This window comes from Salvelinus fontinalis, chromosome 32 (genome assembly GCF_029448725.1).
Source record: "Salvelinus fontinalis isolate EN_2023a chromosome 32, ASM2944872v1, whole genome shotgun sequence".
Taxonomy (NCBI): Eukaryota; Metazoa; Chordata; class Actinopteri; order Salmoniformes; family Salmonidae; genus Salvelinus; species Salvelinus fontinalis.
This window is the reverse complement of record NC_074696.1, coordinates 12,871,281-12,942,600: the sequence shown is the minus strand read 5'-3', so window position 1 is coordinate 12,942,600 and position 71,320 is coordinate 12,871,281. Positions and strand designations below refer to the sequence as shown.

General features: G+C 43.6%; 4 protein-coding genes and 1 long non-coding RNA gene across 6 annotated transcripts; 3 read left to right on the top strand and 2 right to left on the bottom strand.

Annotated features, from left to right (window-relative positions):
- Nucleotides 1-17,288: 17,288 nt before the first annotated feature.
- LOC129830536 (uncharacterized) lies at nucleotides 17,289-19,814 on the bottom strand. The gene is made up of 2 exons (XR_008755547.1): nucleotides 19,731-19,814; nucleotides 17,289-17,689 (listed from the first exon to the last, which is right to left on the bottom strand). It is a non-coding gene; the product is annotated as an uncharacterized LOC129830536 (long non-coding RNA).
- Nucleotides 19,815-20,611: 797 nt separating this feature from the next.
- si:ch73-345f18.3 (uncharacterized) lies at nucleotides 20,612-25,949 on the top strand. Its single transcript, XM_055893460.1, has 3 exons — nucleotides 20,612-20,851; nucleotides 21,391-21,469; nucleotides 24,886-25,949. Exons 1-3 carry the CDS (start codon nucleotides 20,801-20,803, stop codon nucleotides 25,275-25,277), a joined length of 522 nt encoding a protein of 173 aa, XP_055749435.1. The 5' UTR covers nucleotides 20,612-20,800; the 3' UTR covers nucleotides 25,278-25,949.
- A 2,171-nt stretch (nucleotides 25,950-28,120) lies between these two features.
- On the top strand, nucleotides 28,121-58,148 carry LOC129830762 (hyccin-like). Of its 2 annotated transcripts, XM_055893459.1 has the most exons (13): nucleotides 28,121-28,301; nucleotides 40,193-40,274; nucleotides 43,787-43,888; nucleotides 44,104-44,286; nucleotides 44,681-44,761; nucleotides 44,911-45,026; nucleotides 45,388-45,483; nucleotides 46,077-46,193; nucleotides 46,485-46,572; nucleotides 46,820-46,926; nucleotides 47,177-47,235; nucleotides 51,708-52,016; nucleotides 54,141-54,230. In XM_055893459.1, the coding sequence occupies exons 2-12, from the start codon at nucleotides 40,224-40,226 to the stop codon at nucleotides 51,986-51,988; spliced, it is 1,281 nt and encodes a 426-aa protein (XP_055749434.1). In that variant the 5' UTR covers nucleotides 28,121-28,301; nucleotides 40,193-40,223; the 3' UTR covers nucleotides 51,989-52,016; nucleotides 54,141-54,230. The 2 variants fall into 2 exon arrangements, with proteins under 2 accessions (XP_055749434.1, XP_055749433.1); XM_055893458.1 differs by lacking the exon at nucleotides 51,708-52,016 and having other exon boundaries at nucleotides 28,126-28,301; nucleotides 54,141-58,148.
- Nucleotides 58,149-58,545: 397 nt separating this feature from the next.
- LOC129830761 (mitochondrial import receptor subunit TOM7 homolog) lies at nucleotides 58,546-61,885 on the top strand. Its single transcript, XM_055893457.1, has 3 exons — nucleotides 58,546-58,758; nucleotides 61,227-61,275; nucleotides 61,476-61,885. The coding sequence occupies exons 1-3, from the start codon at nucleotides 58,656-58,658 to the stop codon at nucleotides 61,489-61,491; spliced, it is 168 nt and encodes a 55-aa protein (XP_055749432.1). The 5' UTR covers nucleotides 58,546-58,655; the 3' UTR covers nucleotides 61,492-61,885.
- Nucleotides 61,886-64,179: 2,294 nt separating this feature from the next.
- il6 (interleukin 6 (interferon, beta 2)) lies at nucleotides 64,180-66,116 on the bottom strand. The gene is made up of 5 exons (XM_055893456.1): nucleotides 66,098-66,116; nucleotides 65,808-66,001; nucleotides 65,018-65,128; nucleotides 64,576-64,719; nucleotides 64,180-64,371 (listed from the first exon to the last, which is right to left on the bottom strand). The coding sequence occupies exons 1-5, from the start codon at nucleotides 66,114-66,116 to the stop codon at nucleotides 64,180-64,182; spliced, it is 660 nt and encodes a 219-aa protein (XP_055749431.1).
- Nucleotides 66,117-71,320: the final 5,204 nt, after the last annotated feature.

Here is a 71,320-nt window from a genome sequence, read left to right as displayed (position 1 = left end):
TATATGGTATAATTTTATGATCTGTTCATGATAATTTGAGTGCCTAAATGTTATGTTGGCCCAGCCTTGAATCAATTTCTGTTTATGCCACTGAGACCCGTAATGGCTACCCTGACCCTCGTAACCACAGAGGAGAGGAGGAAGCACTTTGGCCCGTAATGCCTGCCCTAACCCTAGTAACCCTCATAGATATCATCCTAACCTACTTAACCTCCAAATATGCCTCTGCTGTTTTCAACCAAGATCTCAGCGATCACTGCCTCATTGCCTGCATCGTAATGGGTCTGCGGTCAAACGACCACCCATCATCACTGTCAAATGCTCCCTAAAACACTTCTGCGAGCAGGCCTTTCTAATCGACCTGGCCCGGCTATCCTGGAAGGATATTGACCTCATCCCGTCAGAAGAGGATGCCTGGTTATTCTTTAAAACTGCCTTCCTCACCATCTTAAATAAGCATGCCCCGTTCAACAAAAAATTAACCAAGAACAGATATAGCCCTTGGTTCTCTCCAGATCTGACTGCCCTTGACCAGCACAAAAACATCCTGTGGCGTTCTGCATTAGCATCGAATAGCCCCCGTGATATGCAACTTTTCAGGGATGTTAGGAACCAATATACACAGGCAGTTAGTAAAGCTAAGGATAGCTTTTTCAAGAAGAAATTTGCATCCTGTAGCACAAACTCAAAAAAGTTTTGGGACACTGTAAAGTCCATGGAGAGCACCTCCTCCCAGCTGCCCACTGCACTGAGGATAGGAAACACTGTCACCAACGATAAATCCACTAAAAATGAGAATTTCAATAAGCATTTTTCTCCGGCTGGCCATGCTTTCCACCTGGCTACCCCTACCCCGATCAACAGCCCTCCACCCCCCACAGCAACTCGCCCAAGCCTCCCCCACTTCTCCTTCTCCTTCACCCAAATCCAGATAGCTGATGTTCGGAAAGAGCTGCAAAATCTGGACCCCTACAAATCAGCCGGGCTAGACAATCTGGACGCTCTCTTTCTAAAATGATCTGCCGAAATTGTTGCAACCCCTATTACTAGCCTGTTCAACCTCTCTTTCGTATCGTCTGAGATTCTCATAGATTGGAAAGCTGCTGCGGGCATCCCCCTCTTCAAAGGGGGAGACACTCTAGACCCAAACTGCTACAGACCTATATCTATCCTGCCCTGCCTATCTAAAGTCTTTGAAAGCCAAGTTAATAAACAGATCACCGACCATTTAGAATCCCACCGTACCTTCTCCACTATGCAATCTGGTTTCAGAGCTGGTCATGGGTGCACCTCAGCCACGCGCAAGGTCCTAAACGACATCATAACCACCATTGATAAGAGACATTACTGTGCAGCCGTATTCATCAACCTGGCTAAGGCTTTCGACTCTGTCAATCACAACATTCTTATTGGCAGACTCAACAGCCTTGGTTTCTCAAATGATTGCCTCGCCTGGTTCACCAACAACTTCTCAGACAGAGTTCAGTGTGTCAAATCGGAGGGCCTGTTGTACGGACCTCTGGCAGTCTCTATGGGGGTGCCACAGGATTAAATTCTCAAAACTAAATGCATGCTCTTCAACCGATCGCTGCCCGCACCTGCCCGCCCGTCTAGCATCACTACTCTGGATGGTTCTGACTTAGAATATGTGGACAACTACAAATACCTAGGTGTCTGGTTAGGCTGTAAACTCCCCTTCCAGACTCACATTAAGCATCTCCAATCCAAAATTAAATCTAGAATCGGCTTCCTATTTCGCAACAAAGCATCCTTCTCTCATGCTGTCAAACATACCCTCATAAAACTGACCATCCTACCGATCCTCAACTTCGGCGATGTCATTTACAAAATAGCCTCCAACACTCTACTCAACAAATTGGATGCAGTCTATCACAGTGCCATCCGTTTGGTCACCAAAGCCCCATATACTACCCACCACTGCGACCTGTACGCTCTCGTTGGCTGGTCCTCGCTTCATACTCGTCACCAGACCCACTGGCTCCAGGTCACCTACAAGTCTCTGCTAGGTAAAGCCCCGCCTTATCTCAGCTCACTGGTCACCATAGCAGCACCCACCCGTAGCACACGCTCCAGCAGGTATATCTCACTGGTCACCCCCAAAGCCAATTCTTCCTTTGGCCGCCACTTCTTCCAGTTCTCTGCTGCCAATGACTGGAACGAAGCTGGAGACTCTTACCTCCCTCACTACCTTTAAGCACCAGCTGTCAGAGCAGCTCACAGATCACTGCACCTGTACATAGCCCATCCAATCTACCTCATCCCTATACTGTATTTATTTATTTATCTTGCTCCTTTGCACCCCAGTATCTCTACTTGCACATTCATCTTCTGCACATTCTACCATTCCAGTGTTTAATTGCTACATTGTAATTAATTCGCCACCATGGCCTATGTATTGCCTTACCTCCTTTGCACATGCTGAATATATACTTTTCTACTGTATTATTGATTGTATGTTTGTTTATTTCATGTGTAACTCTGTGTTGTTGTATGTGTTGAACTTGTATGTGTAGAACTGGTGCAAAGGAGCAAGATAAATAATGGCTGCCCTAACCCTAGTAACCACAGAGGAGAGGATGAAGCACTGTGGCCCGTAATGGCTGCCCTAACCCTAGTAACCACAGAGGAGAGGAGGAAGCACTGTGGTCTGTAATGGCTGCCCTAACCCTAGTAACCACAGAGGAGAGGAGGAAGCACTGTGGTCCGTAATGGCTGCCCTAACCCTAGTAACCACAGAGGAGAGGATGAAGCACTGTGGTCCGTAATGGCTGCCCTAACCCTAGTAACCACGGAGGAGAGGATGAAGCACTGTGGCCCGTAATGGCTGCCCTAACCCTAGTAACCACAGAGGAGAGGAGGAAGCACTGTGGTCCGTAATGGCTGCCCTAACCCTAGTAACCACAGAGGAGAGGAGGAAGCACTGTGGTCCGTAATGGCTGCCCTAACCCTAGTAACCACAGAGGAGAGGAGGAAGCACTGTGGTCCGTAATGGCTGCCCTAACCCTAGTAACCACAGAGGAGAGGAGGAAGCACTGTGGCCCGTAATGGCTGCCCTAACCCTAGTAACCACAGAGGAGAGGAGGAAGCACTGTGGCCCGTAATGGCTGCCCTAACCCTAGTAACCACAGAGGAGAGGATGAAGCACTGTGGCCCGTAATGGCTGCCCTAACCCTAGTAACCACAGAGGAGAGGAGGAAGCACTGTGGCCCGTAATGGCTGCCCTAACCCTAGTAACCACAGAGGAGAAGAAGAAGCACTGTGGCCCGTAATGGCTGCCCTAACCCTAGTAACCACAGAGGAGAGGATTAAGCACTGTGGCCCGTAATGGCTGCCCTAACCCTAGTAACCACAGAGGAGAGGAGGAAGCACTGTGGCCCGTAATGGCTGCCCTAACCCTAGTAACCACAGAGGAGAGGAGGAAGCACTGTGGCCCGTAATGGCTGCCCTAACCCTAGTAACCACAGAGGAGAGGATGAAGCACTGTGGCCCGTAATGGCTGCCCTAACCCTAGTAACCACGGAGGAGAGGATGATAGGCCTATGTAACAAGTAACTTCAATGTTATATAATTCCAAAGCAGTTATTGTCTATGTTTCATATTAGTTCACTGTTCTAAGTTTCATCCTTGTAACTTTGGAGAGGCCATTAAACTCTCATGGCCACTAAACTCTCATGGCCATTGGAGAGGCCACTAAACTCTCATGGCCATTGGAGGAGCCACTAAACTCTCATGGCCATTGGAAAGGCCACTAAACTCTCATGGCCATTGGAGAGGCCATTAAACTCTCATGGCCACTAAACTCTCAGGGCCATTGGAGAGGCCACTAAACTCTCATGGCCACTAAACTCTCATGGCCACGAAACTCTCATGGCCACTAAACTCTCATGGCCATTGGAGAGGCCATTAAACTCTCATGGCCAATAAACTCTCATGGCCATTGGAGAGGCCACTAAACTCTCATGGCCACTAAACTCTCATGGCCACGAAACTCTCATCGCCACTAAACTCTCATGGCCACGAAACTCTCATGGCCACTAAACTCTCATGGCCACTAAACTCTCATGGCCACTAAACTCTCATGGCCATTAAACTCTCATGGCCACTAAACTCTCATGGCCATTAAACTCTCATGGCCACTAAACTCTCATGGCCATTAAACTCTCATGGCCACTAAACTCTCATGGCCACTAAACTCTCATGGCCACTAAACTCTCATGGCCATTAAACTCTCATGGCCATTAAACTCTCATGGCCACTAAACTCTCATGGCCACTAAACTCTCATGGCCTATAACTCTCATGGCCATTAAACTCTCATGGCCACTAAACTCTCATGGCCATTAAACTCTCATGGCCATTAAACTCTCATGGCCATTAAACTCTCATGGCCACTAAACTCTCATGGCCATTGGAGAGGCCACTAAACTCTCATGGCCATTGGAGAGGCCACTAAACTCTCATGGCCACTAAACTCTCATGGCCATTAAACTCTCATGGCCACTAAACTCTCATGGCCACTAAACTCTCATGGCCACTAAACTCTCATGGCCATTAAACTCTCATGGCCATTAAACTCTCATGGCCACTAAACTCTCATGGCCATTAAACTCTCATGGCCAATAAACTCTCATGGCCTTTGTTTATTTGTTTGCATTGTGTGTGTGCTTCACACCTTCTATATGAGTCACTGTACAGATAAAGTTTAGGCTTGGTGTGTTTACTTTAAAGTAATGTCGTTTTCTAAATTTAGTTAACTGTAATTCTGTGTGTCTTACAACAGTATATCCCTTTATTTTATTCACCACAGAGTGGAGGATGCAGAGGATTTGGATGATGACGTTTGGGAGCCACCCCTTCCCCAGACCCCTTTCCCAGACCCCTCCCCAGAACCTTCCCCAGACCCCTTCCCCAGACCCTTCCCCAGACCCCTCCCCAGACCCTTCCCCAGACCCCTTCCCCAGACCCCTCCCCAGACACCTTCCCCAGACCCCTTCCCCAGACCCTTCCCCAGACCCCTCCCCAGACCCTTCCCCAGACCCCTCCCCAGAACCTTCCCCAGACCCCTTCCCCAGACCCTTCCCCAGACCCCTCCCCAGACCCTTCCCCAGACCCCTCCCCAGACCCCTTCCCCAGACCCTTCCCCAGACCCCTCCCCAGACCCTTCCCCAGACCCCTCCCCAGACCCTTCCCCAGACCCCTCCCCAGACCCCTTCCCCATACCTCTCCCCAGAACCTTCCCCAGACCCCTTCCCCAGACCCTTCCCCAGACCCCTCCCCAGACCCTTTCCCAGACCCCCTCCCCAGACCCCTCCCCAGACCCCCTCCCCAGACCCTTCCCCAGACCCCTCCCAAGACCCCTTCCCCAAACCCTTCCCCAGACCCCTTCCCCAGACCCCTCCCCAGACCCTTCCCCAGACCCCTCCCCAGACCCTTCCCCAGACCCCTTCCCCAGACCCTTCCCCAGAACCTCCCCAGACAACTCCCCAGACCCCTTCCCCAGACCCCTCCCCAGAACCTTCCCTAGACCCCTTCCCCAGACACCTTCCCCAGACCCCTTCCCCAGACCCCTCCCCAGACCCCTCCCAAGACCCCCTCCCCAGACCCCTACCCAGACTCTTCCCCAGACACCTTCCCCAGACCCCTTCCCCAGACCCTTCCCCAGAACCTTCCCCAGACCACTTCCCCGGAACCCTCCGCCGAACCCTCCACCGACCCCTTCCCCAGACACCTTCCCCAGACCCTTCCCCAGACCCCTCCCAAGACCCCCTCCCCAGACCCTTCCCCAGACCCCTCCCCGGACCCCTTCCCCCAGACCCCTCCCCAGACCCCTTCCCCAGACCCCCAGACCCCTCCCCAGACCCCTCCCCAGACCCCTCCCAAGCAAGCGCCCCCGCTGGTCAAGGTCTTCACCCGTCTGATGGTTCTACATCCACCACTCGATAAAGGCAACACTCCTCTTCAACCACCCGTCTGATGGTTCTACATCCACCACTCGATAAAGGCACCACTCCTCTTCAACCACCCCGTCTGATGGTTCTACATCCACCACTCGATAAAGGCACCACTCCTCTTCAACCACCCGTCTGATGGTTCTACATCCACCACTCGATAAAGGCAACACTCCTCTTCAACCACCCCGTCTGATGGTTCTACATCCACCACTCAATAAAGGCACCACTCCTCTTCAACCACCCCCACTGCAGGTGGGGACAGGTGGTATACGGTCCTTGAAGATGATTAGGAGACAGAACAATTTAGGTTTAAACCCAAATGACCTGAAGGCCCACAGTGGGTTGGTGATGAAACATCCACCCCCTTACAGCTGTTTCAGCTCTCCTTTACAGCCTCTGTACTGGGAACACTAATTAGTAATGCCACCTTTACTCCACACACAGAGACACATACAAAGCTCTCCCTCGTCCTCCATTTGGCAAACTTGACCATAATTCTATCCTCCTGATTCCTGCTTACAAGCACAAATTAAAGCAGGAAGCACCAGTGACTCGATCAATAAAAAAGTGGTCGGATGAAGCAGATGCTAAACTACAGGACTGTTTTGCTATCACAGACTGGAATATGTTCCTGGGATTCTTCCGATAGCATTGAGGAGTACACCACATCAGTCACTGGCTTCATCAATAAGTGCATTGATGACGTCGTCCCCACAGTGACCGTACATACATACCCCAACCAGAAGCCATGGATTACAGGCAACATCCGCACTGAGCTAAAGGCAAGAGCTGCCGTTTTCAGGGAGCGGGACTCTAACCTTATAAGAAATCTCGCTATGCCCTCCGATGATCCATCGAACAGGCAAAGCGTCAATACAGGACTAAGATCGAATCGCACTAGACTGGCTCCAATGCTTTTCGGATGTGGCAGGGCTTGCAAACCATTACAGACTACAAAAGGAAGCACAGCCGAGAGCTGCCCAGTGACACAGCCTACCAGATGAGCTAAACTACTTATAGTCTCGCATTCAAGGCAAATAACACTGAAACATGCATGAGAGCACCAGCTGTTCCGGGAGACTGTGTGATCACGCTCTCCACAGCCGATGTAAGTTAGACGTTTAAACAGGTCAACATTCACAAGGCCGCAGGGCCAGACGGATTACCAGGACGTGTACCGTGAGCATGCGCTGACCAACTGACAAGTGTCTTCACTTACATTTTCAACCTCTCCTTGTCCGAGTCTGTAATACCAACATGTTTTAAGCAGACCCCCATAGTTCCTGTGGCCAAGAACACCAAGGTAACCTGCCGAAATGACTACCGACCCGTAGCACTCACGTCTGTAGCCATGAAGTGCTTTGAAAGGCTGGTCATGGCTCACATCAACTCCATTATCCCAGAAACCCTAGACCCACTCCAATTTGCATACCGTCCTAACAGATCCACAGATGATGCAATCTCTATTGCACTCCACACTGCCCTTTCCCACCTGGACAAAGGGAATACCTATGTGAGAATGCTGTTCATTGACTACAGCTCAGCGCTCAACACCATAGTGCCCTCAAATCTCATCAATAATTTAGGGACCCTGGGAGTAAACACCTCCCTCTGCAACTGGATCCTGGATTTCCTGATGGACCGCCCCCAGGTGGTAAGGGTAGGTAACAACTCACCAGCACATCACTGGGGCAAAGATTCCTGCCATCCAGGACCTCTATACCAGGCGGTGTCAGAGGAAGGCCCTAAAAATTGTCAAAGACCCTAATCATAAACTGTTCTCTCTGCTACCGCACGGCAAGCGGTACCGGAGCGCCAAGTCTAGTTCCAAGAGACTTCTAAACAGCTTCTACCCCCAAGACATAAAACTCCTGAACATCTAATCAAATGGCTACCCAGACTATTTGCATTGCACCCCTCCCCACCCTCTTTTACACCGCTGCTACTCTCTGTTGTTATCATCTATGCATAGTCACTTTAATAACTCGACCTACATGTACATATTACCTCAATTACCTCGACTAACAGGTGCTTCCACACATTGACTCTGTACCGGTACCCCCTGTATATAGTCTCCACATTGACTCTGTACCGGTACCCCCTGTATATAGCCTCCACATTGACTCTGTACCGGTACCCCCTGTATATAGCCTCCACATTGACTCTGTACTGGTACCCCCTGTATATAGCCTCCACATTGACTCTGTACCGGTACCCCCTGTATATAGCCTCCACATTGACTCTGTACCGGTACCCCCTGTATATAGCCTCCACATTGACTCTGTACCGGTACCCCCTGTATATAGCCTCCACATTGACTCTGTACTGGTACCCCCTGTATATAGCATCCACATTGACTCTGTACTGGTACCCCCTGTATATAGCATCCACATTGACTCTGTACTGGTACCCCCTGTATATAGCATCCACATTGACTCTGTACTGGTACCCCCTGTATATAGCATCCACATTGACTCTGTACTGGTACCCCCTGTATATAGTCTCACTATTGTTATTTTACTGCTGCTTTTTAATTACTTTTTTAAAATTACTTTTTAATTTTTTTTTAACTGCATTGTTGGTTAGGGGCTTGTAAGTAAGCATTTTACTGTAAGGTCTACACCTGTTTTATTCGGCGCGTGTGACTAATAACATTTGATTTGAACAAATATGGGGACAAGCAGCAGGGGGGAAGGAAGATGTCATGGAAACCTGTCACCATGGTGACATGCTCCACTGCATGGGACTGGTAAAGGTATCAAGTCTAGTTGACAAGTGGAGCAAATCCCCACTCTATCGGTTCCAGTTCCTCACTGAATGGTCCCCCTCTCCGCTGTCTTTGTCATGTTGTTTACCTTGGTCTTGGGGAAACCGGTTCTGTTAGGGTGTATGGTCCCCCTCTCCGCTGTCTTTGTCATGTCGTTTACCTTGGTCTTGGGGAAACCGGTTCTGTTAGGACGTATCGTATATTTCTCTGTCTTTTTCCCTCCATCTCATTCTCTCTCCCCCACCTCTCTGTCTTTCTCCCTCCCCCTCTCAGTTTCTCTCCTCCATCTCTCATTCTCTCTCCCCCACCTCTCTGTCTTTCTCCCTCCCCCTTTCAGTTTCTCTCCTCCATCTCCCATTCTCTCTCCCTCCATCTCTCATTCTCTCTCCCCCTCTCAGTTTCTCTCCTCCATCTCTCATTCTCTATCCCCCACCTCTCTGTCTTTCTCCCTCCCCCTTTCAGTTTCTCTCCTCCATCTCTCATTCTCTCTCCCTCCATCTCTCATTCTCTCTCCCCCTCTCCCCCCTGTCTCTCCATCTCTTCCCCCTTCCTCAATCCCTCTATAATGTGGAGAAGACGCTGTGTGTCAGAGTGGATTAGGAGCAGTGATGTTCATGGTATACTGACCACGGATTAGGATTACAGCTACAGGTTCAACTCTGACCATGTAGAACTGACAGGGACACTGACGATGGGAGAGGAGAAATGTATGGACACGCCATTAAATGTACAGTTTGTCACTATAGTAACAGATCTATAGCCATAGAAACAGAGCTTTGGTTACAGTAACCAGGTTGGTTTGGCTGTGATTGGTCAGATCTCAGTCCCAACAACCTCCCCTCGCAGGAGAGCAAGGGATTATGGGTAGCTACACATATTATGATAGTGCGTGCGTGTGTTGACACTGATTCATTGTGACAGAATGTTGTTCTCTGGGACTACAGGGCAGATGGTCCTCGCTGGGTGGGTCCACACACATTTCAATACACACACACATGCAGTTCAAGTTCCTTATCTCTTCTACACTGCTATCTGATCAACTCCAACTGTGTGTGTGTGTGTGTGTGTGTGTGTGTGTGTGTGTGTGTGTGTGTGTGACAGACAGACAGACAGACAGACAGACAGACAGACAGACAGACAGACAGACATTTGAGACAGACAGACAGACATTTGAGACAGACAGACAGACATTTGAGACAGACAGACAGACATTTGAGACAGACAGACAGACATTTGAGACAGACAGAGATTTGAGACAGAGAGAGATTTGAGACAGAGAGAGATTTGAGACAGAGAGAGATTTGAGACAGAGAGAGATTTGAGACAGAGAGAGATTTGAGACAGAGAGAGATTTGAGACAGAGACAGAGAGAGATTTGAGACAGAGACAGAGAGAGATTTGAGACAGAGACAGAGAGAGATTTGAGACAGAGAGAGATTTGAGACAGAGAGAGATTTGAGACAGAGAGAGATTTGAGACAGAGAGAGATTTGAGACAGAGACAGAGAGAGATTTGAGACAGAGACAGAGAGAGAGAGAGATTTGAGAGAGAGAGAGATTTGAGAGAGAGAGAGATTTGAGAGAGAGAGAGATTTGAGACAGAGAGAGATTTGAGACAGAGAGAGATTTGAGACAGAGAGAGATTTGAGACAGAGAGAGATTTGAGACAGAGAGAGATTTGAGACAGAGAGAGATTTGAGACAGAGAGAGATTTGAGACAGAGAGAGATTTGAGACAGAGAGAGATTTGAGACAGAGAGAGATTTGAGACAGAGAGAGATTTGAGACAGAGAGAGATTTGAGACAGAGACAGAGAGAGATTTGAGACAGAGACAGAGAGAGATTTGAGACAGAGACAGAGAGAGATTTGAGACAGAGACAGAGAGAGATTTGAGAGAGAGAGAGATTTGAGAGAGAGAGAGATTTGAGAGAGAGAGAGATTTGAGACAGAGAGAGATTTGAGACAGAGAGAGATTTGAGACAGAGAGAGATTTGAGAGAGAGAGAGATTTGAGACAGAGAGAGATTTGAGACAGAGAGAGATTTGAGACAGAGAGAGATTTGAGACAGAGAGAGATTTGAGACAGAGAGAGATTTGAGACAGAGAGAGATTTGAGACAGAGAGAGATTTGAGACAGAGAGAGATTTGAGACAGAGACAGAGAGAGATTTGAGACAGAGACAGAGAGAGATTTGAGACAGAGAGAGATTTGAGAGAGAGAGAGATTTGAGACAGAGAGAGATTTGAGACAGAGAGAGATTTGAGACAGAGAGAGATTTGAGACAGAGAGAGATTTGAGACAGAGAGAGATTTGAGACAGAGACAGAGAGAGATTTGAGACAGAGAGAGATTTGAGACAGAGACAGAGAGAGATTTGAGACAGAGACAGAGACAGATTTGAGACAGAGACAGAGAGAGATTTGAGACAGAGACAGAGACAGATTTGAGACAGAGACAGAGAGAGATTTGAGACAGAGACAGAGAGAGATTTGAGACAGAGACAGAGAGAGATTTGAGACAGAGAGAGATTTGAGACAGAGACAGAGAGAGATTTGAGACAGAGACAGAGAGAGATTTGAGACAGAGACAGAGAGAGATTTGAGACAGAGACAGAGAGAGATTTGAGACAGAGACAGAGAGAGATTTGAGACAGAGAGAGATTTGAGACAGAGACAGAGAGAGATTTGAGACAGAGAGAGATTTGAGACAGAGAGAGATTTGAGACAGAGACAGAGAGAGATTTGAGACAGAGACAGAGAGAGATTTGAGACAGAGACAGAGAGAGATTTGAGACAGAGAGAGATTTGAGACAGAGACAGAGAGAGATTTGAGACAGAGACAGAGAGAGATTTGAGACAGAGAGATTTGAGACAGAAAGAGATTTGAGACAGAGAGAGATTTGAGACAGAGAGAGATTTGAGACAGAGAGAGATTTGAGAGAGATTTGAGACAGAGAGAGATTTGAGACAGAGAGAGATTTGAGACAGAGAGAGATTTGAGACAGAGAGAGATTTGAGACAGAGAGAGATTTGAGACAGAGAGAGATTTGAGACAGAGAGAGATTTGAGACAGAGACAGAGAGAGATTTGAGACAGAGACAGAGAGAGATTTGAGACAGAGACAGAGAGAGATTTGAGACAGAGACAGAGAGAGATTTGAGAGAGAGAGAGATTTGAGAGAGAGAGAGATTTGAGAGAGAGAGAGATTTGAGACAGAGAGAGATTTGAGACAGAGAGAGATTTGAGACAGAGAGAGATTTGAGACAGAGAGAGATTTGAGACAGAGAGAGATTTGAGACAGAGAGAGATTTGAGACAGAGAGAGATTTGAGACAGAGAGAGATTTGAGACAGAGAGAGATTTGAGACAGAGAGAGATTTGAGACAGAGAGAGATTTGAGACAGAGAGAGATTTGAGACAGAGAGAGATTTGAGACAGAGACAGAGAGAGATTTGAGACAGAGACAGAGAGAGATTTGAGACAGAGACAGAGAGAGATTTGAGACAGAGACAGAGAGAGAGAGAGATTTGAGAGAGAGAGAGATTTGAGAGAGAGAGATTTGAGAGAGAGAGAGATTTGAGACAGAGAGAGATTTGAGACAGAGAGAGATTTGAGACAGAGAGAGATTTGAGACAGAGAGAGATTTGAGACAGAGAGAGAGAGAGATTTGAGACAGAGACAGAGAGAGATTTGAGACAGAGACAGAGAGAGATTTGAGACAGAGACAGAGAGAGATTTGAGACAGAGACAGAGAGAGATTTGAGAGAGAGAGAGATTTGAGAGAGAGAGAGATTTGAGAGAGAGAGAGATTTGAGACAGAGAGAGATTTGAGACAGAGAGAGATTTGAGACAGAGAGAGATTTGAGACAGAGACAGAGAGAGATTTGAGACAGAGACAGAGAGAGATTTGAGACAGAGACAGAGAGAGATTTGAGACAGAGACAGAGAGAGATTTGAGACAGAGACAGAGAGAGATTTGAGAGAGAGAGAGATTTGAGACAGAGAGAGATTTGAGACAGAGAGAGATTTGAGACAGAGAGAGATTTGAGACAGAGAGAGATTTGAGACAGAGAGAGATTTGAGAGAGAGATTTGAGAGAGAGAGAGATTTGAGAGAGAGAGAGATTTGAGACAGAGAGAGATTTGAGACAGAGAGAGATTTGAGACAGAGAGAGATTTGAGACAGAGAGAGATTTGAGACAGAGAGAGATTTGAGACAGAGAGAGATTTGAGACAGAGACAGAGAGAGATTTGAGACAGAGACAGAGAGAGATTTGAGACAGAGACAGAGAGAGATTTGAGACAGAGACAGAGAGAGATTTGAGACAGAGAGAGATTTGAGACAGAGAGAGATTTGAGACAGAGAGAGATTTGAGAGAGAGAGAGATTTGAGACAGAGAGAGATTTGAGACAGAGAGAGATTTGAGACAGAGAGAGATTTGAGACAGAGAGAGATTTGAGACAGAGAGAGATTTGAGACAGAGACAGAGAGAGATTTGAGACAGAGAGAGATTTGAGACAGAGAGAGATTTGAGACAGAGACAGAGAGAGATTTGAGACAGAGACAGATTTGAGACAGAGAGAGATTTGAGACAGAGACAGAGAGAGATTTGAGACAGAGACAGAGAGAGATTTGAGACAGAGACAGAGAGAGATTTGAGACAGAGACAGAGAGAGATTTGAGACAGAGACAGAGAGAGATTTGAGACAGAGACAGAGAGAGATTTGAGACAGAGACAGAGAGAGATTTGAGACAGAGACAGAGAGAGATTTGAGACAGAGACAGAGAGAGATTTGAGACAGAGAGAGATTTGAGACAGAGAGAGATTTGAGACAGAGAGAGATTTGAGACAGAGAGAGATTTGAGACAGAGACAGAGAGAGATTTGAGACAGAGAGAGATTTGAGACAGAGAGAGATTTGAGACAGAGAGAGATTTGAGACAGAGAGAGATTTGAGACAGAGAGAGATTTGAGACAGAGACAGAGAGAGATTTGAGACAGAGAGAGATTTGAGACAGAGAGAGATTTGAGACAGAGACAGAGAGAGATTTGAGACAGAGAGAGATTTGAGACAGAGACAGATTTGAGACAGAGACAGAGAGAGATTTGAGACAGAGACAGAGAGAGATTTGAGACAGAGACAGAGAGAGATTTGAGACAGAGACAGAGAGAGATTTGAGACTGATGTTCATGGGTAGCTCAGGTGATCCATCCTATTACGGCCCAATAGAATATCCTCCTCTCTCCTCTCTCTCCCATACCTCTTCTCTCTCCCCTCCCTCTTCTCTCTCCCATCCCTCTCCTCTCTCTCCCATCCCTCTCCTCCCCACCCCTCTCCCATCCCTCTCCTCTCTCCTTCCTCTCCCATCTCCTTCCTCTTCCATCCCTCTCCTCTCTTCTTCCTCCCCAGCTCTCTCCTTTCACCTCCTCCCCCTCCCTAACCTCCCCCTCCAGAGCAGAACTAAACTGTCCCACACCCACACCCCCACACCCCCCCACACACACACGGGTGGGAGGGAGGGAGTTGACACAAAGACAACAACGTGTTTTACAGAATATATTAATGTTAGAAAATGTTAAAATTATGTTATATTCTATTTGACCTTTTTCGATACAATAATAATGTCTGTGATCTTGAGCTGAAGGTAAAAATAAACAATCCACTCACCCGATATCTCAAACTGGCAGCACAATAAGAACAAGAGTATCCTAGACAAGACAAGCCTTTCAAACAGGTGACTGACCAGGGAGGAACAGGTGACTGACCAGGGAGGACCAAACAGGACCCGTCTCAAACCTTTCTTCACATTGATATCCTTTTCAGGCCAGATGGACAAAGCCATGAAACAAACTATAAAGGGGTTCGTTTTCAGGGTGTATTGCCCGACGATGATCTGTTTTTGTAAGTGGTGATTATTTACTTAAGCAGACAGTGAAGATAGATATATGTGACGGGACAAGAGACAGTCCCTGAGAAAGGGGTTTTGGTTGGTCAAACTAGTATGAATTAGATGTTTAGAAATGCTACGTTTTCTATTTATGTAACAACAAATCACAAATTAAGTGAATGAGAAAAGAATGTGTCAGATCAAATCAGAAGCCGGATGAATTCCATTGGTCAGGCTATTCTGTTATACCATACTGTCTGAATTCCATTGGTCAGGCTATTCTGTTATACCATACTGTCTGAATTCCATTGGTCAGGCTATTCTGTTATACCATACTGTCTGAATTCCATTGGTCAGGCTATTCTGTTATTCCATACTGTCTGAATTCCATTGGTCAGGCTATTCTGTTATACCATACTGTCTGAATTCCATTGGTCAGGCTATTCTGTTATACCATACTGTCTGAATTCCATTGGTCAGGCTATTCTGTTATACCATACTGTCTGAATTCCATTGGTCAGGCTATTCTGTTATACCATACTGTCTGAATTCCATTGGTCAGGCTATTCTGTTATACCATACTGTCTGAATTCCATTGGTCAGGCTATTCTGTTATACCATACTGTCTGAATTCCATTGGTCAGGCTATTCTGTTATACCATACTGTCTGAATTCCATTGGTCAGGCTATTCTGTAACACCTTTTTTTATATATTTTTAACCTATTCAAATTCTGGTGCACATTGCTAATTAATGAGGGATTGATACATACTTTTTGGGGGGCTTTTAAGTGCCTCATGAGCTTAGTTCGACTGTCTTACTACATTTACAACCCAAAATATAAGCTTGATGTACTACATTTTTTGTAAATTATGTAATTGTAAACAAACACTGTATAGCTTCAAAATGTGGTTAAAACTATATTTAGACCTCATTGATGGCAAATCCTTGCATCCATAGCTCCAACTTTGAATTTGAGAGTGGTCAGCGGGCTCCCGAGTGGCGCAGCGGTCTAAGGCACTGCATCTCAGTGCTAGAGGTGTCACTACAGACTCAGGTAAAAATTCCAGGCTGTATCACAACTGGCCTCAATTGGGAGTACCATAGGGCGGCGCACAATTGGCCCAGCGTTGTCCGGGTTAGGGTTTGGCTTGTGTAGGCCGCAAAAGTTCAATTAAAAAATGTATCCAGCCTCACCTCTCAGCAACAAAACATTTCTTGGTGTCAGCTTTGTCGACGTTTGAATCTCAGATTGCCACTTTGATGTATGTTTGAATTATTACAGATTTCTCCTTGAGAATAAAACTTGACCACCTGTAAGACTGAACCAGTGTATGTTTCAGTTCCTCATCATTCCACTTCAGCATGCCAACTGTACATTTGAAAATGTTAAGTGTTTTTGACATAATGTATGTTTGAATGGGTTTTGTTTCTCTTTAGGGATCAGACCAAAATGCAGCGGGTTGTGAAGACATAATGAATATTTATTAACAGAAACGACGAAACACGAAAACTCTTTAACAAACTACAAAACGACGTAGACTGACCTAAAACATGAGAACTTACAAATACACGAAGAACGCACGAACAGGTACAGACTACAAACCAACGCTACAGTCCTGTGTGGTACGAACATACATACAGACACGGAAGACAATCACCCACAAACAAACAGTGAGAACAGCCTACCTTAATATGGTTCTCAATCAGAGGAAACGTCAAACACCTGCCTCTAATTGAGAACCATATCAGGCAACACATTAAACCCAACATAGAAACACAACACATAGAATGCCCACCCAGCTCACGTCCTGACCAACAAAACAAAGGATTAACACAATAACTAGGGTCAGAACGTGACACATATTTTACATATATGGATTACCAACTGCGGTCATTTTAACTCCAAGAATAAACTATTGGAAAATCATAGCAAAATATCAACTTAAGTCTTATTATATGTAAATAATGTTATCTGAAATTTAAAAAATAACCAAAACAGACAATTTAATTTATATTTAATTTGCATATTCTGTAAAACAAAAATATGATTTTTTACTTAAATAATGCGCAGCTTTTTTACTCAGATAGAACTCAGTCTATCTGAGTTCTGTATTTTTGTAATATGAATATTTATACCATTGGCAGATTTTTATATGCACAAAAATAATGTCATTTTGGTTTTGTACTCAGTCATACTGTCACGCCCTGGCCATAGAGGTTTTTATTCTCTATTTTGGTTAGGCCAGGGTGTGACTAGGGTGGGCATTCTAGTTTCCCTCTTTGTTATTTTGTTCGAGTGTTTTGAGTAATACATTTATCATGGACACTTACCACGCTGCGCTTTGGTCCACTCATTCCGACAAGAGCTGTGACACATACGATACGTGGTGTAGAAAAGTGCAATCTTAGCTCGACTATATGGGGAGCTACACTACACAGTGCATTCAGAAAGTATTCAGACCCTTTTTGCCACATTTTGTTACGTTACAGCCTTATTCTGAAATTGATTAAATCCTTTTTTTCCCTCATCAATCTACATACAAAACCTCATAATGAAAAAGTAAAATTGTCGTTTTTTTTTTTATTGCTAATTTATATAAAAATACAAAACTGAAATATCACATTTACATACAGTACCAGTCAAAAGTTTTAGAACATCTACTCATTCAAGGGTTTTTCTTTATTTTTTATTTTTTAAGACATCAAAACTATGAAATAACACATGTAGAAACCAAAAAAAGTATTTAACAAATCCCAAAACATTTTATATTTTATATTCTTAAAAAAAGACACCCTTTGCCTTGATGACAGCTTTGCACACTCTTGGCATTCTCTCAACCAGCTTCACCTGGAACGCTTTTCTAAAAGTCTTGAAGGAGTTCCCACATATGCTGAGCACTTGTTGGCTGCTTTTCCTTCATTCTGTGGTCCAACTTATCCCAAACCATCTCAATTTGGTTGAGGTCGGGGGATTGTGGAGGCCAAGTCATCTGATGCAGCACTCCATCACTCTCCTTCTTGGTGAAATAGCCCTTACACGGCCTGGAGGTGTGTTGGGTCATTGTCCTGTTGAAAACAAATGACAGACCCACTAAGCCCCAACCAGATGGGATGGGGTATCACTGCAGAATGCTGTAGTAGCCATGCTGGTTAAATAAATCACGACAAGTGTCACAAGCAAAGCACTCCCACCCCATCACACCTCCTTCTCCATGCTTCACGGTGGGAACCACACATGCAGAGATCCTCCGTTCACTTACTCTACATTTCACATAGACACGGCTACTTTGAAGAATCCAAAATATATTTTGATTTGTTTAACACTTTTTGGGGTTACTACATGATTCCATATGTGTCATTTCATAGTGTTGTCTTCACTATTATTCTACAATGTAGATAGTAGTACAAATAAAGAAAGACCCTTGAATGAGTAGGTGTGTCCAAACTTTTGACTGTACCTGTATGTAAATACGATATTTGTGTATTTCATTTTAACCATCAGGTTCAACGGGTCATAACCCTCAGGTTCAACGGGTCATAACCCTCAGGTTCAACGTGTCATAACCCTCAGGTTCAACGTGTCATAACCCTCAGGTTCAACGTGTCATAACCCTCAGGTTCAACGTGTCATAACCCTCAGGTTCAATGTGTCATAACCCTCAGGTTCAACGGGTCTTAACCCTCAGGTTCAACGGGTCATAACCCTCAGGTTCAATGTGTCATAACCCTCAGGTTCAACGGGTCTTAACCCTCAGGTTCAATGTGTCATAACCCTCAGGTTCAACGTGTCATAACACTCAAGTTCAACGTGTCATAACCCTCAGGTTCAACGTGTCATAACACTCAAGTTCAACGTGTCATAACCCTCAGGTTCAACGTGTCATAACACTCAAGTTCAACGCTGAGCTGCCTAGAGGGAGAGACGTACAGAGACACAGGGTCACACTCAGACAAAAATGAGCATGCACACACAACACACACACACACACACACACACACACACACACACACACACACACACACACACACACACACACACACACACACACACACACACACACACACACACACACACACACACACACACACACAATGCAATGTTGTGTATTGAACGTTCCATTATGCTACAATGCTGATATAGATAAGCAACAAGCCTAACACATCCCTGTCCTCTAGTGTGTTTTACTGTCCCGTGGTGTAGGAGGCCTAAATCACAACAGAGAAAAGGTTAGAACACATACACACACAACGTTCTCTAATACAACACACACACACAACTTTCTCTAATACAACACACACACACACACACACACAACGTTCTCTAATACAACACACACACACACACAACGTTCTCTAATACAACACACACACACAACGTTCTCTAATACAACACACACACACACACAACTTTCTCTAATACAACACACACACACACACACACACACAACGTTCTCTAATACAACACACACACACACACACACACAACGTTCTCTAATACAACACACACACACACACACACACACAACGTTCTCTAATACAACACACACACACACACACACAACGTTCTCTAATACAACACACACACACAACGTTCTCTAATACAACACACACACACACACACAACTTTCTCTAATACAACACACACACACACACACAACGTTCTCTAATACAACACACACACACACACACACAACGTTCTCTAATACAACACACACACACAACGTTCTCTAATACAACACACACACACAACGTTCTCTAATACAACACACACACACATACCACACAACGTTCTCTAATACAACACACACACACACACACAACGTTCTCTAATACAACACACACACACACACACACAGAAACAACATTCTCTAATACAACACACACACACACACAGAAACAAGGTTCTCTAATACAACACACACACACACACTACGTTCTCTAATACAACACACACACAAACACACTACGTTCTCTAATACAACACACACACACACAACATTCTCTAATACAACACACACACACACACCGTTCTCTAATACAACACAGGTGAGAACAGGTGAGAGAGCAGAACAGGTGAGAGACATAGTTTGTGTATGTGTGTACTCACTAGTAAACGCGAGGCTGAAGAAATAGCTGGCGGCAGCACCACTCTGAATCACCAAGATCACATCACGTAAAGTACCCTGCAGAAAACACTGTTAGACACAAGCTCTCACACACCTGTGTCCTCAGGTTGTACATGACGCCCATGATACTGGACAGGAAACTAAACTCGCCTTTAGAAGCCAACTTCTTTTCATTCTTCTTCTTGGAACCTGAAGCTGAGTGTTTGTCTCTTGTTGCAGCTGCAGAAGCCATTCTGGTGCTGGCCATAGCTGCTAGCTAAATTAGTTGGCCAGTTAGGGGTCTATATTTTCGAAATAATAATGTATAAGCAGACTAGCTGCAATGGCAGCTATAACTCCCACTGCCTCTGCTGCTGCCAATGTCCACTCCACAGTACAGCCTGTTTGTTGGTGTTAGCAGTTATGCTAATTTAGCTTGCTATAGAGTGCGTGCCGCTAAACGCGAGCAACACATGCATGTCCAGCTTGTACACACACACCAGTCTTGATGTTGCCTCGCTGGATGGAAACCACTGGGCTATAATATTAGTTTAGTTTGCTGACAGAATAAGTTATGTGTTAGCTAGCCGGCTAGCACTACTCAGTTTCTCCTTTCTTCTGGGTTCCTGTTGTAGTAAAATCAGTTGCAGCGGCTGTCAAATATCACCCTCTAGCGTCGGTTTACAGACCGCCTCTGCTTGTCCGTTTTCATTCTTGATAAGGAAACGTTTACTTGCTGCAGATAGGCCTACCGTTTGTCGTTTCATAAATGCACTACTGAAAATGACGGCGCTGACGTGTCAAATGTCTGTGTTTACTGTTGAATGGTAAAATGTATCGCTATGCGTGTCACAGTTCCAGCGTATCAGATGGGTGCACCTGTCCTATCTATAGCCACAGCTAGAAAACTTTTCCGCAAAACCAGTCCCATGACAGGTGACGTCACCGGGAATATGGGCAGAGGTGGATTGACCTTGTTATATATATAGAGAGAGAGAAAAAGAGATTGTGGAGAAAACGAATAAAGAGAGATTGATTGCGGAGATTAACTGTTGGGATCATTTCAGCGAGAATGTCTGTGCTATTCTGTTGCTGTGTCTCTCCCTCCGAAGACAATGACGAGGTATTGTATTGGAACAGGAAAGAAACATGATTTATTGTCTGGGGTTAAACTACACAGTAAAAAAGTTGCCTATAACTTTATTTTTCACGAAGGAACATCATTTGTGGAATCAGACACATAAACACGGACGGCGGGTAGCCAGCCTATTGGTTAAGAGGTTGAGCCAGTAACCGAATCCCCAGCTGACTAGGTGAAAAATCTGCTCTTGAGCTGGACACAACCATAATTGCTCCTGTAAATTTCTCTGGATAAGAGCGTCTGCTAAATGACTCAAATGTAAAAAAATAATCACACATGCATTAGGCTACTTTCAAATAATAAGCTTGATCAGATCATATTTACAACTAACCAATGTAATAGTGCACAACACATGACCTACGTGTATCTGCATCAGGAAGTGTTATGCCACAATATTACCCACTTGAGTAAAACACACACTACTGAATATAATAGGTCTGTTGTTACAGTGTTTTAGACATGGATTGGATTTGTTTAACCCGCCCATACCTCACTCACACAGTGGAACGTGTGTGTTACAGAGACAGCCTCTACTTCACACCAAGCCTTCAAAATCAGCTAAGCCAGAGTCGGCCAGACAGCCTCGACCAGCACCCACAGGTTCAATCACACATATTACCATCATATTACAAGTGTGTGTGTGTGTGTGTGTGTGTGTGTGTGTGTGTGTGTGTGTGTGTGTTATTGACTCTGTTTGTGTGTGTGTGTGTGTTTCAGTGAGTCAGAGTGGTCGGTTGGTTCCGAAGCGTGTGTGTGTGTTATTGACTCTGTTTGTGTGTGTGTGTGTGTGTGTGTGTGTGTGTTTCAGTGAGTCAGAGTGGTCGGTTGGTTCCGAAGCGTGTGTGTGTGTGTGTGTGTTATTGACTCTGTGTGTGTGTGTTTCAGTGAGTCAGAGTGGTCGGTTGGTTCCGAAGCGTGTGTGTGTGTGTGTTATTGACTCTGTGTGTGTGTGTTTCAGTGAGTCAGAGTGGTCGGTTGGTTCCGAAGCGTGTGTGTGTGTGTGTGTGTTATTGACTCTGTTTGTGTGTGTGTGTGTTTCAGTGAGTCAGAGTGGTCGGTTGGTTCCGAAGCGTGTGTGTGTGTGTTATTGACTCTGTTTGTGTGTGTTTCAGTGAGTCAGAGTGGTCGGTTGGTTCCGAAGCGTGTGTGTGTGTGTGTTATTGACTCTGTGTGTGTGTGTTTCAGTGAGTCAGAGTGGTCGGTTGGTTCCGAAGCGTGTGTGTGTGTGTGTTATTGACTCTGTGTGTGTGTGTTTCAGTGAGTCAGAGTGGTCGGTTGGTTCCGAAGCGTGTGGGTGTGTGTGTTATTGACTCTGTTTGTGTGTGTGTGTGTGTTTCAGTGAGTCAGAGTGGTCGGTTGGTTCCGAAGCGTGTGTGTGTGTGTGTTATTGACTCTGTGTGTGTGTGTTTCAGTGAGTCAGAGTGGTCGGTTGGTTCCGAAGCGTGTGTGTGTGTGTGTGTGTTATTGACTCTGTGTGTGTGTGTTTCAGTGAGTCAGAGTGGTCGGTTGGTTCCGAAGCGTGTGTGTGTGTGTTATTGACTCTGTTTGTGTGTGTTTCAGTGAGTCAGAGTGGTCGGTTGGTTCCGAAGCGCGTGTGTGTGTGTGTTTCAGTGAGTCAGAGTGGTCGGTTGGTTCCGAAGCGTGTGTGTGTGTGTGTGTGTTATTGACTCTGTGTGTGTGTTTTTCAGTGAGTCAGAGTGGTCGGTTGGTTCCGAAGCGTGTGTGTGTGTGTGTGTGTGTTATTGACTCTGTGTGTGTGTGTTTCAGTGAGTCAGAGTGGTCGGTTGGTTCCGAAGCGTGTGTGTGTGTGTGTTATTGACTCTGTGTGTGTGTGTGTTTCAGTGAGTCAGAGTGGTCGGTTGGTTCCGAAGCGTGTGTGTGTGTGTGTGTTATTGACTCTGTTTGTGTGTGTTTCAGTGAGTCAGAGTGGTCGGTTGGTTCCGAAGCGTGTGTGTGTGTGTGTGTTATTGACTCTGTGTGTGTGTGTTTCAGTGAGTCAGAGTGGTCGGTTGGTTCCGAAGCGTGTGTGTGTGTGTGTTTCAGTGAGTCAGAGTGGTCGGTTGGTTCCGAAGCGTGTGTGTGTGTGTGTTTCAGTGAGTCAGAGTGGTCGGTTGGTTCCGAAGCGTGTGTGTGTGTGTGTTTCAGTGAGTCAGAGTGGTCGGTTGGTTCCGAAGCGTGTGTGTGTGTGTGTTTCAGTGAGTCAGAGTGGTCGGTTGGTTCCGAAGCGTGTGTTTGTGTGTGTTTCAATGAGTCAGAGTGGTCGGTTGGTTCCGAAACGTGTGTTTGTGTGTGTTTCAGTGAGTCAGAGTGGTCGGTTGGTTCCGAAGCGTGTGTGTGTGTTATTGATTCTGTGTGTGTGTGTTTCAGTGAGTCAGAGTGGTCGGTTGGTTCCGAAGCGTGTGTGTGTGTGTGTTTCAGTGAGTCAGAGTGGTCGGTTGGTTCCGAAGCGTGTGGGTCTAATAGACTTGGACCAGCGGTTCTCTGAGGTAGCCGTGACGTTCAACCAACAACAGGAGAGCTATGATGCCATGAAGGAACGCATCATATCTCTGCGACACACCTACGACTGTAACAATGACAGCAACCTGACTCTTACAGAGTGTGTGAGGAAGATTAAAGAGGAGCACAGTGAGACACACACACACAAACATTTGTTTTAGTATCCTTGTGAGGACCAAACAATTGATTCCCATTCAACATTTTATTTTCCCTAATTCCTAACCCTAACCCTTACCCTAACTCCGAACCCTAACCCAAACTCCTAACCCTAACCCTTACCCTAACTCCTAACCCTAACCCTTACCCTAACTCCTAACCCTAACCCTTACCCTTACCCTAACTCCTAACCCTAACCCTAACCCTTAACCTAACTCTAACTCCTAACCGTAATTGTAACCCTAACCTAAAATAACCTTTTTTTCCTTGTGGAGACCGGCTAAATGTCCCCAATTGTCTGAATTTTCCTTGTTTTACTATCATTGTTAGGACTTCTGGTCCCCACGAGGATAGTGAAACCAACCAAAAAAAAACATGCAGGCATAACAGAGCCATGTCAGTCCTCTCTCTTCCTGACCTCACACAGTTCCAACTCCATCATCAAGTTCGCTGACGACATGACAGTAGTAGGCCTGATTACCAACAACGACGAGACGGCCTACAGAGAGGATGTACGCACTCTGACGGCATGGTGCCATTTAAACTTTTTCCCTCTACGGCAGCAAAACTAAGGAGCTGATTGTGGACTTCAGGAGGAACCAGGCAAGGCATGCCCACATCCTTCTCGACTAGGCCGCCGCGGAGACGGTCAAAAACGTTCAAGTTCCTAGGCGTACACATCTCAGAGGAGCTGATTGTGGACTTCAGCTGAAATGGTCAACCCACACGGATACCGTGGTGAAGAAAGCGAAAGCACGACAGCAACTCTTCAACCTGAGGACATTCTACTTCTCACTTCCACCCCTGCTGCTCCCCCTATGGCACAGGTGTCAAACTCATTCCACGGGGGGCCGAGTGTCTGCGGGTTTTCGCTCCTCCCTTATACTTGATTGATGAATTAACATCACTAATTAGTTACGAACTCCCCACACCTGGTTGTCTAGGGCTTTATTGAAAGGAAAAACCAAAAACCTGCAGACACTAGGCCCTCCGTGGAATGAGTTTGACACCCCTGCCCTATGGACATTCCCTCTGGAACATTCCACCCCCCCCTCCCCTACCCCCATTCCCCTAATGGACATTTGTCATTGTTACAGTTAAATATGTCTATATTATTATTATACATTTTGTTATTATTGTTTCATTAACTACTCTTTTTAACCTGCACCTTTGGAGCTCAGAGCTTAATAATTAACTGTGTCCTGTGCATGTGACTTATACACTCATCTAGTCTAATCTTTTTACCCCGCTCACTCCCACTCCCTTCCATACGACAGGTAAAGGGTAAGTCTACAGATGAAAGCTTATAACTTTTCTCTCTCTTTCTCTCTCTCTTTCTCTCTCTCTCTCTCTCCCTCCAGAGGACAGTTGGTGTGTAAACATGGTGATGAAGGGGTATGACTTCTCTCTCTCAGTGGTTCCGCTGAGGTCTACGGCCAAGGGGGAGGAGTCTCCGCCTAGCCGTCTCCGATTGGCTCAGGAGGAGCTCTGGGGCATTTCCCAGGGCGCCAAAGCGATAAGTGCCGCTGGGACCAAGCTCCAGGAGCTGATAGGCTGGCTGCTGAATGGGGGGGAGCGAATGGCGGAGCAGGTCAGGGAGGCGGCACCAACCCATCAGGACCGCTGTAGGCTGGAGGAGAACCTGATTGAGACCATGCAGGAAGTGAGAAGGGCGAGGGAGCTTTCACTAGGTTACCGTCAGCAGGCTGGAGAGGTCCAAACTGAGGCTGCACAGATAGCAGGACTGGCCTGACACACACTGTGGAAAACCACCTGTGGCTCCCCCAAAACGTAGCAGTTTCTGCAGTCCACTCAGACACTCTTCTGCCATGTTACATAGCCTGTTTATACACTTATGGTTGAGTTATGAGTAGTTCTACTGTTGTGGCCAATAGTTAGGCTACACTCTAGGCCTAATTGCCATTGAAATCTATAGGCCTAAGATGGCCACCAGCTGCAAGGTAATTTAGATATTCAATTTGGCACCGGCTGCCATATGTTACCGCATCGAGAATATTGAAATACTGCTAGTTTTTAATTAAACTGCCTTTTTCGTCAGTACGCTAGGCTAGCTAATGCTTAAGCAACCCATTGGATTCCACCACACTTCCGGAAGCTACTCACCCCAATGGTAGGCGTTGTATTTTAATGGAAAGCAATGGGCTGCTTTAGCATTAGCTAGCCGAGCATGAGGAGGAAAAAGGCAGTCTACTTGAAAACTAGCAGTATTGCTATATTCTCGATTTGTCATTTCTTGATATTGAGATAATTAGGGGTAAGATAACTACAACAACATCTTCAAATCCCTGGATTGAGGTACATTTTTGAGCCATATCACGCTATTATCCCGGTAGTATTTTTCCCTGTATAGCTATTCCACTCTGTAATGTATACATCATTTGTCTCTTCCTTTATAGTGATTCCCCTCTATTTTTTTTTTTTTTTTTTTTTTTTTTTACCTTTATTTAACTAGGCAAGTCAGTTAAGAACAAATTCTTATTTTCAATGACGGCCTAGGAACAGTGGGTTAACTGCCTGTTCAGGGGCAGAACGACAGATTTGTACCTTGTCAGCTCGGGGATTTGAACTTGCAACCTTCCGGTTACTAGTCCAACACTCTAACCACTAGGCTACGCTGCCGCCCCTATCTGGGGACCTAGTGCTGTTGTCCCTCTATCTGGGGACCTAGTGCTGTTGTCCCTCTATCTGGGGACCCAGTGCTGTTGTCCCTGTATCTGGGGACCCAGTGCTGTTGTCCCTTTATCTGGGGACCTAGTGCTGTTGTCCCTGTATCTGGGGACCTAGTGCTGTTGTCCCTCTATCTGGGGACCTAGTGTTGTTGTCCCTCTATCTGGGGACCTAGTGCTGTTGTCCCTCTATCTGGGGACCCAGTGCTGTTGTCCCTCTATCTGGGGACCCAGTGCTGTTGTCCCTCTATCTGGGGACCTAGTGCTGTTGTCCCTCTATCTGGGGACCCAGTGCTGTTGTCCCTCTATCTGGGGACCTAGTGCTGTTGTCCCTCTATCTGGGGACCCAGTGCTGTTGTCCCTCTATCTGGGGACCCAGTGCTGTTGTCCCTCTATCTGGGGACCCAGTGCTGTTGTCCCTCTATCTGGGGACCCAGTGCTGTTGTCCCTCTATCTGGGGACCTAGTGCTGTTGTCCCTCTATCTGGGGACCTAGTGCTGTGGTTTCTTACACCTTGCACTGGTAACTCTATGGGTTCACCTCTTATCGGATGGTACTCTCTTTCACACACACTGAGAGGAGAGAGACCTCTGGGGACACTGACCTCTGGGGACACAGACCTCTGGGGACACTGACCTCTGGGTCACTTTTAAATATTTTGGGAATCAATGTAGGCTATTTTTACTATCATGTAAAAAGCACGCTATGGACCTACACTGTTAGAAAACACTCTCCTGCAGGGTTCGGCTGGCCTTGGAGTGCCACAGATTTTGACTGGTTATAGATATTGTTTAAGTATTGTATTGTGAGTATGTCTATAAACTAGTTAGAGAAATTAGCTGAGATATATCCTGAATTATTCTGGACAGGAATTCCAATTCTAAATCCTAATTTAATCAAAACAATGTTGATTAAACCGCTGTCGATATTAGAGATCATGTTAGGGTTTCTTCTGTGTTAATACTGTATGTTATTGTGTTTTATAACAAATTAAAACTGCACTCTGTTGTTAGTGTCTTAAGAGTTGTATGAACACGTTTGAGTGACATAGCGGAGTATTACTACATGGTACACTGCACATCTAAACCACTTAGCACACAGAGACTCCTTATTTGTACTGACAGGACCCCGCAGCAGGACAGTGAGATGTAGGGAGGGAGGGACTGTGTGGGGGGGGGTGGGGTTAAGGGTGGGAGAGAGATGTGTGTGTGATTGAGAGAGAGAAAAAGGGAGATGAGAAGACGGAGGAAAAGCTTTGCTACTGACATGTTGCACTGTAGTGTGGACTAGGACAAGCCAGTCCATGTGTCTGGTCAATAATTTATATAATGTATTAGTTAAAATGTTACTGCAATTATCTGAAAGGCGTTTTTCTGCAGCGATAACCATTGCAGGACCATTAGCTACGCACATCTTACACTGCACCTCATAAACTACTGGCAGATGGAGGCTTGTCTATGAATGTACCAAGTTATCATAATATATTTCCAGAGTTACATTTTACATCAACCTGGTATAATTATTATTAAACCATTATATTTTTCTGGTTAATAACAATTATATAATGTAAGTCAATAGGCCTTGCAGTGATAACCATGTAGATACAATTTATAATACAGCATATTATAAATACATACCCTTTAAAGAGTTGAAAACATTGTATACTTTCCCTTTTAAAATCACATATAAAGATGAATTTCAATGTTACAAATATCAGATATTATATAAAACACAATGGTTCATACATGACCAGTGTCTCTTCCTCTTCCCGTGGTCTGCCCTGACTGTCAGAGATGACGGCGACAATCCACCGTATTTGCGGAAATTATGATGTCCCGCCCCTATACCAAATTGCATTGGTCGCTATTTCTGGAGGCGCGGGGGTTACATTTTATACTGTTTGACCATTTGCTCACATGCCTGTCATTCCGAATTAATCCTCGAATTCAAGATAGTAGGAATTGTGATCGTAAATGAAGATGGAGGTGTACGTTGATAAATGATTTAGATTAGTAATTGATAGCTACCCATATGCCTGGACGGAACAATAGTGGACTTGGAGACAAAGGAAATCTCGAGATAGCATGATAGTAAGTAAATAATAACATTTTCCAGCTAGCTCGTCTTCTTGGAGAGGACATTCTGACTGTATGCACATTTTCAGTTTGAAATCTGACTGAGTTGGCGAATGTTGGATTCTGCTCTGGGAAACAAATATAGCTAGCTAAAGTAGTTACTGCTGCTAGCGACCTCACACAAAGTAGATTGCAATAACTGTTAGGTAAAATAGCTATCTACAATAGGAAGCTAGCTAACAGATTTCTGTAGAGCTCGCCGGCGAAGCTTTGAGAACTAGGAATCTTGCCAACTACTGTTAGCATCTACTGTAGCTAGCTAACTAACGTTGAGTCAACTGTGTCAGGCGTGAGTTGAAAATCATAATTTGTAGCGTGACTAGGTTGGCAAGAGAACTACGATCGCTGGTTAGATAGTAAACTAGTTGCTAGTTAGCTAACTGTACTGCCATGACAAGCCCAGGTGACTTCTGTAACCAGGACAGCTGTCAAAAAGTTTGTCCCTCAGCTAGCTAGCAAGTAATCTATACCCTAGTCTTATTTCCAGCAGTACCCGTTTCAGTCTGGTTTAGTCTCCATATGATGTAACTAATCAATTGATTATGATTTGTATTGTAGTGACGGTCAACTAGCTACTGCTTGTGTTTATGCCAGTAGATATTGTGGCTGTACACTGATCAATAGTCGTGTAGCATCGATCTGCGGTGGATACCACAGACTCACCAGGCTGGGTATAATTTGTGGAACGTTCAAACAGGAATCTGTTCCAAAAACTTCGCAAAGTACAAGGTTGCCAACAAACAACTCATACAAAGTAGCACGATCAATTCACCTTGCTAACTAGCTGCCGAATAGGCATCAACTAACCACGTAGATTATTCTTAATGTTTGTCCATAGGCAACCAGAGTGAGGACAGACATTTTTCGGAATAAACGTGGTAAGTGAAAAACTTAACAATAGCCCACTCCCTATCCGGTATCTTATTATGCCGCTATACAACGTTGTTTGTTGGCAACCTTGTTATTTACGAAGTTTTTGTAACAGATTCCTGTTGGAAAGTTCCACAAATTATACCCACCCGACTCACCACTGTAGAGACACACAAAGAGTCCCTCTGCTATAGGGCAGTTTCACAGTAATGGAATTACACTTTGACTCAGATTCTACACTTTAAAATGTATGCCAAACAAAAACTATTGATTTCAAAGTTTAACAAACCATGCACAAGGACTACTTTGAATAATTTACACAGACATTTTCACAAAAACACATTTACTGGAAGAATTGTGCTGAAGCACATTTTTGTAAATCTCCCTCAGTTTTTATGTGACCACGTTTTTCAAAAACTCTTAAATATCTGCACCAAATTAAAGATTCAAAGATGTCTGCAGAAAGAACATGGCGTCGGCTATGACATGACACTTGAGTTTTGAAAAAAAAAGAAAAAAAGATGGTTATTGAACTACAATAAGTGAAGTGGATTTACATCTGGTAAAGGAATAAGATCATGTGACCCTTATCTGTACTACACAGAAATATATAATTATGGATATGAATATCACTGTGATGTATCTTCAATAGGTACACAGATAGAAATATCCAATATCCGTCTTTTGCATATTTGGGTATTCTACACACTGGCTATTATTATAATGAGCTCCTCCCCCAAATAGCACCACGGCAAAGACAGTACAGTACTGCTTCTCCAATACAAATCCCAGATCACAAATGTAGGCGATGCCATGGCGACGTCGGCTAGCTAAACTCATGTGTAGAAACACGTCATCGGCCCTAACGGTCGTCTTGCGCTGGACTGCGCATGTGCAGGCCATCAAATCAAAGGCACTCCTTTAAATATAAAGTGGTTTTTGACAACAACAAAAAATAGTTTGTCACTCACGAGGTATGAGTAATAATAAGTTCAGCTACTTGAGACATTGTCTGGAATCTAGGTTGTGGCTTTAGATTTTTGAGAAAATTGACAATTTAAGGAACAGTGTTTCACTTCTCTCATTGACTTCTCTAAGTCCAAACCCCGGCCTGGTCTGCTTCACAAGTGTTCCTGGAAGTCTCGTGGTGTTGCACCTCTGGGTTTAGAAACTCTTTGACCACGGTCTGTACCAGACCAAATTTGAACCAATCACAGTACAGTACATACAGTGAAGTTGATATGTTCAGTACAATACACTACATTATACTGTACTGCACCAGGGGTCTCATTAATGCAGAATTCTGTGTTTTTAATGCAAAAATATATATTTTTAAAAGCGCGTAAGAAATGTGTTTTCCATGAAGGAAAGCTATAGTTGCACATCCCTGATCAGTCTATTGATGCAAAAAAACACGGACTTTCAATATGAAACACAGGTGACGAGTTCTAAACGAAAACGTGTTGATAGTCTCTGACCTCTGCTGTACTGAACTCTACTGTAATGTACTGTGCTCAACTGTAAAGTAATGTAATGTACTGTGCTCTACTGTAAAGTACTGTGCTGTCCGAACTTGTGAAACGGACTTCTATCATTGGTTCAGATTTGGTCCGGCCAGAGCAGACTGACCAAATTTCAACTACTTTTAAACGTTCCTGGAAGTCCGGGGGTCGTCGGTGCTCAGTGGCTGAGGATGCTTATTACAGTAAATGGGGAGAGTTATGAGCTGAACATAACAGTATGCCAGTGGAAGGGAGGACAGTAGCAGGTAACCACTATGATTTCCCATTGTAGCCAATTCAGTTGCAGTAAAATAATTCATAAAATAATTAATATCCCTTAATAATTCATAAACTTCATATCAGCAAAATAGAAAATGAAACAAATTGGTAGGTCTCCACTTGTTACGTCTGTGATCTTTCATTATCCTCCCTCCACGTGAGGGAGAGACATTAGAAAATATCTTCAAGCTATGTGGGTTTTTGGTAACGGAATTAGAAGGCAATGTTTCTTTAACTTGCAGAAACATTTATCAAAAACTTAATATGTGTTGATAGTAGTTGGCAGGGGACTTTGGGCTCCCGAGTGGCACAGCGGTCTAAGGCACTGCATCTCAGTGCTGGAGGCGTCACTACAGACCCTGGTTCGATTCCAGGCTGTATCACAACCAGCCCGTGATTGGGAGTCCCATAGGGCGGTGCTTAATTGGCCCTGTTCGGGGTAGGCCGTCATTGTAAATAAGAATTTGTTCTTAACTGACTTGCCTAGTTAAATAAAAAAAACATCTACATTGTTTTTGATGTATTTCTAATACAGTAAGACTTTTTCTAGTAGATGTTGTCTAAGATCACTTTTCCATCTGTTTGACCAGAAATCAAAGCCTTATTCCTAGGAAAATGTATATATGCCTTAATTTCTCTAAAATATAGACTCTCTTAGCTTTCATTTGACACCCACTCATGGCTCCTGATAGGAGAGAGCTTGGCCTAACAGCAGTATGAGGAGAGAGCACTCAGTAAATATGATCAGAGCTAAGCCGATACTGTGGTTCCTCAATTAAAAGTTGACATTATGCTGTGGTGCATTGAGGTGCACTAAGGTATAGTACGGTATTGACTTTATGCTGTGGTGCGCTATGATATAGTACGGTATTAACGTTGTGCTGTGGTGCACTATGGTATAGTACGGTATTGACTTTATGCTGTGGTGCGCTATGATATAGTACGGTATTGACTTTATGCTGTAGTGCACTATGGTATAGTACGGTATTGACGTTGTGCTGTGGTGCACTATGGTATAGTACGGTATTGACTATGCTGTGGTGCACTATGGTATAGTACGGTTTTGACGTTATGCTGTGGTGGACTATGGTATAGTACGGTTTTGACGTTATGCTGTGGTGGACTATGGTATAGTACGGTATTGACTTTATGCTGTGGTGCACTAAGGTATAGTACGGTATTGACTTTATGCTGTGGTGCACTAAGGTATAGTACGGTATTGACGTTATGCTGTGGTGCACTATGGTATAGTACGGTTTTGACGTTATGCTGTGGTGGACTATGGTATAGTACGGTATTGACTTTATGCTGTGGTGCACTAATGTATAGTACGGTATTGACGTTATGCTGTGGTGCACTAAGGTATAGTATGGTATAGTACGGTATTGACGTTATGCTGTGGTGCACTATGGTATAGTATGGTATATTACGTCACCGCAAGTGGGAGTTAGAACGCTGATTATTCTTTTGGGTTCGGTGTAAAGCGTTGGTACCCAGGCGCTCTCTCCTCACTGAATGAATGAGGTGAATTGATGAATAAGTGATGGAAACCAGATAGGAACTGATAAATGTACACGACTTCACCATTTTGAAATTGAATGAACTGAATAATGATGAGGATGAAGAAGAAGAGGGTGATTTTTGAATTTAGAACAATAGTGTAAAAATAGCAGGAAACGGATGTCCGTGCCTGGTCAGCTGGCTTCTCTTCTCTGACACCACTAATCCAGCTGTAGGTGAAGCTTTATCCTTAGGAATCACACAGTTACCAGGTCAACAGTAGGCTGTTTACTTGCCTCCCAAGGGGAGTGTGGCCTCTTTGAATCGATGGAGGAAAATCAACAAGATCCCCAAGTATTCTTTCACAATAGCTGCTGGCCTTATGGTATCTGCAGTTTTGCGCTGGGAAATGTCCCACTCTGTGGTGAATAGCATCCTCTTCAAAAGCACCCACTCGTTGTTTATGTAACGGGCTGTAAGGCGCAAGTGTTCTATTTTTAGGAAATCGTCAGTCCACATGTCAAGTGTAATTACGCCATTACCCAAATTCTCTCAACTCCGGGACCACCCGCCAGCTGATGTATTTTTTGGGGGCCGATACAGGTCTCTATAGTGATAGAGGAGATGGACTCTCTGACAGAAACATTCACAGCAACCCCAATAATTTAGTCTAATAGTTTGGCTAGGTGTGGAAATTCCCCAATTTGTGCCACAGTTTAGGCTACTGATAGATGCTGCGGTTAGTCATCTGAGCGAGGATAGGAGCGATGTTTTAACCTTCTGAATGAATGGGTTTAACCTGTTGAATGAATTGGTTTTAACCTTCCGAATGAATGGTTATGGAATGTTACTGAATAGATAACAAGAATATAGAATAAAGATCTGTTGCCATCAAATCTGATTTTATGTCACAGGCGCCGATTATATGTGGTGTAGATTTTACCGTCCTTGCTTACGACCCCTTCTTACCAACAATCAACAGCCGTGCATTATGAGTCTGACAGCACAGTGGGTCGTCGAGGATTTCACACTGAGGAAAGCCGTATTGCATGCTGGTTCTCATACCGCTGCTGCCATTTCAATGGCATTTGAGAACATGTTTGAAACTTGGAAACATTTGAACACACCCCGGTATTCCATCTGTTTAAACGGTTTAAATATTTTGCTCACATCGGCCACAGAGTGAGAACACACATACATCTGAAAAAACAGGGTCTTTCACGCAAGTCACAGTGTTATATTCCTCGACGTGTAAAAAGGCATTTAGCTTGTTTGGGAGAACTGGTTCGCTGGGCAACTCATGGCTGCGTTTCCCTTTTGTAATCCGTTATTGTTTGCTCTGCCACACAGGACGATCATCGGAGCCGGTGTAATAGGATTTCACCTTCTATATTGCCCTTTTATTTGTATTGTTTGATGTCTCGTCGAAGTTCGTAGCGTGCTTTCTTGTGTGTCCGTGTCCCATTCCTTGAAAGCGGTAGTTCTGGCCTGTATCCCAGCGTGGATATTGCCTGTACTTCATGGTTTTTGGTTTGGATACGTTCTTAATCACTGTGGGGACAACATCGTCTATGCACTTATTGAACTCAACGCTATCGGATGAATCGCGGGAACGTCAAATGTTATGTTCCTTTTGATGGCATAGAAGGAAGGCCCTTCTTGCAATCTCTCAGATCGTTTACAGCTTTGTGGAAGTTACCTGTGGCGCTGATGTTTAGGCCGAGGTATGTATTGTTTTTTTCTGTACTCAAGGACAACGGTGTCTAGATGGAATTTGTATTTGTATTTGTGGTTTTGGCAACTGGACCTTCTTTGGAACACCATTATTTTTGTCTTACTGAGATTCACTGTCAGGGCCCAGGTCTGACAGAATCTGTGCAGATTCAGGTGCAGCAGTACCAGATCATCAGCAAACAGTAGACATTTGACTTCAGATTCTAGTAGGGTGAGGTCGGGTGCTGCAGACTGTTCTAGTGTCCTCGCCAATTCTCTCGCGCTCTTTCTCTTTCTCTCTCCCTCTCGGTCTCTTTTCTGTTTCTACAGGAAAAACCATCTGGGGCAGCACTTTCTTCTCACTTCCAAGCTCTCCAAAACAGGGTGTTCTGATTGGTCCATTCGCTTCCTGGCTTTTGCTCCTGTCTGATAACATGCCAGAGCAGCGTTTGCTTGTCCTGTCCATTTTCACAAAACTTGTTCACTTCCCTTCATGGTTTTATAAGGAAAAAGACTGGTGTAGGCAAGCCCATGCTTACACGAATCCAGTTTTAAGTGGGTGGGGTGGGGAGGAGTGTGTTATTTGGGAGAAAGGACAGAGAATTGTGTGTGTGTGTGTGTGTGTGTGTGTGTGTGTGTGTGTGTGTGTGTGTGTGTGTGTGTGTGTGTGTGTGTGTGTGTGTGTGTGTGTGTGTGTGTGTGTGTGTGTGTGTGTGTGGTAATGGTGTGTGTGTGTGTGGTAATGGTGTGTGTGTGTGTGAGACTGGTGTGTGGGAATGGAGTGTGTTTGTGTGTGAGACTGGGAATGGAGTGTGTTTGTGTGTGAGACTGGGAATGGAGTGTGTTTGTGTGTGTGTGTGTGTGTGAGACTGGGAATGGACTGTGTGTGAGACTGGGAATGGACTGTGTGTGAGACTGGGAATGGAGTGTGTGTGAGACTGGGAATGGAGTGTGTGTGGGGGGAGTTGCAGCTAGATTGATTGGCATGCTCTCTGCAGGTTTCCATTGACCCAGGTTTTTTTTAATAAAAGAAATGTCGCAAAATGTTTTATGGAAACGGCAGATATAGGAGACATTTTTATCCATTCAACTGGGTCAAACTTTATTTATTGCGACAAATGATAATGGAAACAGTAAATTCCGTAACTGTAAGCTCCACCCCACATTTAATTTGAAATGTCTACTACTTGCAAAATAAAAAAAATTACTATAAAAATCACGTTTCTTTGCAGGACAATGATTGTCCTGACTTTCAAGAAGGCCTTCACCTTGCAGTTCTGATTGGCTGGCATATTTCACCATCCAATTATTTCAGATGTACAGGAATGCAAGTTTCACCTTGGCGACCACGGACCGTGCCGATACATTGGCACATGAGAATTATTAGAATATGGCACATATTAGTCAATTATTGCATTCTATCCAAGCTGGCTTTCGCGGGCTGCCTGAGACATGAAGCAGATACATTGCCTCAAAGTATTCATACCTCTTGACTTATTCCACATTTTGTTGTGTTACAGCCTGATTTCAAAATGGATTAAATGTTTGTTTTTCTCACCCATCTACACACAATACCCCATAATGACAATGTGAAAACATGTTTTTAGAAATTTCTGCAAATTTATTGAAATGAAATAAACTATATTTACAAAAGTGTTTCTGTATGTGGACAAATTAGTGGATTTGGCTATTTTAGCCACACCCGTTTCTGACAGGTGTATAAAATCGAGCACACAGCCATGCAATCTTCATGTCCTTACAAAAGATCTCAGTGACTTTCAACATGGTACCGTCATAGGATGCTACCTTTCCAACAAGTCAGTTTGTCAATTTTCTGCCCTGCTAGAGTTGCCCCGGTCAACTGTAAGGGCTGTTATTGTAAAGTGGAAACGTCTAGGAGCAATAACAGCTCAGCCGCGAAGTGGTAGGACACACAAGCTCACAGAACGGGACCGCCGAGTGCTGAAGCACATAGAGCTTAAAAATCATCTGTACTCAGTTTCAACACTCCCTACCGAGTTCCAAACTGCCTCTGGAAGCAACATCAGCAGAAGAACTGTTCGTCGGGAGCTTCATGAAATGGGTTTCCATGGCTGAACAGCTGCACACAAGCCTAAGATCACCATGCGCAATGCCAAGCGTCGGCTGGAGTGGTGTTAAGCTTGCCGCCATTGGACTCTGGAGCAGTGGAAACGCGTTCTCTGGAGTGATGAATCACGCTTCACCATCTGGCAGTCCGATGGATGAATCTGGGTTTGGCGGATGCCAGGAGAATACTACCTGCCCCAATGCATAGTGTCAACTGTAAAGTTTGATGTAGGAGGAATAATGGTCTGGGCTGTTTTTCATGGTTCATGCTCCTTCGTTCCAGTGAAGGGAAATCTTAACGCTATAGCATACAATGACATTCTAGACTATTCTGTGCTTCCAACTTTCTGGCAACAATTTGGGGAAGGCCCTTTCCTGTTTCAGCATGACAATGCCCCAGTGCACAAATCGAGGTCCGTACAGAAATGGTTTGTCGATCGGTGTGGAAGAACATGACTTGCCTGCACAGAGCCCTGACCTCAACCCCATCAAACACCTCTGGGATGAATTTGAATGCCGACTGCGAGCCAGGCCTAATCGCACAACATCAGTGCCCGACCTCACTAATGCTCTTGTGGCTGAATGGAAGCAAGTCCCTGCAGCAATGTTCCAACATCTAGTGGAAAGCCTTCCCTGAAGAGTGGAGGCTGTTATAGCTGCAACAGGGGCACCAACTCCATATTAATGCCCATGATTTTGGAATGAGATGTTTGACGAGCAGGTGTCCACATATTTTTGGTCATGTAGGGTATCACATTTACCTAAGTACTCACACCACTGAGTCAATACTTTGTAGAAGCATCTTTCGCAGCAATTACTGCTGTGAGTCTTTCTGGGGAAGTCCATAAGATCTTTCCACACCTGGATTGTGCAACATTTGCCCATTTATTATTTTCAAAATTCTTCAAGCTCTGTTAAATTGGTTGTTGACCATTACTAGACAAACATTTTCAGGCCTTGCCATAGATTTTCAAGTAGATTTAAGTCAAAACTGTAACTCGACCACTCGGGAACATTCACTGTCTTCTTGGTAAGCAACTCCAGTGTATATTTGGCCTTGTGTTTTAGGTTATTGTCCTGCTGAAAGAGGAATTCCTCTCCCAGTGTCTGGTGGAAAGCAGACTGAACCAGGTTTTCCTCTAGGATTTTGCCTGTGCTTAGCTCCATTCCGTTTCTTTTTTTTATCCTGAAAAACTCCCCAGTCCTTAACGATTACAAGCATACACATAACATGATGCAGCCACGACTATGCTTGAAAATTTGGAGAGTAGTACTCAGTAATGTGTTGTATTGGATTTGCACCAAACATAACATTTTATATTCAGGGGGAAAAGTTAATTGCTTTGCCACATTTTTTGCAGTATTTCTTTAGTACCTTGTTGCAAACAGGATGCATGTTTTGGAATATTTTTATTATGTACAGATTTCTTTCTTTTCACTCTGTCAATTAGGTTAGTATTGTGGAGTAACTACAATGTTGTTGATCCATCCTCAGTTTTGTCATATTACAGCCATTAGAGTTTAACTGTTTTAAAGTCACCATTGGCCTCATGGTGAAATCCCTGAGCGGTTTGCTTCCTCTCCATTAACTGAGTTAGGAAGGACACCTGTATCTTTGTAGTGACTGGGTGTATTGATACGCCATCCAGAGCTTAATTAATAACTTCACTAGGCTCAAAGGGATATTCAATGTCTGCTTTTTTTATATTTACCAATCTACCAATAGGTGCCCTTTGCGAAGCATTGCAAAACCTCCCTGGTCTTTGTGGTTAAATCTGTGTTTGAAATTCACTGCTCGACTGAGGGACTTTTACCTGTTTGGGGTACAGAGATGAGGTAGTCATTCAACAATCATGTTAAACACTATTATTGCACACAGTGAGTCCTGCAACTTATAATGTGACTTGTTAAGCAAATTGTTACTCTTGAACCTATTTAGACTTGCCATAACAAAGGAGTTGAATACTAATTGACTCAAGACATTTCAGATTTCTTTTTCTTTACTATTAACTAAAAATTAAAAGATGTTTAAAAAAATTCCACTTTCACATTATGGCCTATTGTGTTATAGGCCATTGACAAAAAAAAATCTAAGTTTAATCTTTTTTAAATTCAGGCTGTGACACAACAAAATGTGGAGAAAGTCAAAGGCCATTGACAAAAGAAAATCTCAATTTAATTATTTTTAAATTCAGGCTGTGACACAACAACATGTGGAGAAAGTCAAAGGGGCGTGAATACATTCTGAAGGCTCTGTAGGTGGGAGGGCATACAGGCGGGCGCCAATTTATTAATGCACAATTTGCCTAAATAGGTAGTGGAAACACTTCAACCATTAGGTTTTTATTCACCCCTGTAGTTTTTAGTGGTTTCTTTATTTTACATTTTAGGTGTGACGCATTACACCAAGCTGTTTTTATTGACACAAGATAGTTCAATGTAAACACACCTTAGCAGGCAATTGTCCCAAAAAATAATAATATGCAAACGTTCCAAAGGTCGACGACTGGACAAGTTAATAAAAACATACCTACAGAGGGGAATATTAGAAGCAACACTCTGAAGTTCCTGTTTGGTGTTGGGCATACCCGGCTGCCTCGCAACACTCCACTGTCTCTCTACCCGGTTGAAATGACTGACTTCCAGTGATCCCCTGTTGCCATGGTCAAAGTTTGGTCGTTTTGTGTTCTCTAGTCTGGTAGGCGGGGTCCATGGAAACATACTGTAGCTGGATGATATTTACATGATTCATCTAGCTCTGTTTATACCATACAAGGAGTGGTCTGTGTGTGTGTGTGTGGTCTCGTGGAACCAGACAAATTGTGTGTGTGTGTGTGTGTTACTGACGTCCCATATGAATATAAAGAATCTTAAGTGGAATTTCTACAACTAAGTTGAGCACATGATCCTGCATGTGAGTTCTCTCTCTCTCAATTCATTTCAATTTAAGGGCTTTATTGACATGGAAAACATATGTTAACATTGCCAATGCAAGTGAACTAGATAGTAAACAAAAGTAAAATGAACAGTAAACATTACACTCACAAAAGTTCCAAGGGAATAAAGATATTTCAAATGTCATATTATGGCTATATACAGTGCTGTAATTATGTTCAAATAGTTAAAGTACGAAAGGGAAAATACATAAATATGGGTTGTATTTACAATGTTGTTTGTTCTTCACTGTTTGCTCTCTCTTTCTCCCTCTTTCTTTCTCACTCATTCTCTCTCTCTCTCACACACTTTTATGTAACTTGCGGAGAGCCTGAAGTAACATAATAAAGAGAGGAAGTGAAAGAGAGCGAGGGAGAGTGCTGTTGATAATGAGAGAGCTGAGAAACAGCTGAGAATGTCTGAAATTGCAATCAAGGGAGAAACGAGAAGGAAGGCTTTTTGTATTGTGTGTCTTTTTGTATTAAAGGTCAACTTTAGGCACAAACTCCTTTCTCAATTTTCAAAAATAAATGAGGTGTGTCTTTTTAGTGGTTCATTGATGTCATTCTGGACATGCTAGCTAGTTCAGTAGCTGAGCTAGCCAGATGTAGCTAGCTAGTTCAGTAGCTGAGCTAGCTAGTTCAGTAGCTGAGCTAGCTAGTTCAGTAGCTGAGCTAGCTAGTTCAGTAGCTGAGCTAGCTAGTTCAGTAGCTGAGCTAGCCAGATGTAGCTAGCTAGTTGTTGAAGTCATTTCACAGGATTTGTTTTTTGGGTGAAAGCTGTAGAGATCGGTAAGAAAAGGCACTTCTGTAGCTTAATATCTTAATACATTTTTTTGTTTTTAAGCTTTAAATGACCTAGTATGATGGTGCATTGATCAGTTATACAGTTTAAAGTTGTTATATTTGCGTTTTTGCCCAAAGGTAACTTTTAACAACAGCCTCTATGCTTGCTTCCCAGGTAGAGGTGTGTCCACAGCAGATGACGGAAGATGTTGGCTATGAACCAAGGAGTGGTGGAGGAATGGCTGTCAGAGTTTAAGGTGAGGGAGGTGTGTGTGTATTAGAGGAGAACCAGTGTCAATGTGTCTACATCAGTATTCACTGCACCTCTGTCACTCTGTCACTGTCACTCTGTCTCACTCTCAATTCAAAGGGGCTTTATTGGCATGGGAAACATATGTTTACCAAAGCAAGTGATATAAACAAATTCAACATCAACAAAAAGCTATCAGAACTGTAAACATTACACTCAAAGGTTTAAAAAATGATAAAGATATCTCAAGTGTTATATTATCATCTATGTAGAGTGTTTTAGCGGTAAGATAAATTAACAGAAGTATTGGTTGTATTTATAATGGTGTTTTGTTCCACTGGTTGACCTGTTCTCATGGCAACGGTCCACCAATCTTGCTGCTGTGATTGGTATTTCGCCTAAAAGATATGAGAGTAATTTTTTTAATGACTTTTTACCCTTTTTTTTCTGTAATATCCAATTGGTAGTTAGTCTTGTCCCGTTGCTGCATGTGTCCTCCGAAACACGACCCCGCCAAGCCGCACTGCTTCTTGACACAATGCTCACTTAACTTGGAAGCCAGCCTTAGACTGTGGGAAATAGTGCAAAAGGGAAAATAAATAAACATAAATATAGGTTATATTGACAATGGTGTTTGTTCTTCACTGGTTTCCCTTTTCTTGTGGCAACAGGTCACACATCTTGCTGCTGTGATGACACACTGTGGTATTTCACACAGTAGATATGGGAGTTTATCAAAATTGGGTTTTGTTTTTAAAAATTTGTGGGTCTTTGTAATCTAAGTGAAATATGTGTCTCTAATATGGTCATACATTTGACAGGAGGTTAGGAAGTGCAGCTCAGTTTCCACCTAATTTTGTGGGCAGTGTGCACATAGCCTGTCCTTTCTTGAGAGCCAGGTCTGCCTACGACGGCCTCTCTCATTAGCAAGGCTATTCTCACTGAGTCTGTACATAGTCAGAGCTGGTCTTAATTTTGGGTCAGTCACTGTGGTCAGGTATTCTGCCACTTTGTACTGTTTAGGGACAGACAGCATTCCAATTTGCTCTGTTTTTTTGGTTCACTCTTTCCAGTGTGTCAAGTAGTTATCTTTTTGCTTTCTCATAATTTGGTTGGGTCTAGTTGTGTTGCTGTCCTCGGTGGTCTGTTTTGTGTTTGAACAGAGCCACAAAACCAGCTGGCTGAGGGGACTCTTATCTAGTTTAATCTGTGTGGGCATCGCTTCCTTTTAGGTGGCTGTAGAGTTTAACAACTCTTTTCTGGATTTTAATAACTTGTCCCAATTCTGCTCTGCATGCTTTGTTTGAGGTTTTGTGTTGAAGGTGAAGGATATTTTTGTAGAAAGCTGCATGCAGTCTCAATTGGTTGATTGTCCCATTTTGTGAATTCTTGGTTAGTGAGTGGACCGCAGACTTCACAATCATAGAGGTTCTATAACTGATGGAAGCATTTTTAGCCAGGTCCTAGTTGGGATGTAGAGTTTTATGTTCATTTGGATGGCATAGAACACCTTCTTGCCTTGTCTCTTAGATCATTCACAGCTTTGTGGAAGTTATCTGTGGTATTGGTGTTGAGGTAGGTACAGTGGATTCGGAAAGTATTCAGACCCCTTGACATTTTTCAAATTTTTGTTACATTACAGCCTTATTCTAAAATGTATTAAATTGTGGGTAGGGGGGGGGTTCTCATCAAACTACACACAATACCCCATAATGACAAAGCAAAAACAGGTTTTTAGAAATTGTTGCAAATTTGTGTTCAGACCCTTTACTCAGTACTTTGTTGAAGCACCTTTGGCAGCGATTACAGCCTCGAGTCTTCTTGGGTATGATGCTACAAGCTTGGCACACCTGTATTTGGGGAGTTTCTCCCATTCTTCTCTGCAGATCCTCTCAAGCTCTGTCAGGTTGGATGTGGAGCGTCGCTTTACAGCTATTTTCAGGTCTCTCCAGAGATATTCGAACGGGTTCAAGTCTGGCTGGGCCGCTCAAGGACATTCAGAGACTTGTCCCGAAGCCAGTCCTGCGTTGTCTTGGCTGTGTGCTTAGGGTTGGTGTCCTGTTATAAGATGATCCTTTGCCCCAGTCTGAGGTCCTGAGCGCTCTGGAGCAGGTTTTCATCAAGGATCTCTCTGTACTTTGCGCCGTTCATCTTTCTCTCGATCCTGACAATCCCAGTCTCTGCCGGCCACTCTACCATAAAGGCCTGATTGGTGGAGTGTGCAGAGATGTTTGTCCTTCTGGAAGGTTCTCCCATCTCCACAGGGGAACTCTGGCGCTCTGTCAGAGTGACCATCGGGTTCTTGGTCACCTCCAATCGTCTCCCCCGATTGCTAAGTTTGACCTGGCGGCCACTGTGTTCTTGGGGACCTTCAATGCTGCAGAAATGTTTGGGTACCCTTCTCAGATCTGTGCCTCGACACAATCCTGTCTCGGAGCTCTACAGACAATTCCTTCGACCGCATGGCTTGGTTTTTGCTCTGACATGCACTGTCAACTGTGGGACCTTATATAGACAGGTGTGCGCCTTTCCAAATCATGTCCAATCAATTGTATTTACCACCGGTGGACTCTAATCAAGTTGTAGAAACATCTCAAGGATGATCAATGGAAACAGGATGCACCTGAGCTCTATTTCAAGTCTCATAGCAAAGGGTCTGAATACTTATATAAAGAAGGTGTTTCTGTTTAGTTTTTTAAATATATAAATACATACATTTGCAAATGTTTCTAAAAACCTGTTTTTGCTTTGTCATTATGGGGTATTGTGTGTAGATTTGAGATTATATATATTTTATTTATTTATTTTAAATCCATCTTAGAATAAGGCTGTAACTTAACAAAATGTGGAAAAAGTAAAGGGGTCTGAATACTTTCCGAAGGCACTGTATAATTATTTGTGTGCTCTAAGGCAACGGTGTCTAGATAGAATTTGTAGTTGTTGTCCTGGCAACTGGACCTTTTTTGGAACACCATTATTTTGGTCTTAGTGAGATTCACTGTTTGGACCCAATCTGTGCAGAAGATCTAGATGCTGCTGTCGGCCCTTCTTGGTTGGGGACAGAAGCACCAGATCATCAGCAAACAGTAGATATTTGACTTCAGATTCTAGTAGGGTGAGGACAGGTGCTGCAGACTGTTCTAGTGCCCTCGCCAATTCACTGATATATATGTTGAAGGAGGTGGGGCTTAAGCTGCATCCCTGTCTCACACCCCGGCTCTGAGAAAAGAAATGTGTGTTTATTGCCAATTTTAACCGCACACTTGTTGTTTGTGTACATGGATTTTATAATGTCGTATGTTTTTCCCCCAACACCACTTTCCATCAATGTGTATAGCAGACCCTCATGCCAAATTGAGTCAAAAGCTTTTTTGAAATCAACAAAGCATGAGAGGACTTTGTTCTAGTTGTTGCTCTCTTTCACTCACTCATTCTCTCACACGCATACACACACATCGTTACCTGTTTATTTCAAGGTTACTCAGAGTACAGAGTGTTGATCTGTGTGATTGTGTACAGACCCTTCCTGACAGTGCAGTGTCCAGCTACGCAGCGTCTCTGAAGGAGAAAGGCTCCCTGGTCCCAGCGCTCTACAAAGTCATCAGAGAGAACTACAGTGACGTACGTATTACACACACACACACACACACTGATACAATCCTTTTCCACTAGTATTGCTTCATTCTGAATAATACTAGCCAGGAGCTTCTGTTCTTTGCTAAATAACCAGTTAACTTTTTAAAGTGGTTTAGATGAAACAACAACCTAGGTATGTTGAAACTAAAACTTAAAGTGAACTCTCCTCTCAAACCTTGTCCTCTCTATCTCTCTTCTAGCTGTTGGAACCCGTGTGTCACCAGCTGTTTGAGTTCTACCGTAGCGGGGAGCTTTGGCTGCAGCGGTTTGTGCTGCAGTTCCTCCCTGAGCTGCTCTGGTCCCTCCTCCTGGCTCCGTCTGCAGCCAGGGACCCACACACCTCAGGCTGTATAGAGGCCCTGCTACTGGGGATATACAACCTGGTGAGAGACACACCAACACACACACACACTCTCTCTCTCTCTCTCTCTCTCAGAATAACAGAGTAGGTCAGCTGTCAGTCATCATCCTGTCTCAGTGATTACTCATCCTGACATTTAGCAGCTCTGACATTGCCTGGCAGGCCTTTGAACACACACACACACCACTCAGACACACACACACCACTCAGACACACACACACACACACACACACACACACACCACACCACTCAGACACACACTCACACACACTCACACACACACACACACACACACACACACACACACACACACACACCACTCAGACATGGCTTTCTTGGCACGCTCTTATAACAAATGTTATTTCGTTCAACCTGACATTCCGTCCGTCCGTCCCCCCCCCCCCTCTCTATGTAGGAGATCGTAGATAAGGATGGACAGAGTAAAGTCCTCTCTTTCACTGTCCCCTCCCTCTCCAAACCCTCAGTTTACCACGAGGTAAGTACAAGTCCGTCTTTCTCTATGAACAGTAGTGTGTGGATAGAGACGACCAACTGTTCAGTCTTCCCCAGATGAAAGTGTTTCTAATCCATGACTCGAAACGTTCTATGAATCAAGTTATTAATATGAATAAACCCCTCCCCCAGCCCTCCCACATTGGCTCCCTGGCGTTGACTGAAGGGGCTTTAGCCAATCACGGGCTGAGTAGAGTGGTGTACAGCGGGCCTCACCTACAGAGAGAAACATTCACTGCTCAGAACAGGTCAGAGACAGAGAGCTATGGTTGAGTTGGAACTCGACTGCTGTGTGCTACATTTCTTTCATGACTAATTGACTGTTGTGTAACAGTTCTTGGTTTGTGTTAATGTTGCATTTTGTATGTGTGCGTGTGGTTTTACTATTGTTGTGGGGACAAAACAAGGTCAATTCGGACAAGGGGGACATTTCGCCGGTCCCCACAAGGGAAAAAGCCTGTTTTAGGTTTAGGGGTTGGAAATAAAGTTAGTGAGGAGTTATGGGTTAGTGATTAGGGAAAATATGATTTTTAATGGGAATAAATGTTTTGGTCGCTACAAGGATAGTAAAACAAACGTGTGTGTGTGTGTGTGTGTGTGTGTGTGTAGGTTCGAGGTGCTGACCTTCCTGCTGTTGAGTTACAATGCGTCCCTCAGTTACATGTCCTCCTCCTCTCTGCAGTCCCTCTGCCAGCTCAGCTCCAGGTAACACACAGATAATACTTCATGACCCTGTGCTGTTCTGCCATCGGGGAAAGTCCATTCTCAACACACACTCACATGCGTACACACACACACACACACACACATGCCAGCATCTGCTCAACTGATCCTCTTTAAGACTTGAGTGTGGAACTGAGCCAAGATACTACCACTTCCTAGAGAGGCTAGGACACACACATCTCTCTGTGAGGACTACTTCATCTGCTGGCAGTGTGTTGAACACTGAGCTAAAGCCACTCAGAGAGGTGATTGGCTCACTACAGTTCTACTGGAAAAGAACATGAATGCTGGCACCACTGTGGCCTTTAGGAACAGGGCTGCTTGAGGTTAATACATTTAGACACAAGTAAGAGACTTTCTTGTCCCAAAAACTATGTTTGCTTGCAAAACCTGCCAAAACATAGCAGTATAGCTCGACTGGTATGGATTTTTCAAATCATAGTGCTCTTTTATAAAACAAAATACGCTGGCTGACACATTTCTCAAAGCTTGTCCTTTGTGTTTCGGTTGGTTGACTCTGTTCTCTGTACTGTGATTGGTTGACTGTATTCTCTGCCCTGTGATTTGGTTAACAGGGTGTGTATCTGTGGTTTCCCACGACAACATTTGAGGAGGTATAAAGGCATCAGCTCTCGTCTGACCGTCACCTCTGACTTCCTGGTTCAACTCGTCACTGGGATACACTACGCACTGTGAGAACACACACACCAGAGGAGGCTGGTGGGAAGAGCTATAGGAGGACGGGCTCATTGTAATGGCTGAAATAGAATAAATAAAACGGCATCAAACATGTGGAAACCACATGTTTGACTCTGTTCCATTCATTACAATGAGCCCATCCTCCTATAGCTCCCCCCACCAGCCTCCTCTGATACACACTAGCCCTAACCTCTGACCCCTGATTTTAACCTTGACCCGGACCCTGTGTGTGTGTGTGTGTGTGTGTGTGTGTGTGTGTGTGTGTGTGTGTGTGTGTCTTCCAGGTGTAATGGGGAGATGGACCTGGGTTCCAAGGCGCTGGATGATGTTCTGTACCGAGCTCAGCTAGAATTGTTCCCTGAAGCTCTACTGGTGGGTGACATCTCTCTCTCACACACACACACACACACACACACACACACACACACACACACACGCCGGTGTGTGCCAGGACACTGACCTCTCCCATGGTGTGTGGGGTGCCAGTAATCCCAGTAGATTATTCAATGTTGAGACATTGAGATGTTAATCTTGAAGGCTGCTGCCGTGTCTCACGGCTTCACAGCAGGCAGCGGTTGATCAACAGTCCCGTTGTCAATGCCTAACATTGTGTGTTTAGGTGGGTAATGCCATCAAGTCGTCCCAACAGTGTGCAGCGCTAAAGTCTGGCGCTAGTAAAGAAGGAACTCGCATCATTCAGGTGGAGATGACTCCTACTTCGTCTAGGTATGTTATGTATAAATTCTATCGACACCGTTTTCATGGTTCATCTATAGGTATAGTTTCGTAGATTCATCTTTTTTTGTGTGGACATTTGAATATATTTGGATTTTGACATTGCATTCCATAACGGTAGCATGTGCCACGTTAGATCAATATTGTTTTCTGATGGGTGATGATTTTAAATGACGTTTCCTGTTTACCTGTTTTGAACTTCTAATAATGGCCCCTCTCAATTGTGCATTCCGTCCTGTAGGATCTCACGGAACGCAGTCACATCACTCTCTATCAGAGGACACCGCTGGAAACGACATGGTAAGATACAATCACACACACATGCACACAAACAGGACTGGGTTTAGGAACACTATCCTAGTCTCAGTAGGATATCTGACCTATTCTCTGTAGCTTGTCTAGTGATTTAAAGACATTAGTCTGTCTGTCTCTGTAGTGGCCTGTCTGTAGGACAATTACTGACTACTAATGAAAGGTTATCAGTTCCAGACCCTTCCCATCAACGCAGCTCGACTGACTACTGTTAGGTTCGTCTTTTTCTGAGTAAATAACTCAAGGACACGAGAGAAGCTTAACAAAGTTTAATTCTTCCCAAAGGGTCGTTACAGCTGTAATTCACACAAGCACTGATATGTAACCCTTTCTCCTAGGCTGTCTCGTCCTCCACAACCGAACAGTCAATACATCTCTGTTGCTAGACAGAACCTTAGAATCTGTTCTTCCTCACTTCATCTGACCTGACCTCTACCCCAAAGTGTTCACTCCTCCCCAACTCAAGGCTGTCTTGGTTATTGATACCAGACTGTGTCTCTTCTCCTCCCAAGTATCCCTGATGGCTAACAATAACATATCCTGACATAATGTAAACGTTATACATTACCCTCTCACCCTCAGTGAGTGACATATCCTGACATAATGTAAACGTTATACATTACCCTCTCACCCTCAGTGAGTGACATATCCTGACATAATGTAAACGTTATACATTACCCTCTCACCCTCAGTGAGTGACATATCCTGACGTAATGTAAACGTTATACATTACCCTCTCACCCTCAGTGAGTGACATATCCTGACATAATGTAAACGTTATACATTACCCTCTCACCCTCAGTGAGTGACATATCCTGACGTAATGTAAACGTTATACATTACCCTCTCACCCTCAGTGAGTGACATCCTGACATAATGTTAACGTTATACATTACCCTCTCACCCTCAGTGACATTGTTAGTTTCCAAGATCTCCACCCAACACATTCCAAAGCATCTGTCTTTCTACAGAGAACCATTAACTTCTGACATAAAAGCCAGTCTCGTCACTCAATTATATACTCTGCTTCTGATCTTTAGCATTTCAATGTTCAAAGTTTACCCAGAATCCAATACTACTAATGAGAGCTTATCAGTTCCAGACCCTTCCCATCCACACAGCTCTACTGACTACTAATGAGAGGTTATCAGTTCCAGACCCTTCCCATCCACACAGCTCTACTGACTATTAATGAGAGGTTATCAGTTCCAGACCCTTCCCATCCACACAGCTCTACTGACTACTAATGAGAGGTTATCAGTTCCAGACCCTTCCCATCCACACAGCTCTACTGACTACTAATGAGAGGTTATCAGTTCCAGACCCTTCCCATCCACACAGCTCTACTGACTACTAATGAGAGGTTATCAGTTCCAGACCCTTCCCATCCACACAGCTCTACTGACTATTAATGAGAGGTTATCAGTTCCAGACCCTTCCCATCCACACAGCTCTACTGACTATTAATGAGAGGTTATCAGTTCCAGACCCTTCCCATCCACACAGCTCTACTGACTACTAATGAGAGGTTATCAGTTCCAGGAGGACCTGGAGTTCAGCATGTCATGGGTTCTCCACATCAAGATATTTACTTATCTATGTATTATTCACTACATCACTGCTCATCTGTCTCCACATTGTCCTCTATACATTATCACTGTCAAATCAAATGTTTTTAGTCACATGCGCTGAATACAACAGGTGTACAGTGAAATGCTTACTTACAGGCCCCTTACCAACAATGCAGTTTCAAAAAAATACAGATAACAATACGAGATCATAGAAACAAGTAGTTAGCAGCAGTGAAATAACATATCGCTGATGCATTATCACTGTATATACATATTACTGATGCATGATCACAGCCTGTACATATTGTGGATGCATTATCACTGCATGTACACATTACTGATGCATTATCACTGCCTGTACACATTACTGATGCATTATCACTGTCTGTACACATTACTGATGCATTATCACTGTAAATGCATATTACTGATGCATTATCACTGTATATACATATTACGGATGCATTATCGCCGCATGTACACATTATTGATGCATTATCACTGCCTGTACATATTACTGGTGCATTATCAAGGCGTGTACATATTACGGATGCATTATCACTGTATATACATATTACGGATGCATTATCAAGGCTTGTACATATTACGGATGCATTATCACTGTATATACATATTACGGATGCATTATCAAGGCCTGTACATATTACGGATGCATTATCACTGCCTATACAGTTGAAGTCGGAAGTTTACATACACTTAGGTTGGAGTCATTAAAACTTGTTTTTCAACCACTCCACAAATGTCTTGTTAACAAACTATAGTTTTGGCAAGTCGGTTAGGACATCTACGTTGTGCATGACACAAGTCTTTTTCCAACAAATGTTTACAGACAGATTATTTCACTTATAATTCCCTGTATCACAATTCCAGTGGGTCAGAAGTTTACATACACTAAGTTGACTGTGCCTTTAAACAGCTTAGAAAATTCCAGAAAATGATGTCATGGCTTTAGAAGCTTCTGATAGGCTAATTGACATAATTTGGAGGTGGATTGGAGGTGTACCTGTGGATGTATTTCAAGGCCTACCTTCAAACGCAGTGCCTCTTTGCTTGGCATCATGGGAAAATCAAAAGAAACGAGCCGACCTCAGAAAACAAATTGTAGACCTCCACAAGTCTGGTTTATCCTTGGGAGCAATTTCCAAATGCCTGAAGGTACCACGTTCATCTGTACAAACAATAGTACGCAAGTATAAACACCATGGGACCACGCAGCCGTCATACCACTCAGGAAGGAGATGCGTTCTGTCTCCTAGAGATGAACATACTTTTGTGCAAAAAGTGCGACTCAATCCCAGAACAACAGCAAAGGACCTTGTGAAGATGCTGGAGGAAACAGGTACAAAAGTGTCTATATCCACAGTAAAACGAGTCCTTTATCGACATAACCTGAAAGGCCGCTCAGCAAGGAAGAAGCCACTGCTCCAAAACCACCATTAAAAAAGCCAGACTACGGTTTGAAACTGCACATGGGGGAAAATATCGTACTTTTTGGAGCAATATCATCTGGTCTGATGAAACAAAAACAGAACTGTTTGGCCATAATGACCATCCTTATGTTTGGAGGGAAATTGGGGAGGCTTGCAATCCGAAGAACACCATCCCAACCGTGAAGAACGGGGGTGGCAGCATCATGTTGTGGGGGTGCTTTGGTGCAGAAGGGTCTGGTGCACTTCACAAAATAGATGGCATTATGAGGAAGCAAAATTAAGAACATATATTGAAGCAACATCTCAATACATCAGTCAGGAAGTTAAAGCTTGGTCGCAAATGGGTCTTCCAAATGGACAATGACCCAAAACATACTTCCAAAGTGGCTTAAGTACAACAAAGTCAAGGTATTGGAGTGGCCATCACAAAGCCCTGACCTCAATCCTATAGAAAATTTGTGGGCAGAACTGAAAAAGCGTGTGCGAGCAAGGAGGCTTACAAACCTGACTCAGTTACACCAGCTCTGTCAGGAGGAATGGACTAAAATTCACCCTACTTATTGTGGGAAGCTTGTGGAAGTCTACCCAAAACGTTTGACCCAAGTTAAACAATTTAAAGGCAATGCTACCAAATACTAATTGAGTGTATGTAAACTTATGACCCGCTGGGAATGTGATGAAAGAAATAAAAGCTGAAGTAAATAATTCTCTCTCTTATTCTGACATTTCACATTCTTAAAATAAAGTGGTGATCCTAACTGACCTAAAACAGGGAATTTTTACTAGGATTAAATGTCAGGAATTGTGAAAAACTGAGTTTAAATGTATTTGGCAAAGCTGTATGTAAACTTCCGACTTCAACTGTATGTAATACTGATGCATTCACTTTATTTTTGTCATTCATGACCAACACACAATATTACATTTCTACATGATCACTGTCTATACATGATCACTGTCTATACATGATCACTGTCTATACATGATCACTGTCTATACATGATCACTGTCTATACATGACCACTGTCTATACATGACCACTGTCTATACATGATCACTGTCTATACATGATCACTGTCTATACATGATCACTGTCTATACATGACCACTGTCTATACATGATCACTGTCTATACATGATCACTGTCTATACATGACCACTGTCTATACATGATCACTGTCTATACATGACCACTGTCTATACATGACCACTGTCTATACATGACCACTGTCTATACATGACCACTGTCTATACATGACCACTGTCTATACATGACCACTGTCTATACATGCGTGTACATTATCACTGTCTGCATGTGCATTATCACTATACTCTGGATACTGTGTGATCATGATTTTTTTTTTTTTGCCATCACATTTATTTTACTGTCTGTGTTTGTGTGTCTGTCTCATCTGTATCCCCATCTCCATGACCCCAGAGTCCCAGGAGGTCAGTGTAGACAGTGACCTGGCGGCCCCTGGAGGTCAAGGGTCATCCATCCCAGAGATCAGTGTGACGATGCCCAATGGAGACTCTCTGCGACCCCGTGACCCCCGACCATTAACCCAGCCCGAGCCGGAGCCGCTGGGGTCAGCCTCAGAGGTCAGCCCCACCCACGACCTCAGTCTTAGAGGTCAAGAGGTCAGGAGGCAGAAGTCTGTGAGGCGATTGGTGGACGAGGGTTCTGGGCCTGCCTCCGCAGGGAGAGCCCAGTACTAAGACCCTCCCCATCCCCAGGGTAACCGAGGTAACAGTGTGTGGAGGCGTGGTCTTATCTAAGCATGACGGCTGATTGGTTTGCTGACTAACTTTTGCCGTGCGGCGTTGCCTCTCCTGATATCTACAGTACCAGTCAAAAGTTTGTATTTTTACTATTTTCTACATTGTAGAATAAAAGTGAAGACATCAAAACTATGAAAAAACACATATGGAATCTTGTAGTAACCAAAAAAGTGTTAAACAAATCCAAATATATTTGAGATTCTTCAAAGTAGCCACCCGTTGCTACTTGATGACAGCTTTGCACACTCTTGGCATTCTCTCAACCAGCTTAATGAGGAAGTCACCTGGAATGCATTTCAATTAATAGGTGTGCCTTGTTAAAAGTTATTTTGTGGAATTTCTTTCCTTAATGCGTTTGAGCCAATCAGTTGTGTTGTGACATGGTAGGGGTGGTATACAGAAGGTAGCCCTATTTGGTAAAAGACCAAGTCCATATTATGGCAAGAACAGCTCAAATAAGCAAAGAGAAACGACAGTCTATTACTTTAAGACATGAAGGTCAGTCAATCTGTAAAACTATGAAAGTTTCTTCAAGTGCAGTCCCAAAAACCAAGTGCTATGATGAAACTGGCTCTCATGAGGACCGCCACAGGAAAGGAAGACCCAGAGTAGCCTCTGCTGCTGAGGATAAGTTCATTAGAGTTACCAGCCTCAGAAATTGCAGCCCAAAAAAGTGCTTCAGAGTTCAAGTAACAGACACATCTCAACATCAACTGTTCAGAGGAGACTGCGTGAATCAGGCCTTCATGGTCGAATTGCTGCAAAGAAAACACTACTAAAGGACACCAATAAGAAGAGACTTGCTTGGGCCAAGAAACACGGGCAATGGACATTAGACCGGTAGAAATGTGTCCTTTGGTCTGATGAGTTCAAATTTTAAATATTTGGTTCCAACCGCCGTGACTTTGAGACACAGAGTAGGTGAACTGATGATCTCCACATGTGTGGTTCCCACCGTGAAGCGTGGAGGAGGAGGTGTGATGGTGTGGGGGTGCTTTACTGGTGACACTGCCTGTGATTTATTTAGAATTCAAGGCACACTTAACCAGCATGGCTACCACAGCATTCTGCAGTGATACGCCATCCCATCTGGTTTGCGCCTAGTAGGACTATCATTTGTTTTTCAACAGGACAATGACCCAACACACCTCCCAGGCTGTGTAAGGGCTATTTGACCAAGGAGAGTCACCCAAACTCAACCCAATTAAGATGGTTTGGGATGAGTTGGACCACAGAATGAAGGAAAACCAGCCAACAAGTACCCAGCATATGTGGGAGCTCCTTTTAAAGACTGTTGGAAAAGCATTCCTCATGAAGCTAGTTGAGAGAATGCTAAGAGTATGCAAAGCTGTCATCAAGGCAAAGTTAATTTTTTGGTTAATACATGATTCAAAATGTGTTATTTCATAGTTTTGATGTCTTCAGTATTATTCTACAATGTAGACAATAGTAAAAATAAAGAGACCCTAGGTGTTTCTGTATGTCCTCTGGGCTCTTTCTTCCTCCTCACTCTCTCCATCCATTCTCCCTCTGTTCTCCATTCACTGGTGAAGGAAGTTTGGTATTTTGGTCTCTAAAACGCCTTGCTCCAACACATCACTGAGTTGCCGGGGGTGACAGACTGCTCTCTTCTGATTGGTTAGCTGTAGCAGCTGAGGAGGATAGGCAGCTCTGGATTGGCCATTAGGTCACTGTGCTCATCAAATCAGAAAGGGGTTCTATCTAGTCTGCCCATACTGGGAGTCTCTTGCCCAGATGTTATAAAGTTTTTATTTAGTATTAATTTCAGTTTTTATATCAGTTCAGTTGTAATGAAGGACCTGCCTATCTCTCCGTCTGCTAATATAAGATAGTAGATAGTAATCAGTGTTTGCGTGTGTGTGTGGTGGGTATGCGTTTTGCTTTCTACTACTCCTGTTGCCCAGACCTCTGCCTGTTGCTGGCCTCTGATAACTGGTGATACCTGATAAGTTAACTGATCACAGTACCACTAACTGCTATCACACAGTAGTACAGCTGAATGGCAACCAGTGCTTGAAGTGGAATGTAAAAAGGTGCTCTCTCCTTCTCTTCCTCCTTCTCTCGCTAGACGCAGTGGATTTGGGTTCCCCGGACGAGTTGATGGATATCTCGGAAGTGGACGAAGGGGTGTGGGCTAAAAGAGGGTCCGGCCCGGACTACCTGACTCCGCCCACTATCACTATCAGCAACAGTATCACCCCTGGGGTGGGAGGGACCAAGACAGGAAGCAGGAAGTGGCATTTAGGCGGACGGTCGCATAAGGAGAAGGAGACTTGTACTCCAGGGGGGCAGTCCTTGATCGAGAACCTGGATCTGTCAATCAAACGTCTGACGCTGACGTCCAGCCAATCGGTGCCCAAGGGGCCGAGCCATAGCGCTCTAAGCAGCCTATCGCGCACAGCCAGCGCCGTGTTCTCCCGCTCCTTCGAAGGAAACAACACTGGAGGTAACCGTGGTAACCCAGAGGCTGGCCGCTATTCATGCAGTGGCAGTCTACAGGAGGAGGAGCTAGGCTATATAAGCCCCTCCCACACCCAGCGCTCGCCAAGCATCAGGGTGCACTTTAGGAGTGACCTGTGAACCCTGATATTTAACCCTTGACTTCTCACCACCCATCTAAACCCTCTAACCCCATGCCCCTGTACCTTTTGATCTGGACTCCCAGCCTGCCAGTGGGACTGGAACCCAAACTCATTAACACATGCCCTCCCTTCTTTCCTCTCCACACCATTCTTCATCTCCCCCACCTCTTCTTCTCCAGTAGGACAGCTTCTCACCTCCAAAGGCCGGCTCCTCTCCTCCCCCTCCTCTCTCCCCAAAGCAAGAGCCTGGTGTGAGAGAGCCGGGAGCCTGGGTCCAGCCCTCATCCCTGGAGTTATTGAACCACCCCCCCCTGGTGGTAACTAGACAGAACTGCAGACTGGACAGAGTGACTCATTACAGCTGTTTTTGTAAAAGGTTTGGAAATTGAGTATTTTAAGAGACTCCTGTTTGTCCTGCTTGGCTTTCCATTCATCCCTCCTGACCATGCCCCTGGTGTGTGTGTGTGTGTGTGTGTGTGTGTGTGAGAGAGAATGAATGGGAGAGTTTAGAGCCCCCAACCCCTTCCAATCCGCACCCCAATGGTAATCCTGTACTCCTACCCATCATGCACTAGGGTTTGAACAACCCCAACACAATGCCAAGTTCACACTCCTGTTGCCATAGCATCCCACGAAACGATTAAACGACAGATTGCTAAATTGTAGAAACCTCTCAAAAAATGATGAATGTCGTAAATGTCTGAAAAGTATTGATTGATGTTATCCTATTAGAAGCAATATTTTCTCACTGATCTCATCAATAAACAAGCTTATTGGGGGTTGTATGTTTCAGATCAATAAGTTGATTGGGGTGAGTTTGTTTTAATGTTTGTTTTGATGATGTATGAACTGTTTTTGTAAACTGTGGTATGTTCCAATGACGAAGAGAGAGACTAGGGTTTTTTAAAGATACACTGCAATATGACACCATCATACACAGTGGGGTGACTTCCTGCTAACAGTATTGATATAAGTGTAACAGTGAATCCCAAACCCTCACCCCTGCCAACTCGCTTGGAGGACACTCCGTTTGGCACATGTTGCTTTCGAAGAGTGGCGAGGGTGACTTCCAGAGAGTGGCGAGGGATCACTAAACCCATCAACTTCGGGACACGCTCGTGACTTGAATGATGTAATTCATGTTCCATGTTTAAATAATTAAATGAGCATGACATTTTAAATGAACAAATCCCCCTGTTGTTTTACAAGATATATAAACCTCAGTAACAGTTAAATGTTTAATTTGTGAGGTTTTTCCTCTGTTACATGTGTCAATCAGACAAACAAACAACTGCAAAGGGACTTATAATTGGGCACGCCTCTCCAGTCTTTTGTATCAAGTTGCGGTGTGTGTCGGGATAGCACTTCGCTCTGCAGCCTTGCTGGCTTGGCCAACGCGCCTATCTGAGGGTCTAATTAGCCCCTAACCCCTCGATTTAATTTCCACTCCCTCAGCTTTGGGACACTTGTGCATACAGTATGGCGGAGGCATGTGTGAACACTCAAATGAAGGGAGTGATTCAGCCTATGTAGTAGCAGGAAGTCACCCCACCGTGTATGCTGATGTCATATTGCAGAGTCTACCTTTTAACTGTGGTGTTCTATGTACAGCAGACAAAGTCCGGTTATAAATGTGGCATTTTCCTACGAGACCAGATAGTTGTTTTTTTAGCAGTGTTGAATTCCTTCAGTGTTAAAGCACAAGAAAACCCAACCCTGCACGACCACAATCCCAAACATTCTCCTGGGCGTAGGAAGAGGGGCTATAGGGGCGTATGAGGAGGGGCTATAGGGGCGTAGGAGGAGGGGCTATAGGGGCGTAGGAGGAGGGGCTATAGGGGCGTAGGAGGAGGGGCTATAGGGGCGTAGGAGGAGGGGCTATAGGGGCGTAGGAGGAGCGGCTATAGGGGCGTAGGAGGAGGGACTATAGGGGCGTAGGAGATGGGGCTATAGGGGCTAGGGAGGAGCGACTATAGGGGCTAGGGAGGAGCGACTATAGGGGTGTAGGAGGAGGGGCTATAGGGGTGTAGGAGTAGGGGCTTAGGAGGAGCGGCTATAGGGGCTAGGGAGGAGCGGCTATAGGGGCTTGGGAGGAGCGGCTATAGGGGCGTAGGAGGAGCGGCTATAGGGGCGTAGGAGGAGCGGCTATAGGGGCTTGGGAGGAGCGGCTATAGGGGCTTGGGAGGAGCGGCTATAGGGGCGTAGGAGTGGCTATAGGGGCGTAGGAGGAGTGGCTATAGGGGCGTAGGAGGAGTGGCTATAGGGGCGTAGGAGGAGTGGCTATAGGGGCGTAGGAGGAGTGGCTATAGGGGCTTGGGAGGAGCGGCTATAGGGGCTAGGGAGGAGCGGCTATAGGGGCTTGGGAGGAGCGGCTATAGGGGCTTGGGAGGAGCGGCTATAGGGGCGTGGGAGGAGCGGCTATAGCGGCGTGGGAGGAGTGGCTATAGCGGCGTGGGAGGAGTGGCTATAGGGGCTTGGGAGGAGCGGCTATAGGGGCTTGGGAGGAGTGGCTATAGGGGCTTGGGAATTTGGAGTAGGCCTATTCAAGCTAGGGTTGATCTTTATTGATTGATTGGTCTTTAATTAATCTGTTCTCTGGTCTATCATAACCTGCTTTATTTACATTTAAGTCATTTAGCAGACGCTCTTATCCAGAGCGACTTACAAATTGGTGCATTCACCTTATAATGTAATACACACAAATATCACCCTTGAGGAGAGGTGTACTGCTGACTAGCAGAACAATAAAGTCAAAGTCACACTCTTCTCCATTTTGGTTGCAATAAAGTTCACCGCGGTAAAGATGGAGAGAAGTGTTGGGAGCATAGAAATAGAATGAATTGAACGGACTTGGAAGCTCTAACCCTGGCAATTTGGTTGGTAAACTCATGGGTACACTTGCAATGGCTGCCTGGTATTGTGATGCAATCATTTTCAAAGTAATGTAGAATGTTCATTTAAATTGTTAACTGATGTGGCTCATGCAATGGAATGTATTTTTTTGTAATGTCAGTTGAGTTTTAACAAATCACAGCACATATTGATGTTTACACTTCCTGCTTTTACTTCATGCTTTGTGCCTATGGGTACACTTGCAATGTCCGCCAGTCCATCCATTATGCCATCATTGACTTGAATTGTGACATCCGTTCTATTCATTTTATTTCTATGATTAGGAGTCCATAGATCAGACAGAACAGTGTTGTTTCCTACTGGAGATCTGAATGCAGAATAAAGTCTACCCCTCTGGAACCTTTTGTGTTCTAGAACCAGAATTCTATCATAACCAGAGTTCTGTCCGTCAGTGTTCTAGATCTGTTTTATATTCATATGGTGGAACGATAACAATCATGTTTCTGTATTGTGTTGTTTTACGCTATGTCATGAATCTGTACATATTGATGGACTTCAATTGTTTGGGATTTTCTGTCTGAAGATAATTTACTGGTAGAGATACTCTCTCTGAGAATAAAGTATTTCTATATTTCACAATATTTCTGTTGCTGTTCTTCATCACACACATGCAAGCACAAACACACACTCATCCTCACTCAGGAGATGACATGATGGGCCTAGTTCTCAAACCCAAACATCTGAGTGAAAGTATGCATCCAGTTTGTGTATGTATGTTATCAACATGCATATTTCAGTATGTAATATGTTAATTTTAGGCGTTGTAATGTTCAGAAGAACATTAGTATGAGGAGTTTGCTTGGAGCTAATCTCACATGGAAAGATTCACGTGTAAACGGCGAAGTGACAATTTTCGCGAGAATTGTACTTCTGGGTAACGAGATTAGTTTGGAGCAGAAACATTTGCGCCCACAAAGTGGCGCTCGTCACAATTGTGATTGTACCAACTGTCGCAAAAAGCAAAACCTTCTGTCTTGCTTTACGGCCAAGCTTCCTCCGTCGACTTCCTCTTTTTCACGTCCTTCAGGGAATCAGTGAACCTGCTTACATACCTGTGTACCTTTGCCGGTGTTTACCTGCATAGTACCATGGCGAAGCTCAGCAAGGAGACCAAACAACGCTTGCAGACGGTATTCCAGACCGGACAGTTCGTTATCCGCTGGGGTTTCATCCCCACGGTGCTCTATCTGGGTTAGTACGGGGCTAGCTGATTAGCTTAGCATGCTACCAGTTCGGTTTCCGGGGGCATGGAGTAGGCTTAGAAACAATGTGCACCCTGGACCGAGTTTGCGAAACGTTGAGCTGTGGCTCACAGTGGTCAGTTATCATAGTCAGGGTTGTGAATGGGGGGGAAATGAAACCAGAGAGAGACAGACCCTGAATTAACCCAGGTATGCCCCAGCTGTCAAAGGAAACTAGTTAGCAAAAATTAGGCAAAACGCACATTGGGACTCATCGTGTTAAGCCTTAGTTTGTTTAAGTGGGTGTAGTGTGTGTGCGCAGGGTTAGCTGCGGTAAGATTGCTGTGGCAGAAGCGTTCCGGGTCAAATGTTATGCTGTACACTACTGTTTTTGTGTGTGCGTGTTTGAACCGTATTACAGGAGAAATCAGAATCATGATGCCCCCACGGGAGAATCCAACCTTTTTTTATTTAGCTAGTTTCAGTTGACAGCAGGGGCGTACCTGATTTCATTTCCCCATTCACACCCCTAGCTATGATAACTGGCCACTGTGAGCCACAGCTCAGAGTTTCCCAAATTCGGTGCTGGGGACCCCATGGTTTGCAAATTTTGGGGTTTTGCCTTAGCACTACACCGTGATGAGTTGATCATTTGAATCAACTGTGTGGTACTAGGGCAAAAACAACTAAATGTGCACCCCTTGGAGTCCCCAGGACCGAGTTTGGGAAAAGTCATAACTAGCTGGTTTAGCTATTATTTCGACAGGAAATCCCGTTGTCAGGCTACGGCCATAAATCTAAATGAATGTGGGTGGCGTGGCTTAACTAACTGAAAGAGGAAAAACGTACAGCTGATCATGCAATTCCAATCGCATGCAGTGGTCGCATAACACAAACGAGCTTCCCCTAACTCGAATTTGTGAATATTAAACAGATGTCAAGGAGGAGGGAGCCTTACTCAGCCTACCACCTCCCTCCCTTTGTTGTGTTGTTGCTACTTTGAAGAATCTCATATACAATATATTTTGATTTAACACCTTTTTTTGTTGTTGGTTACTACATGATTCCATATGTGTTTTTTCATTGCTTTGATGTCTTCACTATTATTCTACAATGTAGAAAATAGTCAAAATTAAAGAACAACCCTGGAATGAGTAGGTGTGTACAAACCTTTGACTGGTGCTATATATGTCATTTTTATTGGTTGCAAGAATTTTGTATAATTGAAAAATTCAAAGTTTTGAATCCGGTGTCATTTTGTGTATCAGTTCATAAACCATGTGCCTGGAAATTGGTACATCAAATCTCTTCCCAACTATTTAGCAATCTATATGGCACAGCTGTCAATTTGATTGGTTTTGACATGAAACTGCACCACTCCTTTCCAAGTGTCCCCCTCTCCCCTCTACGTGCTAGCTGAGGGTTGTGTGTGGGTGCACAATGACTTGTATTTAGAGAATAGTGCAGAATGCACATTGCTATTGGGTATCATCAAGTTTGATTCCCACAGCGCATATCTCATGCTGTTTTGCTACCAGACCAGTAGTTATATTCAGGCCCAGCTTCTCTGGGAGCGAGATAGTTACACTGGGGAACCTCTGAGTGTCTGCCACAAGCTAGCATGGCTACACAGTACACACACACTATCTTTAGAGAACTCGATGGGGAAACCCGGAATGTTTGCAGTGTCAGGAATGTGAATGGTGATGCAATGTGGCATGAATGAATGGAGTGAATGAATATGGTTGTAGAAATAGACATGTAACTTATGATGACACACTGAGTTTCACAAGCTAGCTGTCCACTCTTAAAACACGGTTACTATTCTCTCATCCCTTCACGACAGTCAGTTACAGGTGTTAGAGACAAAAACATTTCCAGACGGTTCTAGATTTTGACTCGCCACCGTTCGTTCACACCCAGCTAGTGGCTGCTGTTAGCCGTTTGTCTTTGCAATGTGTCTTTTAGTTGTTAGGGTAGTCAGTTCCAACATTCAGTTTCCTTCCCTGACATCTCTATTGGACCACAGGGACAACTGCTGGCCAGGAGGAAAGGGGGGAGAGGGAAACGGGAGGGAAGCGAGAGGACGAGAGAGATTGGGGTGGAGAAAGAGAGCGGGGTTGAGAAAGGGTCAGGAAGTAGGGGAAATCCAGTCTGCCTGCCCGATGGTCTGGAATGTTATGATGCTTCAAGTGTTGGTTGCGCAACACTCATGTTCACCCCTTGTCAGGAACAGGCTACTGATGCTAGTAAACTACATGGCTAAGTGTGAGTCAGAGGATATGATGGAGACTGTTTTATTGGAGAACAGCTCAGATACTAACAGATGTTACGCAGGCTTTGAAAAAACGAAGCTCAGGAATGCAACAATGCAATCTGGTTGAAACTACAGTATCAGTCAAAAGTTTGGACACACCTACTCATTCAAGGGTTTTTCTTTGCTTCTCTTCATCTCTGCTCTTTGTTTTTGATTGACAGGTTTTGCTCGTGGCGGGGATCCTGGAATGCCTGAGCCAAACATCCTAAGGTATTCTGTGTGTCTGTGTGTCTTTGTCTGGGGTTTGGCCTCCTGATATAGGGAATAGTGTTCCATGGATATGGTCAAAGTAGGGGACTATATAGGGAATAGTGTTCCATGGATCTGGTCAAAGTAGGGCACTATATAGGGAATAGGGAGCCATACCATTGAGACGAAGATGACCTCTGACCTTGTTTTCTCTCTTCCAGTCTGCTGTGGGGCTGAGAACAACCCTGAACAGGCCAATCACCTCATCCAACCGTGGTCATGTGACTCCCAGCTGTCACCACAGAAACGGACGCCAGCTTACCCTCACCAGTTTCTATATGGCTAATATATTATAGGTTGGATGGAGCTTTCATTGTCACGTCACTCGGGTTGCGTCGGAGACATGAAGCTCTGAATGTTCCTATCATTCTGAAATGCCCAATGGCGTGATGGACATCTTATTCTGAAACAGGTCCTTTACTGCGCCGTGACCAACGTTTCTCTATTGTTCTGTTTCCTCTCTGTTCGGGAACATGTAAAACTTTTATCTTGTCATTTGGTCATGGATCTGTGTTTGTCTGTTTAACTTGAAATGATCCTAAATAAAATGTCTCCCTGTTGGTTGAAAGTGGACCTGAGTTTGTCTATGAATCACCTTTTGAGAGAAGATGACTGTTTGTGATTCACTGGTTGGTCAATTCACTTACCGATCAGTGGAAATAATGTTTTGTTGTGATGACAACGTGTAAATAACCATCTGATTGAAACTACAGTCCCAGTCAAGTTTGGACACACCTACTCATTCAAGGGTTTTTCTTTATTTTTTACTATTTTCTACATTGTAGAGTAATAGTGAAGACATCAACACTATCAAATAACACATATGGAAGCATGTAGTAACGAAAAAAAGTGTTAGAAAAAGAAAGTATATTTTAGTTTCTTCAAAGTAGTCACCCTTTGCCGTGAAAACAGCTTTGTACACTCTTAGCATTCGCTCAACCAGCTTCATGAGGAATGCTTTTCCAACAGTCTTGAAGGAGTTCCCACATATGCTGAGCACTTGTTGGCTGCTTTTCCTTCAGTCTGCGGTCCATTTAATCCCAAACCATCTCAATTGGGTTGAGGTCTGGTGATTGTGGAGGCCAGGTCAAATAGCCCTTACACAGCCTGGAGGTGTGTTTTGAGTTATTGTCCTGTTCAAAAACAAATTATAGTCCCACTAAGCGCAAACCAGCTAGGATGGCGTATCGCTGCAGAATGCTGTGGTAGCCATACTGGTTAAGTGTGCCTTGAATTCAAAATAGATCACAGACAGTGTCACCAGCAAGCACCATCACACTACCTCCATGCTTCACGGTGGGAACCACACAGTCCCGTGTAGCTCAGTTGGTAGAGCATGGCACTTGCAGCGCCACGGTTGTGGGTTCGTTTCCCATGGGGGACTAGTATAAAAAAAAAGAATGTATGCACTCACTACTACTGTAAGTCGCTCTGGATAAGAGCGTCTGCTAAATGATGTAAATGTAAATAATCCGTTCACCTACTCTGCGTCTCACAAAGACACGGTGGTTGGAACCAAACATCTCAAATTTGGACTCATCAGACCAAAGGACACATTTCTACCGGTCTAATGTCCATTGCTTGTGTTTCTTGGCCCAAGCAAGTCTCTTCTTTTTATTAGTGTCCTTTAGTAGTGGTTTCTTTGGAGCAATTCAATCATGAAGGCCTGAGTCACGCAGTCTCCTGAATAGTTGATGTTGAGATGTGTCTGTTACTTGAACTCTGAAGCATTTATTTGGGCTGCAGTCTGAGGTGCAGGTAACTCTAATGAACTTATCCTCTGCAGGAGAGGTAACTCTGGGTCATCTTTTCCTATGGCGGTCCTCATGAGAGCCAGTTTCATCATAGCACTTGGTTTTTGCGACTGCACTTGAAAAAAGTTCAAAGTTCTTGGAAGTTTTCCTGATTGACTGACCATGTCTTAAAGTATTGATGGACTGTCATTTCTCTTTGCTTATTTGAGCTGTTCTTGCCATAATATGGACTTGGTATTTTACCAAATAGGGCTATCTTCTGTATACCAACCCTACCATGTCACAACACAACTGATTGGCTGAAACACATTAAGAAGGAAAGAAATTCCACAAATGAACTTTTAACAAGGCACGCCTGTTAATTTAAATGCATTCCAGGTGACTACCTCATGAAGCTGGTTGAGAGAATGACAAGAGTGTGCAAAGCTGTCATCAAGTCTAAGGGTGGCTACTTTGAAGAATCTCAAATATGTATATGTTTATTAGTTTTTTGGTTACTACATGATTCCATATGTGTTATGTCTGGTGTTGATGTCTTCACTATTATTCTACAATGTAGAAAATAGTAAAATATAAAGAAAAACCCTGGATTGAGTAGGTGTGTCCAAACTCTGACTGGTACTGTATGTTCAGTAAACAAACAACACAGGAGCAACACATTTCTATATTACTTGAGACCATTTATTATTCATTGTTGTATCCACAACATCACAGTGTCTGTCCAACATGTAGTCACTGATGTACAGTTAAGGCACTTTGAGATACATTTAATTCTGTGCTTGAAATCCAACAACAACATGTCATCATTAGATAAATACATTCTGAGTCCATTTGTATGGAAATAAATAACCTTTGCTTTAAAAAAAATAGACATATTTTTATCTGAGGCGCAAAGCTTCTCGAGATCAAATGAATGAATCTGATTAAATAAAATAAATTAATTAAATGCATTTCATCTCAACGATAAATATTTTGATCATTTTCAAGTTAAGTCAAGTTTTACATTCAATAAATAAATAAAAAGAAACCGCTGCGTTAGAGAATAAGACACTGCAAGTTTCTGCTCCAGGCCTGATATAACAAATCTCTGCCCATAGCAGTGTTGTCATGGTTACTGGAAGTCTTTGCCACTTTTTCCCATGCGGCTGAGTGCTCTCTTGGTGTCAACCAGGAAGTTACGTAGCTCCCTAAGGATGGCGTGAACGCTTGTCTTCCTCTCCCACTCTGTCCCTGTAGGCACCTCACCCAGAACACACTTCCTCTCACTGGCAGACAGGTCCTCTACTACCTCAGCAGCCTTCATCTTGAGAGAGAGCGAGAGAGATACACTACGTTAGGTCAATCTGTGTGCCACAAGACTGCTAAACCTTAGGCATCTGAATTAATCAAATTCTGGGAAATCGGCTCATGGACCACAATGAAAGTTATTTTTTTCTTTTTTTAATGATATTTAAGTCGTATTCCAATATAATATAACACTTTTATATTACATATTACTATTACATACCTGGTCTTTGACCAGCCCTATCAGGACAGTGGTCTGTTGTGTGACAGAGGGGACTAGGGTTGATTGAGGGTATTCAGCCTTAATGTGCTGAAGAAGAAGCTGGTACACTTGCAGACCCCGACTGATCTCCTGCAGACATGCCTCCTATAGGAGAGGGGACAACAATCACCCTCAATCAATTAATCAATTAGTCACATTTTATTTAAACTCCCTAGGTCCTAGATTCTAGAAGGAAGACATTGAGGAACAAGGCTCAGGCTGTCAGCCAATAAAGATATCTGCACATGTTGCTACCTAGTCCATCTGCTTCTGCCATTTAAATGCGTCTTTTTCAGTTAGGGGATTTTTCATTTTGATCACAAAAGGAATATCTTTGCTTCATTATTTGGACTGAATTCCAGACACAGGTCAGGGACATTTATTCATTGATCTCCATCTTTACCTTGTTGGAGGTGGAGCAGAGACTCTTGGAGAGGTGTGGGGGGGTGGATGGGACCTGGTGCTGTGAGAACGATGGCATCTCTTCCACGGGCTTCTGAAACTCCTCCACAAACTACAGTGGTGGAAAAAGTACCCAATTGTCATACTTAAGTAACAGTAAAGATACCTTAATAGAAAATGACTCAAGTACAAGTGAAAGTCACCCAATAAAATACTACTTGAGTAAAAGTCCAATAGTATTTGGTTTTAAATATATTTAAGTATCAAAAGTAAAACTACAAGTATAAATCATTTAAAATTACTTATATTAAGCAAATCAGATGGCACAATTTTCTAGTTCTTTAAATTTTACGGATAGCTTGGGGCACACTCCAACATTCATAATTTACAAATGAGGCATTTGTGTTTAGATAAGAGGCAGTAGGGATGAACAGGGATGCTCTCTTAAGTGTGAATTGGACAATTTTCTTGTCCTTCTAAGCATTCAACATGTAACAAGTACTTTTGGGCGCCAGGGAAAATGTATGGAGTAAAAAGTATATGCTTTTCTTTAGGAATGTAGTGAAGCAAAAGTTGTCATAAAGAGTAAAATAAAGTACAGATACCCCAAAAAACTACTGAAGTAGTGCTTTCAAGTATTTTTACTTTACACCACTGACAAACTACAACACAAGGACGAATAAAATGTGTATTTTTCAGATTGGTTTAATTTATTATTTTCGATGTTAGTAGGCCTATTGTTGTTTTCAACTATAACGTTAACATTTTTAAACACATCTTAAACAACTCACCTGTTGGTTGCGCAAGGTGGTTACCTCGTGAACGAGCATCTTGATAATTTGCTCCCACTTCGGGGGCGCGCCCGTTTCACCGTCTGTCCCGAGCTCCTCTCCTGAGGTCCATCCGGAGGTCATGAGCTCAGAGAGCGCGCTGGGCACTGGACTCCCCTTAACTAACACCACGAGCACCGAGAGGAGAGAGAGATCTGAAAGGAAGAGGAGAGTAGAACGAGTGAGTGATAAAATGCAACCCAGCTTCTTTGACCACGGAGAACGGCAGATTAGAGTGACGTCAGACGTACAGCGTGTAGAAGAATTCATGTTCCAGCTAATTGTTTGTAGGCTCTGGGTCCAGTGATGCTCCTGACTGATGATGAAGTTGGTAGGCTACTTGTTTTGTCAGACTGATGCTGCATGCCCCAGCATTTATATTCTTACACATCACAGGGGTTTCCTCTTCTCCTCCCCCTATTCTTTTCTCTTCTTTAGCATCTTTCCATCATTATCAGTCAGACATATTGGATACTTCCTGAATGTCACCCTATTACAGAATAATATCTCTCCATTAGAGACTTCCTGTAGTCATATATTTGTGAATGTGTCCCAAAAGCTACCTATTCTCTACTTAGTGCACTATTTTTGAACAGAGCCAAGGAGCCCTGGTAAAAAGTAGTGTACTATGTAGACAAAATAATGACTACAGGAAGTCTCTAATTGAGAGATAGTAGTCCATCATCATATAACCTGTCATGTTACGCAGGTCAGTAGGTCTCTCTACTCTGCACCATGGAACACCTCAAATAGGTATCAGGCCTATCTAGAATGCTGGGTTGGGGTAATTCTCTCAATTCATCCCAGATAATAGTTAGTTCTGGGTTGGGGTAATTCTCTTAATTCATCCCAGATAATAGTTAGTTCTGGGTTGGGGTAATTCTCTCAATTCATCCCAGATAATAGTTAGTTCTGGGTTGGGGTAATTCTCTCAATTCATCCCAGATAATAGTTAGTTCTGGGTTGGGGTAATTCTCTCAATTCATCCCAGATAAGTTAGTTCTGGGTTGGGGTAATTCTCTCAATTCATCCCAGATAATAGTTAGTTCTGGGTTGGGGTAATTCTCTCAATTCATCCCAGATAATAGTTAGTTCTGGGTTGGGATAATTCTCTCAATTCATCCCAGGTAACAGTTAGTTTTGGCCCACATCAGCCAGGGTCGGTTAAACTACCGGAAAGATTTTGTGCATATGCTTGAGTAAAAGTAAATGCTATACATAAATTCCTTATATTAAGCCTAACCAGACGGCACAATTGTATTGTTTTTAATTTATGTACAGACAGACAGGGGCACACTAACATTCAGATATCACGAGTGAGTCCGGCAGATCAGTAGGGATGACAACGCATTATATTTATAGGTACATAAATTGGACCATATTGCTCAGCTTGGTCTCATTGATGTCCTGCCTGAGCATTCGAAATATAACAAGTTATTTTGGGGTGTGGGGGAATGTATGAGAGTAAAAAGTACATATTTTCTTAAGGAATGTAGTGAAATAAAAGAAAAAGTTGTCAAAAATATTTAAACAGGGGCCTCCCTTGGCATAGCGTCATCCGGGTTAGGGAGGGTTTGGCCGGTAGGGATATCCTTGTCTCATCGCGCTCCAGCGACTCCTGTGGCGGGCCGGGCGCAGTGCGTGCTAACCGAGGTGGGCAGGTGCACGGTGTTTCCTCCAACACATTGGTGCGGCTGGCTTCCGGGTTGGAGGCGCGCTGTGTTAAAGAAGCAGTGCGGCTTGGTTGGGTTGTGCTTCGGAGGACGCATGGCTTTCGACCTTCGTCTCTCCCGAGCCCGTACGGGAGTTGTAGCGATGAGACAAAATAGTAATTACTAGCCATTGGATACCACGAAAATTGTGGAGAAAAGGGGAAAAAAATAAATAAAAAAAAATTAATAATAATAATAATATTTAAACAATGTACTACTTTAAAGTATTTTTACTTAGTACTCTACACCACTGGGGCCACAACACAGACGAACTGCGCAAAGTCTGGTTGAGTTTGTCTTTTCTTTTATACCAAGTCTGTTGTGTGTTATGTGTGAGGAGTGAGGTTTGTTTCTTTATTCTGTAAGTGTCTACCACGATCCATGCATATATATTCAACATAACTCACAAATAAAACTATGATCTGTGAATATATAAAAATATTTCATAAATAAAACCATAATCTGTAAATTAAATTAAAACATGTTAAAACATTTGAAATTAAACCATTATCTGTGAATATGTAAAGATATTTCACAAATATTCACCATATATCCCAAATACATCAATGATCTGTAAATATATTCAACATAGCACACAAATACAATAAAAATGTCAACAAATGTTGAACGATTTGTGAGCAAAATCCCTAACATTTACAACTGTGGAATGTGCATTTGCACATTCGAAAAGTGCTTACAGAACTTTTTTTAAATTTGTCCGCCTGTAGATGTGTTACAATCCACAAATGTGGCTTCAGATGAAAGTTGGCTATCTCCATTCATTGGGAAAACCTTTGTTTCACGTAACACGCAGAGTGATGACATCTCGGCATTCTCATTCGGCCATTTCTTCTGAGAACTATTTTTAGCGAGAAGAATAGCTAAACAACAGCTTTATGAAATGTGAGTACAACGTTCATTTATTCAACAAATTATGTTTTAATGTTCAACAAATGGCTTTCATATGAATGTTCAATTCAATCAATGGGGTGTGCAACGCCGAGTGTGTGATTTTGAAATCAGCCCACTAGCCAAACTAGCAGGTGATCTCGTCAGTTGGTTAGACAATTTTTTTTTTTTAACTAACTAGTTAAAACCTTTTCTCAATAGGGGGTGCTGTTTGCACTTTGTAAAAATTTCGTTCCCAAATTAAACTGCCTCGTACTCAATTCTTGCTCGTACAATATGCATATTATTATTACTATTGGATAGAACACACTCTCTAGTTTCTAAAACCGTTTGAATTATATCTGTGAGTAAAACAGAACTCGAGTTGGAGCAATTTTCCTATGAGGAAGTGAGAAATCTGAAATCTGCAGGCTGTTCTGAGGTCAGTTTATTAATTTGCATGTCTTCTATTGGTTGAGATGCACTGCATACGCCTTCCCCTGGATGTCAGCAAATAGTGAGAATTGGAATGGAGTTGCTAGGCAGATCTGAGGCCTTATAAGTGGGGTCCTCTCTTTCCTTCCTTCGCCATGACGCAAGACAGACCTCAGGATGGCGTTCTAGAAAGCTCCCGTTATAGCCCTTAGATATATCCGGCTCTGATTTTATTCGATATAGGTGTTAAAGACATCATAAAGTTGTTATTTTAAACCAAGTTATATCAGTTTATATCAGTATATTGCGATTTTCAGGTATTTATTTGTGCTGCGTTCTAGTGAGTTGGGCACGTCTGGGACACATGGCTAATGTTTACTGCTAATTCCAAAGTTGAAGGCGACAATCTACAACCGAGCAACGATTCTTTTGGACAAAGGACAACTTGCCCAAGATTCTGATGGGAGCTCATCAAAAAGTAAGAACTATTTATGAGGTTAATTCGTTGTTCTGTTGAAAAATGTAAAACTCATATTCCGCCATTAATTTCGGTGCGGTCTCGCTTTAACGCACGCTCTATGTCGTAGTAACGTTAATTTTAAAAATCTAACACAGCGATTGCATTAAGAACTAATGTATCTTTCATTTGCTGTCCAACCTGTATTTTTTAGTCAAGTTTATGATTAGTTACTGATTAGATTAGGTACCTCTCCCAAGATTTCTCCCGACATTTTGTTGGCAGCTTGGCTACTATTCTCATTGTATAACCACGATTTGTGCCGCTAAATATGCACATTTTCGAACAAACTCTATATGTATTGTGTAATATGATGTTATAGGACTGTCATCTGAAGAAGTTTGAGAAGGTTAGTGAAAAAATTCATATCTTTTGCTGGTTTATTCGTTATCGCTATTGTTGGCTTGAATCAATGCTGTTGTGTGGTTGGCTATTGTAGTAAGCTAATATAATGCTATATTGTGTTTTCGCTGTAAAACACTTAAAAAATCTGAAATATTGGCTGGATTCACAAGATCTTTGTCTTTCATTTGCTGTACGCTGTGTATTTTTCATAAATGTTTTATGATGAGTATTTAGGTAATTCACGTTGGTCTCTGTAGTTATTCTAGTTGCTTTGGTGAGAGTTGTGATGGTGGCTGCAATGGTAAACTATGATTTATACCTGAAATATGCACATTTTTCTAACAAAACATATGCTATACAATAAATATGTTATCAGACTGTCATCTGATGAAGTTGTTTCTTGGTTAGTGGCTATTTATATCTTTATTTGGTCGAAATTGTGATAGCTACCTATGCAGGAAAAAAATGGTGGGGGAAAAAAAGTTGTGTCTTTTGCTATCATGGTTAGCTAATAGATTTACATATTGTGTCTTCCCTGTAAAACATTTTAAAAATCAGAAATGATGGCTGGATTCACAAGATGTGTATCTTTCATTTGGTGTCTTGGACTTGTGATTTAATGATATTTAGATGCTAGTATTTACTTGTGACGCTATGCTAGGCTATGCTAGTCAGCTTTTTTACTGATGGGGGTGCTCCCGGATCCGGGATTGTGTGAAAGTAGAAGTTAATTGTTAATTCGGGAATGTGTCAATTTTGAAGAACAGCTCCGTTTTAAAATCCTGAATTGGTGATTTGGCTAGCCAGCTAATGAGAAATGTTGCAAATAATATGTTTCAATCTGTGATTTGTTTGCAGGACCAAGCACTCTTTCTAAACTGGTGTGGAGGTAAGAATTTGTAACTTTATCTGATATATATATTTTTTTTAATTGACGTGGGACCGCCAAAAAAGATGCCAGCACATTAGAGAGCTCCTAATACCTGCATGTAAATACTGAAATGTAACGACATACACTTTAATTTTTGTCTTCAAATATTTGACTCGAAGTACAGTTTAATATAAACAATATTTACATTTTGAAACATCTCGCTAAAGTGGCGTTATTGGAATGTCGACACGCTGAAAACTTCTTCAAGCCTAACGCGGTATTCACAGAAGGCCACATCGATTAGCAAACAACAACAAGTCCTCCCGAATACCCCCACCAATACATGGGTAAACCCGGAGAAATCTGAAGGATCTATTTAAGCAAACTAATCCCGTGTGTGCAGAATATCATGGCAGAAAGATTTGGATTTGACGACAGGAACGAATTCGAAATTGAACGAACCCAGTGCAGTTTAACCATGCCTGGCGAGAATGGGCCCCCGATAACGGTTCTCATCCGCTTCCAACGATATACAGCCTGGAACAAGGTACGTAGAAAGCAAAGGGTGGCGTTCAGTGGGAAGGCCGCCGTCTGTCTTTTTTTTTTTTTTTACTTGACCTGTCCAAGGAACTGGCAATGATGAGGACGAAGTTTACAACTGAGAAGAAACTACACAAAAGTAACTTTACTTGGGAGGGAAAGAAAA

What these genes read in the sequence shown, in the direction of transcription:
- si:ch73-345f18.3 (XM_055893460.1), top strand. Translation starts at nt 20,801, where the DNA reads ATGTCTGTGCTATTCTGTTGCTGTGTCTCTCCCTCCGAAGACAATGAC. An exon ending in CCTCCGAAGACAATGACGAG is followed by an intron (nt 20,852 to 21,390) that starts GTATTGTATTGG and finishes TGTGTGTTACAG; the next exon opens with AGACAGCCTCTACTTCACAC. An exon ending in GCCTCGACCAGCACCCACAG is followed by an intron (nt 21,470 to 24,885) that starts GTTCAATCACAC and finishes CTCTCCCTCCAG; the next exon opens with AGGACAGTTGGTGTGTAAAC.
- LOC129830762 (XM_055893458.1), top strand. Translation starts at nt 40,224, where the DNA reads ATGTTGGCTATGAACCAAGGAGTGGTGGAGGAATGGCTGTCAGAGTTT. An exon ending in AATGGCTGTCAGAGTTTAAG is followed by an intron (nt 40,275 to 43,786) that starts GTGAGGGAGGTG and finishes GATTGTGTACAG; the next exon opens with ACCCTTCCTGACAGTGCAGT. An exon ending in ACACCGCTGGAAACGACATG is followed by an intron (nt 47,236 to 54,140) that starts GTAAGATACAAT and finishes TTCTCTCGCTAG; the next exon opens with ACGCAGTGGATTTGGGTTCC.
- LOC129830761 (XM_055893457.1), top strand. Translation starts at nt 58,656, where the DNA reads ATGGCGAAGCTCAGCAAGGAGACCAAACAACGCTTGCAGACGGTATTC. An exon ending in CCCCACGGTGCTCTATCTGG is followed by an intron (nt 58,759 to 61,226) that starts GTTAGTACGGGG and finishes TTTGATTGACAG; the next exon opens with GTTTTGCTCGTGGCGGGGAT.
- il6 (XM_055893456.1), bottom strand. An exon ending in TCTGCTCCACCTCCAACAAG is followed by an intron (nt 64,720 to 65,017) that starts GTAAAGATGGAG and finishes CCTCTCCTATAG; the next exon opens with GAGGCATGTCTGCAGGAGAT. An exon ending in TAGGGCTGGTCAAAGACCAG is followed by an intron (nt 64,372 to 64,575) that starts GTATGTAATAGT and finishes CTCTCTCTCAAG; the next exon opens with ATGAAGGCTGCTGAGGTAGT.